Source organism: Pelophylax lessonae, assembly GCF_965119305.1.
Source record: "Pelophylax lessonae genome assembly, chromosome: 12".
NCBI classification, from domain to species: Eukaryota; Metazoa; Chordata; class Amphibia; order Anura; family Ranidae; genus Pelophylax; species Pelophylax lessonae.
The window spans coordinates 4,383,317-4,455,405 of record NC_138779.1 but is presented as its reverse complement, the minus strand read 5'-3'; the positions used below and the strand labels follow the sequence as shown (position 1 = coordinate 4,455,405).

The 72,089-nt window shown below is 45.2% G+C and overlaps 1 pseudogene across 1 annotated transcript; it reads left to right on the top strand.

Annotated features, from left to right (window-relative positions):
- Positions 1–36,526: 36,526 nt before the first annotated feature.
- LOC309568383 (nephrocystin-4-like) lies at positions 36,527–62,982 on the top strand (annotated as a pseudogene). The gene is made up of 4 exons: positions 36,527–36,601; positions 45,477–45,655; positions 55,943–56,084; positions 62,824–62,982. The product of its transcript is annotated as a nephrocystin-4-like (transcript).
- The last annotated feature ends 9,107 nt before the right edge of the window (positions 62,983–72,089 follow it).

Genomic DNA, 72,089 nt, shown 5'->3' with positions numbered 1-72,089 from the left:
TGCTTATGAAGTGAGTAGAAGAGCTTACTTCAGTGGGATTCTGGGAATGACTGTGCTTCCCATAGTCACAATGGGACTATTATGGCGAGAACGGGGCTTGGAAAACTGGAAGAGCCTGTGGACGCCTAGACACTGCCAGCAGAGAGTCAGTCGGGCTAAGTGTGTCACGAGGAGGGAAGGGCTCAGCTGTGGAATGATGATAGAGTTTCTGTGCATTCACTTCCTGAGAACGACCAATAAGGTGAAAACACGTTGATGCTATACCCGTGTCATCATGACGTAACTTCCGCCGACACCATCTCCCAGCACAAAAGCGACACAGTGGGCCCCACTTACAAAAAAATAATGCTGTACACACCAGGTGCCAGGTTCTAACCAGCACTAATACAAGTGAGTGTATTCCTTACCTTTAATAAAACAAAAAAATAGTTTTACACTATAGGCTTCCAGTTTGTCATTTCCCTCTGAGTGGTATGATTGGGTCTTCAGCATCGGGTAAACCTAACACAGGAGGAGTTACTGGATTCAAAGGGGATATGCCCCACAAGCATATTTGACCATACTAGAGATAGTTGGACATACAAATCAATGTGGGGCACTGCATGCACTAGTCGGATCAAGCACCAAAGTTTAATCCTTTTACAGAGCACCTGCACGTGCACAGTGGGCATAAGTGAATGTGACTTTATATTGTTTTACATTTTTTTTTTTAAAAAACAGAATTTCCATTCAAGTTTATTTATTTGATATACTGTAAAGCACTTTATATGGTATGTATATATGTTTATCACATGGAGCGATATTCATGACAAGAGCAGTTAATTTTTGAATATTTGTAGTAGAAGAGCTTACTTCAACGGGAATGACTGTGCTTCCAATATTCACAATTATCTGGATGAACACACTGAAACAAATGAGTCTTTTCTTATCACAGCAGTTGCATATAATCCCGAACACTGGCAACGATACTCCAATGTAGGCGATGTACACTAGAAAGAAGAAGAGAGACAATAGGGTTGATTTACTAAAACTGGGGAGTGCAAAATCTGGGACAGCTGTGCATGGTAGCCAATCAGCTTCTAACTTCAGTTTATTGAATTAAGCTTTAACCACTTGCCGACCGCTGCCCGACTATATACGGCGGCAGTCAGCCCCTCACAGGCAGTGACGTACCGGTACGTCACTAGCCTGTGAGCCAATAGGGGGTGAGTGCGCGCCGCCGGGGGTGAGTGCGCGCCGCCGGAGGCGCGCTCCCACCCACGCTCGTTCATTAAGCAGCCCGCGCGTGTGACCGGTGGACCCGATGTCGGGTGGAGAGGGAGAAAGGCAGGCGGCTAATGTAAACACAGCCGCCTGTCATTCTCCCCTGTGTAAAAGCACAGATCATACGGTCCTGCTATGTCGGACCGTTGATCTCTGCTGTCACACACACAGCCACATCCAATCAGAGTTAGAAGCATGCCCCTAGGGACACACTTAACCCCTCCCTCTCCAATAAAGTTATCCCCTTCCCTGCCAGTGTCATTTTTACAGTAACATTGCATATGTATAGCACTGATTACTGTAGTAATGTCACTGGTACCCCCAAAAGTGTCAAAAATATCAGTCAAGGGTCCGATCTGTCCGCCGCAATGTCGCAGTCCCGCAAAAAAAAAAAAAATCGCAGATCGCCGCCATTACTCGTTAAAAAAAAAAAAAAAAACTATAAGAATGACAAAAATCTTTCCCTTAGTTAGTAAACGCAATAACTTTTGCGCAAACCAATCAAAATACGCTTTTTGTGATTTTTTTTACCAAACATAGGTAGCAGAAAACAAATTGGCCTAAAATGTTAAAAAATTTTGATTTTTACATTTTTTGGGGGGGGGGGGATTTCATATAATAAAATGTGAAAAATATTGTTATTTTTACAAAATTGTCGCTCTTTTTTTGTTTATAGCGCATGATCAAAATACCACCAAAAGAAAGCTCTGTTTGTGGGAAAAAAAGAACGTCAATTTCATTTGGGTACAGCGTCGAACGACCGCGCAATTGTCCGTTAAAGTCACGCAGTGCCGAATTGCAAAATAGGCCCTGGTCAGGAAGGGGGTAAAATCTTCCGGGGCTTAAGTGGTTAAAAAAATGGAAGCTTGTGTTTTAGTAAATCAACCCCAAAATGTTTAACCACTTAACGACCGGTGCACGACGATCTACGTCGGCACTCAGCCCCGGCCAGGCAAACTGACGTAGGCCTACGTCAGCACTTTTTGCCGGCCCTGTGCGCGCTCCCGCGCCCCGCCGCCGCCGCCGATGACTCGATTGGGTTCAGAACCGATCAGTCATCAGGTCCAGGCCAATCATTTTTGGTCTGGACCTGTTGATCGGTCCTGCCCAATCAGATCATCCTCTAAGCCTGTGAAATGTAAACACAGGCTTAGAGGAGATGTGCCCTCCCCTCACAACGGTCTTTTTGGATCCAGCGTGAGAGGAGAGCACATCTTACTGTGAGTATTGCATCAAGCACACCCACACACAGGTAGATAGGCACATTTCACCCCCGATCGCCCCCCCAATTAACCCCTACAGCACCTGACACAACACACACTATATACAGCATATAGCATATACCTATATACCTGTATAAGTGTGATTTGTGAACAGGTGTAGCACTTGCGACCCCCCCTTTTCCACTCAAATTACCCCCCACCCCCCCTAATAAAGATTTAACCCACTGATCTCCCCTGACCCCCCCCTGATCACCGCCGTTAACCCCTACACCCTCTGTCACATCCGCACTAATACAAACGCAATATACGGTGTTATTGTATTTTTGTATTAGTGTGATTGTGATCAGAATTAGCGCAGGCGACTAAGTTTCTGTCCCAAGAAGGTTTAGGGTCCCCGCCACCCGCCCAATAAAGATTTAATCCCCTGACCCCCCCCGATCACCCCTACACCCCCTGCCATAACACACACCGTATACAGTATATAGCATTTTGCTATATACCCGTATAAGTGTGATTTGTGGTCAGGTCTAGCGCTTGCGACCCCCCCTTTTCCACTTGAATTACCCGCCACCCCCCCTAATAAAGATTTGAGCCCCTGATCCCCCCTGATCCCCTCCTGATCACCGCTAGTTAACCCCTACACCCTCTGTCACATCAGCACTAAGACAAACGTAATATACAGTGTTTTTGTATTTTTGTATTAGTGTGATTGTGATCAGAATTAGCGCAGGCGACTAAGTTTGTGTCCCAAGCAGGTTTAGGGTCCCCCCCACCCGCCCAATAAAGATTTAATCCCCTGATCCCCCCCTGATCACCCCTACACCCCCTGCCACAACGCACACTGTATACAGTATATAGCATTTTCTATATACCCGTATAAGTGTGACTTGTGACCAGGTTTAGCGCTTGCCACCGTTCCTTTTATCCTTAGGATACCCGCCAGCCCCTTCCAATAAAGATTTAAACCCCTGATCCCCCCCTGATCACATCCCGTTAACCCCTACACCCTCTGTCACATTAGCACTAATACACACATAATATACTGTTTTTACTGTATTTTGTATTGGTGTCATTGTGACTTGAGGTTGTGCTAGCTAGCTAGTTTCTTTCCCAAAGGAGGTTTAGGGTCCCCGCCACCCCCCCCAGATCCCCAGCGCATAGTTTAGAAATAACCCCTTGATTGCCACACAAACACGCACGCACGCACATACACTTCCATTTCTAGTATAGTGTTTGAACAGATCAATATCTGATCTGATCAGAACTATACTAGCGCCCCCATAGTTTAGGGTTCCCAAAACGCAGTGTTTGCACGATCAGCGCTGATTCCTGCCAGCACCTGCGTTTAACCCTTTCACCCAGGTAAGTGTAGTAATCAATAGATTACTGTCACTTACAAAAAAACACAAGACACAAAACCGCTGTGTTAGCAGAGTCAGGCCTGATCCCTGCTAGCATTAGCAGTTTTTTTGGTAGCGCTTGAAATAATCTTCGACAACCAGGTGCTTTTATTACCTGTGAGTCGCATCACTGTACGGGTAAATTTAGTTACCAAAATGTCTAAACGTTCGTACAGAGATGAAGAGCTTATCAGTTTTATGCTGTCCGGGTCATCTGATAGCGAAGGGGAAGCTACAATGACCAAATCAGGGTCAGTATATGAACCTGATGACGGCAGCGGCTCCCTGACAGATAGCTCCGACGACAGATGGGTCCCTGTTAGACCCAGGCGTACCCGACCCCATTCTGAAGTTGATGAGATGCAGGAATCGCAGGGTGCTCGTATGGAGCAGAGTGTGGGTACTAGTGCCGCTCATCCTTCTGGCGACCTGGCAAGCGCCAGCGGCCTAGTACACCCTGGACCTAGTACAACCAGCACTGCAGTATCACCTGGAGACGTGGCGAGTCCCCTAAGTGCAGTTGAAGCTGGTGCGGTGGCTAGCACAAGTAGTGGCCCGCAGCCACCGCGTATTCGTAGACAGGCCCGTAGAGCCCATAGTGCTCTCCCTGATGCGCTGGCATATCCCAATTGGCAACCCACTGATACTACAGCGCCAGTACTTCCCCCATTCACCGCCCAACCTGGAATCCACGTGGAGACAGCTGGTTTTACGCCCCTGAACTTTTTTGAGCTGTTCTTCACTGAAGATCTTTTCAGATCTATTGTGGATCAATCAAATTTATATGCACAACAGTTCATCACCGCCAACCCAAATTCGCCCCTTGCCAGACCATTCGGCTGGAAACCTTTAACGGTTTCCGAATTTAAGATCTTTCTGGGCCTTTCCCTCCACATGGGCATAGCTAAACAGAGTGAATTGCGGCTATATTGGTCCACTAGCCCACTTCACCATATGCGCATGTACTCTGCCTCCATGTCCAGGGCGAGATATGAGCAAATTCTGCGATTTATGCATTTCAGCGACAATGAAATCTGTCGTCCTCGGGGAGACCCTGCATACGATCGGCTCCACAAAATTCGGCCCCTCATAGACCACTTCAATCAGCGGTTTGCAGCCTTGTTTACCCCCGAACAAGTTGTCTGCGTTGACGAGTCCCTGATTAAATTTACTGGCCGCCTTGCTATGAAACAGTACCTCCCCAGCAAGCGTGCCAGATACGGGGTCAAACTGTATAAATTGTGTGACAGGGCCACAGGCTATACAGTTAGTTTCCGGGTCTATGAGGGAAAAGATAGCACTGTGGAGCCCCCCAACTGCCCAGACTACATAGGGAGCAGCGGTAAGATCGTTTGGGACTTGGTGTCACCCTTATCCGGAAAGGGGTACCATTTGTACGTGGACAACTTTTATACAAGCGTGCCACTATTTAGTCACCTGCTCGAATTACAAATTGGCGCATGTGGCACCGTGCGACCTAATCGCCGGGGCTTCCCCCAACGGCTTGTAGATTCCCGTCTTAGTCGGGGGGCGAAAGCCTGCTTGAAAACGGACAAATTGCTTGCGGTGAAGTGGAAGGATACACGGGATGTTTATGTTCTGTCCTCCCTTCACGCAGACACGACAATCCAAATCACTACGGCAACTGGCGTTGTGGAGAAACCCCTCTGTGTCCACGAATATAACCTTAACATGGGAGGGGTGGACCTTAACGACCAGATTTTGGCGCCGTATTTAGTTGCCCGTAAAGCCAGACGCTGGTACAAAAAAGTGTCTGTTTATTTATTCCAATTGGCGATGCTGAACGCCTTTGTCCTATACAGGGCGTCAGGACGAACTGGATCTTTCCGGGAATTCCAGGAAGAGATCATCCTTGCCTACCTGTACCCAGGAGGCATGCCTGCCCAACTTCCCCTTCCAGATGCAGTGAGCCGGCTGCATGAGAGGCATTTTTCTTATGTCCTCCCGAGTACCCCTACCCAAAGATGGCCCCAAAGAAGATGTCGTGTCTGTAGCAAGCGCGGATTTAGGCGTGACACCTGTTATTATTGTCCCAAATGTCCTGACCAACCTGGTCTCTGCATCGGGGAATGTTTCGAGCGCTACCATACACTAGTGGATTATTAGCGTAGGGTACAGCATGACACAGTGTAGGGCACATAAACACAGGGTCTCGAAGGATGTTGGATGTCCATCGACATTTTGAGAGACCCAAGCTGGAAGAGAAAATCGCAGAAGATCGCAGTCCCTCCCAAATCAAGAAATAAAGGAACAGTTAAAAAGAAAAATAAAAGGATCCAAAAACTGTTGTGGTGTCAGTAATTTTATATGTCCTTCTACTCCTTCCTACTGTACTTTTTTCAATGTCCTTTGTTTGTTTTTTCATTCTTTTGTGACCTGTTTCTCTTGCAGGTACGCGTCGGCTACCACGCATTGATTTTATATATTCTGACACAAACGGCGTTTGCGCTCAGCATATATGGATACCTTTGCTGATAGCAGCTGTGGTGATTTTCTGATTTCAGCACTGCAGTTAAAATCCTATTTTGGTATACGTGGATAGCGCCGTGTATACCCATCATTAAATTCAGTGGGTGGTTGTTTGGGCGGTTAATGATGAAGATCCAAAAACTTTTGTTGTTGTCAGTCATTTTATATGTCCTACTCTTCCTAATGTACTTTTTTTTAATGTACTTTGTTTTTTCATTCTTTTGTGACCTGTTTCTCTTGCAGGTACTTGTCGGCTACCACGCATTGATTTTATATATTCTGACACAAACAGTGTTTGCGCTCAGCATATATGGATACCTTTGCTGATAGCAGCTGTGGTGATTTTCTGATTTCAGCACTGCAGTTAAAATCCTATTTTGGTATACGTGGATAGTGTCGTGTATACCCATCATTAAATTCAGTGGGTGGTTGTTTGGGCGGTTAATGATGAGTAATACTACGCATTATTCTTGTGCTGATTTCTGATAGGTTCTCTTTTTTTCCGTTCAGCCCACAGGCTGCATGAAAAAAAAAAAAAACCTATATGCCAAACAAGGACTAGCAATGTACTGGTACGTTGCTGGACTTTGAGTGGTTATACCAGGATGATGCCTGCAGATTTAGGCATCATCTTGGTATCGTTTTTTACAGCCAGCGGTCGGCTTACATGTAAAAGCAATCCTAGCAGGTAATTGGCCGCTAGACTGCTTTTACATGCAGTGGGAGGGGCCTCCCCCCCCCCACCGCCGCCTTCCGCAGCCTTCCGTGGGTTTTCTCGGGCTCTCCTGTCCCACCGGTTAACCCGAGAGTGCAGCCGGTGGTTCAGTTATCTAACCATAGAGCTAATTGAAGATTAGAATGGCTCCAATCATCTCTATGGCCTAAGATGCCGGAGGCTACGAGCATTTCATGACTTCTTTTTCGCCAGAAATAAACAGGGCCATTGGGAAATTGGGAAAGTATTTTATCACACCAATTTTGGCGTGGTCAGAAGCATTAAGGTCAGAGGAGAGATCTAGAGTATAAAAGACCCCAATTTTTTAAAAAAAAGAGTACCTGTCACTACCGATTGCTATCATAGGGGATATCTAAATTCACTGTGATAGCAATAAAAATGATTTAAAAAAAAAAAATTAAAGGAAAGGTGTCAAAATAACATAAAAGAGCAAAAAAAAAAAAAAAAAAATCGAGCCCCCCCCCCTTTCCCCCGTGCTTGCGTGCAATGGCACACGCAAGCGTTGGTCTAGTGTCATATGTAAACCGCAATTTCAGCATGCATGTGAGGTATCGCCGCGATCGCCAGATCGAGTGCAGTAATTTTTGCAGTAGACCTCCTCTGTAAGTCTAAAGTGGTAACCTGTAGAGACTTTTAAAGGTTTTTAAAAATGTACGTACGTTTTTGCCGCTGCGCAGGTGTGCGCAATTTTTAAAGCATGTCATGTCAGGTGTCTATGAACTCGGCATAAGATCATATTTTAAATTTTACCAAACAAATTGGAATTATATAGTGTATTTGTGCAATAAATTAAAAAAAAATGTATTTTTTTCGCAAAAATTGCGTTTGGAAAATCTGTGCGCAAATACCGTGTGACAAAAAAATTTGCAACATCCACCATTTTATTCTATAGGGCCTCTGCTTTAAAGAAATATATAATGTTTGGGGGTTCAAAGTAATTTTCTAGTAAAAAAAAAATATTTTTTCATGTAAACAAAAAGGCACAGAAAAGGCTTGGTTTTCAAGTGGTTAGAAGAGTGGGTGATGTGTGGCTAAGATTGAGCGTAAAATGCCGGGACAGTTCAAACACCCCCCAAATGACCCCTTTTTGAAAAGTAGACACCCAAAGCTATTTGCTGAGAGGCATGGTGAGTCCATGGAATATTTTATATTTTGCTACAAGTGTCGGGAAAATTATTATTTCATTTTTTTTTGTTGTTTTTTTACAGAAAGTTGTCACTAAATGATATATTGCTCACACATGCCATGTGTATATGTGAAATGACACCCCAAAATACATTCTGCTGCTTCTCCTGAGTACAGGGATACCCCATGTGTGAGACTTTTTGGCAGCCTAGCTGTGTACAGGACCCCGAAAACCAATCCACATCTTCAGATTTTCTAATGGCGTAAATTGCTGATTTTACCCCTGACTACCCGTCACAGTTTCAGAGGCCCTGAAATTTCAAGATAGCACAAAACCCCACCAAATTACCCCATTTTGCAAAGTAGACACTCCAAGCTATTGGCTGAGAAGCATGGGGAGTCCATGGAATGGTTTATATTTTGCCACAAGTTTCGGGAAAATAATTTTTTATTTTTTTTATTTTTATTTTTTACACAAAGTTGTCAGTAAATGATATAATGCTCACCCATGCCATGGGTATATGTGAAATGACACCCCAAAATACATTCTGCTGCTTATCCTGAGTACAGGGATACCCCATGTGTGAGACTTTTTTGCAGTCTAGCCGAGTACAGGACCCCGAAAACCAACCTCCACTTTCAGGCTTTCCAAGGGCGTAAATTGTTGATTTCACTCCTGACTACCTATCACAGTTTCGGAGGCCCTAAAATTCTAAGATAGCACAAAACCCCCCCAAATGACCCCATTTTGGAAAGTAGACACCCCAAGCTGTTTGCTGAGAGGCATGGTGAGTCCATGGAATATTTTATATTTTACCACAAGTTCCGGGAAATATATATATATATATATATATATATATATTTTTTTTTTTTTTTACACAAAGCTGTCAGTAAATGATATATTGCTCACACATGCCATGGGTAAACTACCTATCACAGTTTCGGAGGCCCTAAAATTCCAAGATAGCACAAAACCCCCCCAAATGACCCCATTTTGGAAAGTAGACACCCTGAGCTATTTGCAGAGAGGCATGTTGAGTGTTTTGCAGATCTCACTTTTTGTCACAAAGTTTTGGAAATTGAAAAAAGAGGAAAATAAAATGCATTTTCCTGTTTTTTCTTCATTTTCCAAAAAAATGAGAGCTGCAAAATACTCACCATGCCTCTCAGCAAATAGATTGGAGTGTCTACTTTGCAAAATGGGGTCATTTGGGGGGGTTTTGTGCCATCTTGGCCTTTTATGGACTTCAAAAGTGTGATAGGTAGTAAGGAGTGAGATCAACAATTTATGCCCTTAGAAAGCCAGAAGGTGCAGATTGGTTTTCCGGGTCCTGTACACGGCTAGACTGGCAAAAAGTCTCACACATGGGGTATCCCTGTACTCAGGAGAAGCAGCAGAATGTATTTTGGGGTGTCATTTCACATATACCCATGGCATGTGTGAGCAATATATCATTTACTGACAACTTTGTGTAAAAAAAAAAAAAAATATATATATATATATATATATATATTTCCCGGAACTTGTGGCAAAATATAAAATATTCCATGGACTCACCATGCCTCTCAGCAAATAGCTTGGAGTGTCTACTTTGCAAAATGGGGTCATTTGGGGGGGTTTTGTGCTATGTTGGAATTTTAGGGCCTCCGAAACTGCGACAGGTAGTGCAGAGGTGACATGAACAATTTACGCCATTAGAAAACCTGAGTGTTGATTGGTTTTCGCGGTCCTGTACACAGCTAGGCTCCCAAAAAGTCTCACACATGGGGCATCCCCATACTCAGGAGAAGTGGCAGAATGTATTTTGGGGTGTCATTCCACATATACCCATGTCATGTGTGAGAAATTTATCTTTTAGTGACAACGTTGTGTAAAAAAAAAAAATTAAAAAAAAAAATTGTAATTTTCCCGAAACTTGTGGCAAAATATAAAATATTCCATGGACTCACCATGCCTCTCAGCAAACAGCTTGGGGTGTCTACTTTCCAAAATGGGGTCATTTGGGGGGGTTTTGTGGTATCTTGACATTTCAGGGCCTCCAAAACCGTTATAGGTAGTGAGAAAATGCAATGAAAAATGTACGCCCTTTGAAATTCTGATGGTGGTGATTTGTTTTCCGGCTTCCGTACACAGCTAGGCTCCCAAAAAGTCTCACATATGTGGTATCCCTGTACTCAGGAGAAGCAGCAGAATATATTTTGGGGTGTAATTACACATATACCCATGGCATGTGTGAGCAATATATCATTTCAATGACAACTTTGTGTAAAAAAAAAAAAAAAAAATTTTTTTAGTCATTTTTCAAACACCTGTGACAAAAAAATAAAATATTCAATGAGCTCAACATGCCCCTCAGAACATTCCTTAGGATGTCTACTTTCCAAAAAGTGGTAGTTTGGGGGGGTTTTGTACTGCCCCGCCATTTTAGCACTTCATGAAATGAGATAGGCAGTCAGAAATTAAAGCTTCGTAAATTTCAGTATTTACACCATAGTTTGTAGACGCTATAACTTTTGCGCAAACCAATAAAAATACGCTCATTGATTTTTTTTTTGTCAAAGACATGTAGCTAAATATATTTTGGCCAAAAAAAATGACATAAATTGAGTATATTGGATATTTTTTAAAAGACAAAGTTGAAAATGTCATTTTTTTGCAAAATTTTCGCTCTTTTTTTATTAATATCGCAAAAAATAAAAAGCGCAGAGGTGATCAAATACCACCAAAAGAAAGCTCTGTTTGTGGGGAAAAAAGGACATAAATTTCGTTTAGGTACTGCATTGCATGACCGCGCAATTATCAGTTAAAGTCACGAAGTGCCAAGTTGAAAAAAGGGGTCTGGTCCTTTAGCAGCCAAATCCTCCGGGGCTTAAGTGGTTAAAGAGACAAATAGAAAGTTTTTTTCAAAGAAGCAGCAACTAATCTTAAACTGGGATTTTAGTTTTGGATGGCCCCCTTTGAGGTACACTATATTATCAAAAGTATTGGGACGCCTGCCTTTACACGCACATGAACCTTAATGGCATCCCAGTCTTAATCTGTAGGGTTCAATATTGAGTTGGCCCACCCTTTGCAGCTATAACAGCTTCAACTCTTCTGGGAAGGCTGCCCACAAGGTTTAGGAGTGTCTATGGGAACGTTTGACCATTCTTCCAGAAGTGCATTTGTGAGGTCAGGCACTGCACCTTATTAAGTTACTCATTTTGCACAATTTTATGGCAATATATGTATGTTTTTATACACTGCATTCTTTACATATTAAGTCCCCGTTCACACTAAGGCGACCTGGTCGCCTCACAGGTCGCCTTCCATAGGGAAGCTGCAGACCCGTTCTAATAGGAGCGACACAAGTCGCTCCGACTTAGAAAAAGGGTCCGGAGCTTCTTTTGGGGCGACCCGGAGCGACCGTCATAGACTTCAATGTTGTGAAGTCCGTGCCGGCCGCTCCGAGGTTGCGGCGCGCTGCTCGCACCGCGATCTCGGAGGTTGCCCCGGGAAGTAGCGTCGCTTGTATGTGAACGGGGCCTAATTCCTTTCAGCAGTGGTACCACATCTATTTTATTTATGGAAATAATGGACTATTCTTCCAGAAGCGCATTTGTGAGGTCAGGCACTGATGTTGGATGAGAAGGCCCAACCCGCAGTGTCTGCTATAATTCATCCCAAAGGTTGACGTCAGGCCAGTCAAGTTCCTCCACCCCATACTCGCTCATCCATGTCTTTATGGACCTTGCTTTGTGCACTGGTTCAAATAATTTGGTAGAGGAGGGATTATGGTGGGGGGGGTTGTTTTTCAGGGGTTGGGCCTTGGCCTCTTAGATCCAGTGAAGGGAACTCTAAAGGCATCAGCATACCAAGACATTTTGGACAATTTCATGCTCCCAACTTTGTGGGAACTGTTTGGGAATGGCCCCTTCCTGTTCCAACATGACTGCACACCAGTGCATAAAAAAGCAAGGTCCATAAAAGACATGGGTAAGCGAATTTGGGGTGGTGAAACTTGACTGGCCTGCACATAGTCCTGACCTCAACCCGATAGAACACCTTTGGGATGAATTAGACCGGAGACTGCAAGCCAGGCCTTCTCATCCAACATCAGTTCCTGACCTCACAAATGCGCTTCCGGAAGAATGGTCAAACATTCCCATAGACACACTCCCAAACCTTGTGGGCAGCCTTCCCAGAAGAGTTGAAGCTGTTATAGCTGCAAAGGGTGGGCCAACTCAATATTGATCCCTACAGACTAAGACTGGGATGCCATTAAAGTTCATGTGTGTGTAAAGGCAGGCGTCCCAATACTTTTAGTTATAAAGTGTATGTGCCTAATGTCTCATTGACACTCCATTGGTAGGACAGCCACACAGCAGTTTCTGCCCACAGAGGGCTCTGCTGCAAGTGATTATTCAACATTGGAGTCATTATATATATATACACACACACACAGTGTCTCACAAAAGTGAGTACACCCCTCACATTTTTGTAAATATTTTATTCTATCTTTTCATGTGACAACACTGAAGAAATGACACTTTGCTACAATGTAAAGTAGTGAGTGTACAGCTTGTATAACAGTGTAAATTTACTCAACACACAGCCATTAATGTCTAAACCGCTGGCAGCAAAAGTGAGTACACCCCTAAGTGACAATGTCCAAAGTGTCAATATTTTGTGTGGCCACCATTATTTTCCAGCACTGCCTTAACCCTCTTGGGCATGGAGTTCACCAGAGCTTCACAGGTTGTCACTGGAGTCCTCTTCCCCTCCTCCATGATGACATCACAGAGCTGGTGGATGTTAGAGACCTTGCGCTCCTCCACCTTCTGTTTGAGGATGCCCCACAGATGCTCAATAGGGTTTAGGTCTGGAGACATGCTTGGCCAGTCCATCACCTTTACCCTCAGCTTCTTTAGTAAGGCAGTGGTCGTCTTTGAAGTGTGTTTGGGATAGTTATCATGTTGGTATACTGCCCAGTGGCCCCAGTCTCCAAAGGGAGGAAATCGTGCTCTGCTTCAGTATGTCACAGTACATGTTGGCATTCATGGTTCCCTCAATGAACTGTAGCTCCCCAGTGCCGGCAGCACTCATGCAGCCCCAGACCATGACACTCCCACCACCATGCTTGACTGTAGGCAAGACACACTTGCCCAATATGGATATTTTCACTTAGGGGTGTACTCACTTTTGTTGCCAAAGGTGTAGACATTAATGGCTGTGTGTTGAGTTATTTTGAGGGGACAGTAAATTTACACTGTTATACAAGCTGTACACTCACTACTTTACATTGTAGCAAAGTGTCATTTCTTCAGTGTCGTCACATGAAAAGATAGAATAAAATATTTACATAAATGTGAGGGGTGTACTCACTTTTGTGAGATACTGTTATATATATATATACACACACACACACATACTGTATATATGCAGCAGGCAATAAGTGCTCTCAACAGAACTTACAGCAGGAGGAATTTTCCATCGTAGTTTAATCAATCTCAACGTTTCGGCGGGGCACACCCCACCTTTCTCAAGACACACACAGGTTTAAATTCGAACAACCCCAAAGGGTTCCTCCTGCTGTAAGTCCCTTTGAACGTACCTACTGCCCGCTTCATATTCTACATACTTTTTTCAGGGATTGCATCGGGAGCCAATACCTCTTCTAAGTGTGTGCAGTACTGTACAATAAAAAAAAAAAAATATATATATATATATATATACAGTAAAACCTTGGTTTGAGAGTAACTTGGTTTAAGAGCGCTTTGCAAGACAAGCAAAATTTTCAAATACATTTTGACTTGGTTTACAAGCGATGTCTTGATATACAAGTAGCCTCAAGTCACAACTGAGTAGAAAAGAGAAGAGAGTCACCTCTAAGTGTAGCAATATGGTTAAATTTAATGAAGGTACAAACTTTAGCAACTCAGATGGTTGATGATTGGAACAGGCACATCTAAGGATGCAGGCATCCAGGCTAAAGCTGTCCACATAGATCATCCTCCGCACCGCCATCTACATCATCCCTTCCATGCAGCCCCTTGCTTTCAGATCTCTTTACTGCAGGGTGGTCTTCCCGGTCAGGATTACAGACTGGCAGCCGGCGGTGCAGAAGATGGTCTATGTGGACAGCTTTACCCCGGATGCCTGCATACTAAGATGTGCCTGTTTTATTCATCAACCATGTGAGTTGCTAAATGTTGAACCTTCATTAAATGGAACCATATTGCTACACTTAGAGGCGCCTCTCTTCTCTTTCATACTCTGTAGCTCCTGCTGGATTTTGCTTCTAATCCCCTTGTGGAAGCGGCTATTTGTGGATGGACATTTTATGGTTATATAACCTCTCGCAATGCTATAATCTTTTTATATGGACTATAAACTGAAGGACTTATGAATAAATGGTTGTGGAACGAATCATCGGAGTTTCCATGATTTCTTATGGGGAAATTTGCTTTGATATAAGAGTGCTTTGGATTACAAGCATGCTTCCGGAACGAATTATGCTCACAATCCAAGGTTTTACTGTATATATATGCTTATACCACTACTGATATTGTTTTATGACTACCTTGCAGGGGCGGACTGACAATTCGGGAATATCGGGAGCTGCCCTGACTGTTGCTAAACATCCGGAGCAGACACATGCTGAGAGAGCTCCGCTTCCTGTCAGCACATTCCGCCGATCTGCAGGTTTCCCGGGCTGCACGTTGCTGACTCTTCTATCTCCCTCCAGCATTACTACACACACAGCTCTCACACTGATTCAGCCTGTCACTGTCTCTTCTAGCCACAGCAGGGAGCATTGATAGTTTCAAAAAACTATTAGATGGGCACCTTAGAGACCACAACATACAGGGGTATACAATGTACAACATACAGGGGTATACAATGTACAACATACAGGGGATATACAATGTACAACATACAGGGGATATACAATGTACAACATACAGGGGTATACAATGTACAACATACAGGGGATATACAATGTACAACATACAGGGGATATACAATGTACAACATACAGGGGGTATACAATGTACAACATACAGGGGTATACAATGTACAACATACAGGGGTATACAATGTACAACATACAGGGGTATACAATGTACAACATACAGGGGGTATACAATGTACAACATACAGGGGTATACAATGTACAACATACAGGGATATACAATGTACAACATACAGGGGGTATACAATGTACAACATACAGGGGTATACAATGTACAACATACAGGGGATATACAATGTACAACATACAGGGGATATACAATGTACAACATACAGGGGGTATACAATGTACAACATACAGGGGGTATACAATGTACAACATACAGGGGTATACAATGTACAACATACAGGGGGTATACAATGTACAACATACAGGGGATATACAATGTACAACATACAGGGGGTATACAATGTACAACATACAGGGGTATACAATGTACAACATACAGGGGTATACAATGTACAACATACAGGGGTATACAATGTACAACATACAGGGGGTATACAATGTACAACATACAGGGGGTATACAATGTACAACATACAGGGGGTATACAATAGGGCTGAAACAACTAATCGATTAATCGTCAACTAATCGATTATTAAAATAGTTGTCAACTATTTTCATAATCGATTAATCGGTCAGCCGATTAGTTGTCCTGCATACAGAATGCATTATTTGTTTACATATCAGAAAATACAGTGCAACGCACATACAGCTCAGTACACTGTCCATATATGTCAGTAGATGACAGAACTTGTGAATGTGTGAGGAGCAATGCCTCATGGGAAATGTAGTCATGGGCAAGAGAAGGAACCAAGTATTTATATAAGCAGAGTTCTTTGTTACCTTGCTATAGGGACACTCTATACAGTACTATACTTTGCTGCTTCCTATAGGGGCACTTTGAAGGCAGGAGGGGCCATAAGTGCCGTGGGGGAGGGGAGGGGGGGGGGTGCAGAAGAGAAGAATCAGTGCTGCTCTGTGAAAAATCATTACACAGAGAGGTAAGTATGACAAGATTGTTGTTAAAAAGAAAAAATCTAACGTTTTAAGGGCTCTGTGCAGGGAAGATCAGCATCTGAACCCAGAGAAGGTGGAGGCTGATAGACTAGAGGTGATATAAAGAATTACAACATTTAAAGTAAAAGTTTACTAGTATTGTGCATTATATTTAAAATTATTATATCCATGAAAAAAAAAAAAAAAAAAAAGTCTCAGCTTTTAGTACTACTTTAATATACTAAGTTATTCACCCCCCCCCCCCCTCCACCCTTCATATACCTTCATGTCTGACTCCCAGTTAAAATATCCTGCATATCCGACTTCTGGGCATATTTTTTTTATATGCATACACATTATACAAGATATAAATACTTTCACTGTTTCACAGTAGAAATTATAATTATATATTATAGTAGTGATATTTGCTGTTTTTTTTACTATAAAGGGCTATTTTTTTTTTAACCCCATCATGAAAGGTGATTAAAAAAAAAAAAAGCATGCTGCTGCTACTACTAAAGGTCTTGTATACATGTATTGGATTTTTGGACAGAAATATTTGCATCTATATTTGTTCAAAATGATTTGTATATTTGTTGAATGGACGAGTGTTTAAAAATTCCACTTGCTTTTAACAATAAATTTTAAAATGAATAGAACTTCTGAGCAAAAACCACACACACTATTTGAAGATTTGTTTATTTGAAGATTTGTTTGATTGAAAAGTTTTCTATTCTGCTTCTTCAAAGTTTCCTGTCACTGTGGTTGACAACGGACACCAAATAGACCCCACTAATGGTTAGAAAAATCAGATGAATGTTTAAAAATTTTCTAAAAAAATTTTGTATGTGTATGGCCAGCATAAGTGACAGCAGCCGCAGGGAGCTTGTATCCAGCTACCTGCCTATTAATAAGGGAGTCTATCATGAATATTATATACCAATCCGGTCTCAAAATTTGCAAAACAGTGTTTTAGGTCTTTTAAAAATATTGATCTCTGAGTCTATGTACCACATTTAAACCTCTAATAATACATATATCTGTCTCAGAGTGGATTAAATATCCAACTATATAGCTGGGTAGTTATATTTACCACTGCATACAGATATTCAAGAATATTAACTAAATTATACACTTTTTTTTTTTTATCCGATTAATCGAAACAATAATCGGCCAACTAATCGATTATGAAAATAATCGTTAGTTGCAGCCCTAGTATACAATGTACAACATACAGGGGGTATACAATGTACAACATACAGGGCTATACAATGTACAACATACAGGGCTATACAATGTACAACATACAGGGGTGTACAATGTACAACATACAGGGGTATACAATGTACAACATACAGGGCTATACAATGTACAACATACAGGGGTATACAATGTACAACATACAGGGGTGTACAATGTACAACATACAGGGGTATACAATGTACAACATACAGGGGTGTACAATGTACAACATACAGGGGGTATACAATGTACAACATACAGAGGTATACAATGTACAACATACAGGGGTGTACAATGTACAACATACAGGGGTATACAATGTACAACATACAGGGCTATACAATGTACAACATACAGGGGGTATACAATGTACAACATACAGGGGTATACAATGTACAACATACAGGGGGTATACAATGTACAACATACAGGGCTATACAATGTACAACATACAGGGGGTATACAATGTACAACATACAGGGGTATACAATGTACAACATACAGGGCTATACAATGTACAACATACAGGGGTATACAATGTACAACATACAGGGGTATACAATGTAGAACATACAGGGGTATACAATGTAGAACATACAGGGGTATACAATGTACAACATACAGGGGTATACAATGTACGGTTAAAAGCAAACACACACACACATCATAGGTTGAACTGGATGGACTGATGTATTTTTTCAACCTCACTAACTATGTAACTATGTAATTTACACCTGATTTTCCTCCGATCCGATCTGCCTGACTGAGGGGGACTGATCCCCTTCCATTTTGTTTTTGGCCGACCAGATCAGAGGTAGGCTGGTGTAAAACGGACACAAGTCCGTTTACACCCTCTGGTCCAAAGGGGTGAATGGAACTTCTGATTAGATCCACCTAAAAAACAATGATAAGCAGACCTGATCAGACCCTTCATGTGAAAGGGGCCCTAACAACAGTTTTTTTAAGTGCAATTACTTACGATTTTTTGAAGTTGGAGACTCTTTAATGTCATTTACCTTATGAGGGATTCTCTGTCTCTTTTCTGTTGTTTACTATGCGCATTGAGGTAATACTGTAGAATGCACTCCCAACTATTGAGAAAAAACCACTAAGCAAAAAACTGTTGTATGCATTGGTATTCCGGTGCAGCAGGTGATGATTTGCATAACTGTTGTTTGACCTGAAGAGAGAAAAACATCATGACATTATGGTCGATTAGACACAGTACAGCAAAATATGAAATCACCTAATATCTGCTAATTCATAAAATGTAAAAAGATGTTGGCACTTATGTGTAAATCCAGGCAATGAATTATGTGAATGGCAGGGCCTTTAATGGGAGTGCCACCTGTGGCTACAGATCTTTGTGGCCACATAGTTCCATATTACTCATATAAACTCATCTATAAGTAATAATTCATAATTTATTATCTTTATTCCATAGCCTGCTATCACTTTCATAAGTTAAACAAAAACTAAAAATATAATGAAATAGGAAGCCCTCTTCCCCCAATATTACTCTGCCCAAGATTCTGGCCTAAAGCCTTTTCAACCACCCAGGCCTGATAACTGGTCCAAAAGAAACCTAAAAACCTATTCTAGGACCCACTCAGGTCCCACCAGCCATTCTGACTAGCAGAAAATTAGCTGAAAGCCATTATGTGACCACACAGGTTTTACTTACCACTTGGATGAGAAAGCTGCCAGGTAATGTTCCACAAAAGTGGGGCATCTGCTGTGCTATGGCCCCGGCAGAGCACAGTTCTTCTGCTGCAACCACACTCTGAAAAGAGAATTCAATTATTAATTGCAGCAATTCCCTAAAGATATACTGTACAAGTACACTGCTCAAAAAAATTAAAGGAACACTTTTTAATCAGAGTATAGCATCAAGTCAATTAAACTCCAGGGATATTGATCTAGACAGTTAAGTAGCAAAGGGGGTTGTTAATCAATCTCAGCTGCTTTGGTGTTAATTAAATTACCAACAGGTGTACTAGATTGGCAACAATGAGACGACCTCCAAAACAGGAATGGTTTTATAGGTGGAGACCACTGACATTTTTTTTCCCCTACTCATCTTTTCTGAATGTTTTTCACTAGTTTTGTATTTGGCTAGGGTCAGTGTCACTACTGGTAGCATGAGGTGATACCTGGATCCTACAGAGGTTGTACAGGCAGTCCAACTCCTCCAAGATGGCACATCAATACAAGATGGCACATCAATACAAGATGGCACATCAATACGTGCCATTGCCAGAAAGTTTGCTGTGTCTCCCAGCACAGTCTTAAGAGCATGGAGGAGATTCCAGGAGACAGGCAGTTACTCTAGGAGAGCTGGACAGGGCCATAGAAGGTCCTTAACCCATCAGCAGGACCGGTATCTGCTCCATTGTGCAAGGAGGAACAGGATAAGCACAGCCAGAGCCCTATAAAATTGCCTCAAGCAGGCCACTGGTGTGAATGTCTCTGACCAAACAATCAGAAACAGACTTCATGAGGGTGGCCTGAGGGCATTACATCTTCTAGTTGGCCCTGTTCTCACTGCCTGGCACTGTGGAGCTTAATTGGCATTTGCCATTGAACACCAGAATTGGCAGGTCGGCTACTGGCACCCTGTGCTTTTTACAGATTAGAGCAGGTTCACCCTGAGCACGTGACAGATGTGAAAGGGTCTGGTGAAACCGTACAGAACGTTATGCTGCCTGTAACATCATTCAGCATGAGCAGTTTGGTGGTGGGTCAGTGATGGCTGGGGAGGCGTCTCCATGGAGGGACGCACTGACCTCTACAGGCTAGACAACGGCACCCTGACTGCCATTAGGTATCAGGATGAAATCCTTAGACCCATTGTCGGACCCTACGCTGGTACAGTGGGTCTTCCGTTCCTTCTGGCGCACGACAATGCCCGGCCTCATGTGGCGAGAGTGTATCCAATAGAACACCTCTGAGACACTATGTTTCGGTCCATTCGACCCCGCCAGGGTGTACCTCTGTCTGTTCAGGAGCTTAGTGATGCCTTGGTCCAGATCTGGGAGGAAATACCCCAGGACACCATCCGTCGTCTCATTAGGAGCATACTTTGTAGCGCCACCTTTTGCTGCGATTACAGCTGTAAGTCGCTTGGGGTATGTCTCTATCAGTTTTGCACATCGAAAGACTGAAATTTTTGCCCATTCCTCCTTGCAAAACAGCTCGAGCTCAGTGAGGTTGGATGGAGAGCGTTTGTGAACAGCAGTTTTCAGTTCTTTCCGCAGATTCTCGATTGGATTCAGGTCTGGACTTTGACTTGGCCATTCTAACACCTGGATATGTTTATTTGTGAACCATTCCATTGTAGATTTTGCTTTATGTTTTGGATCATTGTCTTGTTGGAAGACAAATCTCCGTCCCACTCTCAGGTCTTTTGCAGACTCCATCAGGTTTTCTTCCATAATGGTCCTATATTTGGCTCCATCCATCTTCCCATCAATTTTAACCATCTTCCCTGTCCCTGCTGAAGAAAAGCAGGCCCAAACCATGATGCTGCCACCACCATGTTTGACAGTGGGGATAGTGGGTTCAGGGTGATGAGCTGTGTTGCTTTTACGCCAAACATAACGTTTTGCATTGTTGCCAAAAAGTTCGATTTTGGTTTCATCTGACCAGAGCACCTTCTTCCACATGTTTGGTGTCTCCCAGGTGGCTTGTGGCAAACTTTAAACAACACTTTTTATGGATATCTTTAAGAAATGTCTTTCTTCTTGCCACTCTTCCATAAAGGGCAGATTTGTGCAGTATACGACTGATTGTTGTCCTATGGACAGAGTCTCCCACCTCAGCTGTAGATCTCTGCAGTTCATCCAGAGTGATCATGGGCCTCTTGGCTGCATCTCTGATCAGTCTTCTCCTTGTATGAGCTGAAAGCTTAGAGGGACGGCCAGGTCTTCGTAGATTTGCAGTGGTCTGATACTCCTTCCATTTCAATATTAATCGCTTGCACAGTGCTCCTTGGGATGTTTAAAGCTTGAGAAATCTTTTTGTATCCAAATCCGGCTTTAAACTTCTCCACAACAGTATCTCGGACCTGCCTGGTGTGTTCCTTGTTCTTCATGATGCTCTCTGCACTTTAAACGGATCTCTGAGACTATCACAGTGCAGGTGCATTTATACAGGGAGTCTTGATTACACACAGGTGGAACGCACGCCGGGACCACACTTACGGGTTCGGCGGAGACACCGATATACACGCTAAAACCAAGCCAAGAGGCTGGAAAAAACACCGGAAAAAAGGGCAGGAGCATATTATCGGATTGCGAAGACTGTTTTTTGGTTTTTATATCCCATTTGCTCACGATTTGAAGTGGAGTTTTTTACACTAAAGTGCATGTCCATTCCGGAAAATGTTTTTATGGAATTTGCAGTGGTTTTATTAATTTTTATGTGTGTGGACAAAATAAAGGAGTTTTTTAACACGCTACGCGAGAAGTCCTTTTGTTTTTACATTCCCACACTTTGAACCACCAAGCACTAGTGGAAGAGGAGTCCTGTGTCCGCCACCACCCAGGAATATAGCCTGACCCAGAGGACCCCAGCCTGCACTAGGAGCCTGGAGGCACTAAGATCAAGCGTTTTTGATTCCTTGTTGGCGTATGCCACCAGGAATCTACTACATCTGGTGAGTCTCCTTACCATTTGAGCACCCGTGGTGATCGGCGAAGGGACACAACACAGTTATCACAATATTAGAGACTTTTCCAGCACTATTGCACTTTCTCTCCTTCAGATGGATTAATGAATGAGAGTTCCATTTATTAAAAGTCTTTCACATTGCTTATACCACTACGGATATTGTTTTATGACTACCTTGCAGGGGCGGACTGACAATTCGGGAATATTGGGAGCTGCCCGAGGGCCCGTGGCCACTAGGGGGCCCGCCCCTGACTGTTGCTAAACATCCAGAGCAGACACATGCTGAGAGAGCTCTGCTTCCAGTCAGCACATACCGCCGATCTGCAGGTTTCCCGGGCTGTACGTTGCTGACTCTTCTATCTCCCTCCAGCATTACTAGAAGAGCTGTGAGTACACACACAGCTCTCACACTGATTCAGCCTGTCACTGTCTCTTCTAGCCACAGAACAGATGCCTCTGATCCTTCCCATGCGCTCCCTCCTCCTCCTCCACCTGTCACTGTTAATGGAGGTAAAGTCAGCTCCAGCCAGCTACTTTCTCTTTTCTTCTCCCGGCCACTGCACGATGCCTCGCTGATACTTCCCCTGCTCTCCCCCCCCCCACCCCTCAGGTTTGATAACAGAGGTCACTACACTGGATCTTTCTCAGCATTCCAGCCAGCACACCTTCTGTCCCTGCATTCTCTGATAGCCCTGTTCTGTGAATCTCCCTGAGCTCCCTCAAACACCACAATAGGAGAGGGGGTTCAATAAGAGCACCTGTCTTGCTCAGCAGTAGCCTGGCCTGTCATTACAAATACTGTCCCTGCTACCCACACTCTGCTGCACCTGTGATTTCTGCAGGCAAAACAAAAGGGAAGCAAGCACAAATACATCTGGCTCCCTTGCTGGCCTGGCCACCTACCACAACTCACAGGTAGCTGGCATTGAAAGGTCCCTTTCACACAGGCGCACCGCTCGACCGGAGTCCGTTCTGCTCAGCGGGGATCAATCCACTGATCCCCCACTGAGCAGGCAGCAGTGGTGGAGCTAGACTTTTAACCACTTGCCGACTGCTCACAGTATATTTACTGCGCCGGTCAGCCCCTCAGAGGCAGAGCGACGTAGGTCTACGTCGCTAGCCTGTGAGGCTCTGGGGAGCGAGCGCGCGCCTCCGGAGGCGCACTCCCGCGCGGACACGGACCCCCCCTGCGCGTGTGACCGGCGGACCCGATGTCCGCCGGTCACTCGGCGATCGTCGGGGGAGAGGGAGAAAGTCAGGCGGCTGATGTAAACAAAGCCGCCTGTCATTCTCCCCAGTGTAGAAACACTGATCACACGGTTCTACAATGTCCGTTGATCAGTGTTCCTACAGCTCAAGCCACAGCCAATCACAGTAAGAATCACGCCCCTAGGGACACACACAGCCCCTCCCTCTCAAATAAAGTTAACCCCTTCACTACCAGTGTATTTTTACAGTAAAAACGACAAAAACCTTTCCCTTTGTTAGTAAACACGATAACCTTTGCGCAAACCAATCAAAATAAGCTTTTTGCAATTTTTTTTTACCAAACATATGTAGCATAAAACAAGTTGGCCGAAAATGTTAAAAAAATTTTGATTTTTACATTTTTTTGGGGGGAATTTCATATAAAAAAGTGTGAAAAATATTGTTATTTTTGCAAAATCAACGCTCTTTTTTTTGTTTATAGCGCATGATCAAACAATCGCACAGGTGATCAAATACCACCAAAAGAAAGCTCTGTTTGTGAGAAGAAAAGGACGTCAAATTCGTTTAGGTACATCGTCGCACGACCGCGCAATTGTCCGTTAAAGTCACACAGTGCCGAATCGCAAAATACCCCCTGGTCTTTTAGCAGCCAAATCCTCCGGGGCTTAAGTGGTTAAAACAGGGGTGGCAAGGTATTATTTTGGGGGAGTCAATATACAAAGTGTTCAATTACACCGCAATGTCGCAGTCCCTCTAATAATCGCTTATCGCTGCCATTACTAGTAAAAACAATAAAAAAAAATAAAAAAAAGTTCCATAGTTTGTACATGTAATAACTTTTTTGCAAGCCAATCAAAAAACACATATGTGGCAGAATACATATTAGCCTAAATTTATGAAAAATTTAGATTTTTTTTTCATTGGGAATGTTTTATAGCAGAAAGTAAAAAGGATTTGTCGCAAATTTTATGTTTATAGTGCAAAATATAAAAACTGCAGAGGGGATCAAATACCACCAAAAGAAATCTGGGAAAAAAATACATCAGTTGTATTTGGGTACAGCGTCACACAACCTCGCAATTGTCAGTTAAAGCAATGCAGTGCCGTATCGCAGAAAATGGTCATTAAGGGGGAGCTGAAGTAGTTAAAGGGTCAGTTTTTTCAGATAATTTTGCCCATTTAAGACTTTTTTCTGAGCGGTCAGGGGATGGTAAAAACAGACAACTCAAAGTCTAGATCACAACTGGAACCCCTCTACATGTGCCACAGCTGCGATGGTTTATGTTAAGCCTATGTGAAATTTGGCTATCCAGGTCAATGGGGGCATGCCACAACCATAAGCCAAACACTTGGCTTGCTGTTGTGGCTTATTAGCCCCATAAGAAATCTGCCACTCTGCTAAAAATAAAAAAAAGCAGGATTTAGGAGAATTATTATAAATAATTTTGCCCCCTTTACTAAATCATTGTAATGCCACCCATATTCCTGTCCTTTTAAACAGGGTGACTGACAGTCAGTGGTGTATTTTGGTTTTGTGCTGCCCTAGGCAAGACTAAAATTGGGCACCCCCCCACGTAAATCTGCCCCACTCCTTTTTTAACGGATGTGACTCTCCAAAATTGAAGGACTACAAGTCCCAGCATCAACCTCCGAGATCTCACGAGAGGGGGGGGGGTGTGAGGTGCGGGGGGGGAGAGAGAGAGAGAGAGAGAGAGAGAGAGAGAGAGGAGAAGGAGAAGGAGAGAGAGAGAAGGAGAGAGAGAGAGAGAGAGAGAGAGAGAGAGAGAAGGAGAAAAGGAGAGAGAGAGAAGGAGAAAAGGAGAAAGAGAGAGAGAGAGAGAGAGAAAAGGAGAGAGAGAAAAGGAGAGAGAGAGAGAAAGAAAAGGAGAGAGAGAGAGAGAGAAAGAAAAGGAGAGAGAGAGAGAGAGAAAGAAAAGGAGAGAGAGAGAGAGAGAGAGAGAAGGAGAGAGAGAGAGAAGGAGAGAGAGAGAGAGAGAGAGAGAAGGAGAGAGAGAGAGAGAGAGAGAGAGAGAGAGAGAGAGAGAAGGAGAGAGAGAGAGAGAGAGAGAAGGAGAGAGAGAGAAGGAGAGAGAAGGAGAGAGAGAGAAGGAGAGAGAGAGAGAGAGAGAAGGAGAGAGAGAGAGAGAAGGAGAGAGAGAGAAGGAGAGAGAAGGAGAGAGAGAGAAGGAGAGAGAGAGAGAGAGAAGGAGAGAGAGAGAGAAGAAGGAGAGAGAGAGAGAGAGAGAGAGAGAGAGAAGGAGAGAGAGAGAGAGAGAGAGAGAAGGAGAGAGAGAAGGAGAGAGAGAAGGAGAGAGAGAGAGAGAGAGAGAGAGAAGGAGAGAGAGAGAGAGAGAGAGAGAGAAAAGGAGAGAGAGAGAGAAATTAAGAAAAATTAAGAAATTAAGAACAAGAAGAAATTAATTGAATGGAATTTAACGGAAAAAAGAGAATAAAGACAAAAGTGCAAAAAACTCCAAGACCAGACGAGTATCCAGCATCAGAGAGCATCAAAGGCTGAGGATTCAAGCAAACAGAAACACAAGGTAGGACTAGAACTAGAACACCAACAACAAACAAATATAAAGAAATTATACATATATTTTTTAAGCAAATCTCTGTACTTAAAATGGAACAGAACAAAGAAATTACCCTGAACACAGACTCCCCTACACAAGCCAAAGTCATCAGGGGGTCTGACTTTTCGGAGATTGTTTATACAGAGAAAGGAATGAGCAAACCAACAAAGAAAGCCATAAAAGAGGAACTACTCAAGCAAAACACAGAGACTCTGTTTGCTGACTTTTCCAATAGTGAACATGGCAGAAAGATAACAAATTTGATTTTCCATACTGAGTACACTGAAGCCTGGCATACAGCTTTCTGTAAATTTTACAATATTATTACAAAAGGAGGTATCTGCAAGGGCCGGCAGATCAAGGTCAGGGATGACGAGGAGGACGATTGCGCTGTACTCACCTTGAATATATATCACAATGGCACCATCATGGCACAAGGCACAGAGGAAAGATTAGAAGAGCTTAAACAGGTCTTCCCACAAATTAAAGATCAGGCCAAGGTCTATATGGATCTAAAATTTCCTGTCAAAAATCATGAGGAACAGATACAAAAAGACACTATGTCCAGAGACATGCCTGATGTCCCCTCACCCACTGTACTCAGAGATTGCTTATCTCAACTTGAGAGAGACTTTATACAATTCAAAGAACAGCTTCAAAGACAGTCAAGTGACAAAAATGATAATTACCAGCTGAGAGAAGAGCTGAAAACACTGAAATCTGAACACGAATCTATCCTAGAAGAAATCCGATCTACAATTCAACAGATACAGCATGAAAACACACAACTGAAGGAAGAGGTAATGACACTTAAATCACAAATGATAATTAACAACCATGAAAGAGAATCAAAGGCTATGGTCTGTACAGACAAAGTACCCATCAGCAAACAACAAACTAGTGGAACTCATCAACTCCCAAAAATTAACACTACAAAGCCCAACAATAGCCAAGACGACTCTAATAATCCAGAAACCACAAACAATCCATCATCAAACCACAGGAACAGGCAACAAACTCCTGAAATTGTTTTAATAATAGACTCAAATGGGAAATACCTTAACACTAAACGGCTCTTCCCAGGAACAAGAGTCTCCAAAATTCACTGTTCAACAATTGAACAGGCAACAGGAGTCATCAACGACCCATATTTCACCAACCCCAAACATATCATCATACACACAGGAACAAACAACATTCAAGAACAGCAGGAAGTGATCGTGGACAAATTATTACAACTAACAGAGACTGCACAACAAAAATTTCCACAGTCCAAAGTAATCCTGTCCTCCCTTCTTCCAAGAAGGGATATATCAAATGACATAACCCAGCAAATCAACACAGAGCTGGCAGACAAAACCAGGTCAAAACCTTCGATTCACCTGGCACAACACCCTTTTATAATGCCCCAACACCTCTATGACAACAAACATCTGAACAAACAAGGGGTCAGTCTCCTGGCGAGAGAATTCAAAGACATTGTTCTTGGGAGATTTCACTACCCTGAACCTGGCACAAAACATTCTCAGACAGAAACAATCACAAGACCTCAAGCCCCACCACTAACCCAATACAACACACTAAAGGGAAAAACAGGGCCACAAAGATTGCAAGAATGGAGGAAACCACCTGCCCCAGGACTAAAAAGCAGGGAAATGGAGGAGGAGGAGATAAGATCCATCCTCCTCAGCACATTATGCGATATACTTATGAGCTCAAAAAGCACAAAAGACAGAGACAACCACCCAAAACCCAGTTTGCCACTGGAAATTTACCCATTGCAAGGTATATAAACTATAAAATGTCATCTTTAGTAATTAGTAGCTGGAACATTCAGGGTCTGAACACTTCAGCCTTCGGATCCAAAGTAAACGATCCAGACTTCACACAAAGACTACATGAGACAGACATACAAATCCTCCTGGAAACATGGACTCGGGCACAGGACAAACCAACAGTACCTATCGGCTATAGGGAATTCTCTGTCCCCGCACAGAAGGATAAAACCATCAAACAGGGTCGCTGCTCAGGAGGAATACTAGTCTGGTACAAGGAGGAGCTACATGACAACATCAATGCAATCAAAAAAGGAGAGAGCCACATCTGGATCAGAATAAGTAGCTCCATCCTTGCCTCTCAGTCGAATATCTACTTATGTGCAGCATACATTACCCCACCAGAGTCCCCATATTTCAGACCAGATATTTATGAGGTCCTACAAGGTGAGGTAGCTCACTTCCAATCCCTGGGCCAAGTGCTCATCTTTGGAGACCTCAATGCTAGAACAGGAAGAGAAAAGGACTATACAAGTTCTGATGGCAACACGTACATACTGGGCCCTGCAAATTACGGTCATGAGTTGATACAGATACAAAGAAACAGCTATGACAGTACAATCAACAAAAATGGAAGAAAATTGCTGAATCTGTGCCGCAGTCTGGGGCTCTATATCCTCAACGGCCGTACCAAGGGAGACTCTCTGGGAAGGTACACATTAAACTCCCATGTAGGCAGCAGTGTGGTAGACTATGCCATCACAGATATGGACCCCGCACTCATCAATGGCTTCACAGTCACCCCACAAACACACCTGTCAGACCACAACCAACTACTGCTATATATTAAATCGTCAAATAAACCATCTCCAAAATTCCACCAGGCTTCTCTCAGCAACCTACCACCATCATTCAAATGGTCAAAACAGTCTGCCACAAAATACAGAGAGGTAGCTGACAGACCTGACATCAAAAAACATCTCGAAAACTTTCAAAACAACACCTATGAGGTCAGCCCACGAGGTGTGAACAAGGCAGCAAAGGACTTCCATAATATACTACACACCATAGCAGAAACAGCCCAGCTGAAAAAAGCCAACTGCAAGAAAACATCCAACAAACAATCCAATAAATGGTTCGACAAAGAATGCAAAGCATTAAGGAACAACTTACGAACAGCCTCCAATAACAAACACAGAGACCCCGACAACAGCGACCTAAGGATAGCCCATGGCATTCTTCAGAAACAATACAAACAAACCCTTAAAGAGAAAAAGCAAAACTTCATTTCCAACAACCTTCAACAGTTAGAAGAGGCACTTCAGGAAAATTCTTTCTGGGAAATATGGAAGAATATTGGCTCAGCACCCAGGAAAAACAACCTCCACATCCAAAATGGTGACATCTGGCTCACTTACTTTAAGAACCTCTACAAAGATATCCCAGAAGAGGAGTTAACTGCAGAACAAAAATACCTCATCAAAAGACTGCACGATATGGAGGAAAAAATCAAGGACTTCCAAAACCCCCTGGATGTACCAATTACACTACAAGAAGTAACAGAGAAAATCCAACACCTGCAAACTAAAAAAGCCAGTGGGATGGATGGAATCCGGCCTGAAATGATTAAACATGGCTCCCCAGACGTACATGCTGCAATATGTAAAGTGTTCAATCTGGTACTGAGTGCCAGTCACTACCCTAAAATATGGAACCAAGGCCTCGTAACACCCATCCATAAGAGTGGAGACCAGTATGATCCAGCCAACTACAGAGGGATATGTGTCAGCAGCACATTAGGGAAACTATTCAACAGTATCCTCAACAAACGGATCCTCACCTTCCTGACACAACACAACGTCCTCAACAGAAGTCAGGCAGGGTTCATGCCAAACCATCGCACTACAGACCACATCTACACCCTGCACAGTCTGATCAAGAACCACGTCCACAATACAAGACATGGGAAGATATTCGCCTGTTTTGTGGACTTTAAGAAGGCATTTGACTCAGTGTGGCACCCAGGCTTGTTCCTCAAACTATTGGAAAGTGGAATAGGAGGGAAAACATATGATGTCATCAAGAGTTCATATACTGAGAACAGCTGCAGCGTAAAGGTGAATGGGAAAAGAACAGAGCACTTCCGGCAGGCCAGAGGAGTCAGACAGGGCTGCAGTCTAAGTCCAACCCTCTTCAACATCTACATCAATGAACTGGCTGCAGCTCTAGAATGCTCTCCAGCACCTGGACTGACTCTGCATGACACTGAGGTGAAGTTCCTGCTCTATGCAGATGACCTCCTACTTCTGTCACCAACAGAGAAAGGCCTACAAGACAGCCTGGAAGTGCTGGAGAAATACAGTGCCACATGGGCACTACCCATCAACCCAAAGAAAACAAAAATCATGGTCTTCCAAAGAAAGAACACAAAGAGCCCTTCATTTACACTAAACAGCCGCACTCTTGAGGAAACTAACAGCTACACATACCTCGGCCTAGAAATCAACCAATCAGGAAGTTTCAAGCCAGCCATAGAAGCACTAAAAGACAAGGCACGCAGAGCCTTCTATGCCATCAGGAGACAGCTGTATCACCTAAAACCCCCAGTGAAAGTCTGGCTTAGAATCTTTGATAGCGTCATCACCCCAATCCTTCTTTACGGCAGTGAGATTTGGGGTCCTGTCACCTACCCAGACCAATCCAAATGGGACTCCAGCCCGACAGAAACATTCCATCTGGAATTCTGCAAGCACCTCCTCCAAGTCCACCGGAGCACCTCTAACAGTGCCTGCCGGTCTGAGCTGGGCAGATTTCCCTTACTTCTTGCAATACAGAAGAGGGCGCTATCATTCTGGGACCATCTACACAACAGCAGTCCCGACTCGTACCATCATAAGGCCCTACTGACCAATAAGAACCAGCCCAAGCCTGGCGGTCTGCAACAACTTATCAGCGCCTTGCCCATCCCAAACCCCCAACAGTCTGGCCTGACAAACCCACAAATAAAAAACATAACAAATTATTCCGAAGAAAAATATGTTGAAGAATGGAGAAATGAAATTACAAACTCGAAGAAACTAACTGTTTACCAGTCACTGCAGAGAGACTACAAACTGGCCCCATACCTGGAGGTGCTACAAGAGCCCAAAGACAGACAGACCCTGAGTCTGTACAGACTGAGCGCCCACAGCCTGGAAATGGAATTAGGACGGCACAGACAGACCTACAAGCCCAGGGAGAGCAGATTGTGCCAGCAATGTGACCAGGGGGTCCTGGAGGACGAGGACCACTTCCTGCTACAGTGCCCTAAGTACTCATCAGTGAGGGACACTCACTTCCAGAGACTCTCCGCTCTCATCCCGGACTTCAATTCTATAGAAGAGAAGAGGAAACTCCAAATCCTACTGGGAGAAGAGGAGCCAACGGTGAGAATAGCTGCACAATATGTGACAGCGTGTCACAGACTGAGAGGGACATGAAAAACTCAGGACTTAAAAATCCTTTACAAAGACTCACCCCCCATTCCCCTCTATATTACCCATTACCCCCCCCCCCCCCCAAACCAAACTGCTTTGGCAATGCTAAAATGTACTTGGTCCTGCCAATAAAGCTTATTTGAATTTGAGAGGAGGGAAGGATAGAGAGAGAGAAGGAGGGGAGGAGAGAGAGAGGGAAGGAGAGAGGAGGGAGAGAGAGGAGGAGGGAGAGAGAGAGAGGAGGGAGAGAGAGAGAGAGAAAAGGAGGGAGAGAGAGGAGGGAGAGAGAGAGAAGGAGGGAGAGAGAGAGAGAGAGGGAAGGAGAGAGAGAGAAGGAGGGAGAGAGAGAAGGAGGGAGAGAGAGAGAAGGAGGGAGAGAGAGAGAAGGAGGGAGAGAGAGAGAGGAGGGAGAGAGAGAGAAGGAGGGAGAGAGAGAGAGAGAGGAGGGAGAAAAAGGAAAGAGGTAAGAAGAGAGAGAGAGATAGAAAGATGGAAATAGAGCGATATAAAGAGACAAATGGAAAGAGAGAGAGGGATGGAGGAGAAAAGAACAAGTGAGAGAGAGAAGAAAGAAAGAATAGAGAGGGGCAAGAGATAGAGAACTAGGGAAATTTGCTACTCAAAGTATACGTAACCCACCATTAGTACTAGCCAGCAGTACCAGCCCTGGAGAACAGCCAGTTAGCAGCCACCAGCCATACCCACCTGGGGGACAGCAGCAGCCAGCGATTCCTGCAGGAACCCAATTCAATCCACGTAACAAAACAGAAGGGGATCTGTCCCCTTCTGTCTGGGCAGATCAGATTGGAGGGCCCATAGAGTAGAACGGGCTGTGTCCGTGTCTGCTCTGCATATGCTGACATGGACCTATCATCTGATGTGCCCGCTCTGTTCATTGTGGCCCGCGACCGGTTACCAAGTCGCTAAAGTGGCTCTTGCTCCTCAAAAAGTATATACCTATACACGAACACACACTTTTTTTTTTTTCATTTTTGAGGTGGTAATCTTGGGTGAGTTCCCACACTTTTTTCCCAGGACTTGACCCCTGATTATTACTGTCACTTTTGCTGGAGAACTTGTTTTTGTAAACAGGTGAAGCTGAAAAACGACAGAATTCCTGGCAGGTAACTGTTATGGGGGACTCAGGAAAACTAAGATTGCTGCATTACTGATGGTGACAGACTGGACCGGTCAATGTAATTGTCCCTATAGGTGTATAGTGTAGAGGTCCCTATAGGTGTATAGTGTAGAGGTCCCTATAGGTGTATAGTGTAGAGGTCCCTATGGGTGTATAGTGTAGAGGTCCCTATAGGTGTATAGTGTAGAGGTCCCTATAGGTGTATAGTGTAGAGGTCCCTATAGGTGTATAGTGTAGAGGTCCCTATAGGTGTATAGTGTAGAGGTCCCTATAGGTGTATAGTGTAGAGGTCCCTATAGGTGTATAGTGTAATGGTCCCTATAGGTGTATAGTGTAATGGTCCCTATAGGTGTATAGTGTAAGAAGTGATGGTGAGATACAATACATCAGATTGCAATGACCGGCCGTCTCCTGTGTTTATTTTTGGGTATAAGATGTACGTTGTACTTTGTGTGGGGAAGAGAACTGGCAGGGAAAGGGTAAAAGATTACCCAGAAACCCACAAGTACTCTGAGTTATGCCTGCCCAGCCTGGTCCTGGTCCTCAGTACCTCCCCACACCAGGAGAGACCCCCCATAGAATGAACAATAAACCAAATCCTGTAATACTTACCAATCACGTGAACGATGACCTTCTTGAATGGATGATGCTGGATGTTGTCCACGGTGAGGCTGGCCAAGTAGGTTCCGCTGTCACTTTGCAGGACCGGGCTGATGACCAAGGAGCAATCCTTTTTTTGTTTTTTCTGCAGTATTTTAATATCTTCCTGCAGGATGGGAGTGTAAGGACCGCCTCCTTCCGGAGTCATTCCCCACGCAATCCCAACACTGCTTCTACCAGAGAGATAATTTTTGGTGATCACACATGGGATCACCAGTGTAGAGCCGGCTGTAACCTCCAGGCGGGTGAACAATGGCCGGGCATGAGCAAATTCTACACCAACAAGGTACAGAAAGCAGAAAATAGCGAGCACTTTAAAAAAGCTCATTTTCCAAATTTGTCACTAAGAATAGAGAAAAGTGACAAAAAAATAATAAATATCAGTTTATTCACTCAGCTACTCAGAAAGATATCTGAATATTCGCTTTGTAAATGGAATGAGAATTCTCAGAGCAGATCACACAGAGGTGTGTTCACTACAAGAGTCAAATCTCAACTGACACAGCGCCCTCTGCCTGCAGTCCCTTTTATAGCGATCTCAGCGGCAGTTAGGGCTGCACTCGACCGCTGCTGCAAATCGTGTTGGCAGTTAAATTCTTGCACTCTGCTTAACCACTGCTGAAAAATGTGTGTTCAGTAAAATTCCTGCATTACAAATGAAATGTAATTTGTAAGATGGGGGTTAGGACTGGATTTTATCTGCTTGTCTTCAATTTTTAAATCACACTGACCTCAGCTAAAAATAGATCCAATTATTTTTTTCAGTTGACCAAAATTAACAGTCACTTGTTTACATCCTGGTGTGAATTAAATGACTCAGCTGATTTGAGATATATATATATATACACACACAGTAGCTCACAAAAGTAAGTACACCTCTCACATTTTTGTAAATATTTTATTCTATCTTTTCATGTGACAACACTGAAGAAATGACACTTTGCTACAATGTAAAGTAGTGAGTGTACAGCTTGTATAACAGTGTAAATTTACTCAACACACAGCCATTAATGTCTAAACCGCTGGCAGCAAAAGTGAGTACACCCCTAAGTGACAATGTCCAAATTGGGCCCTAATTATCAATATTTTGTGTGGCCACCATTATTTTCCAGCACTGCCTTAACCCTCTTGGGCATGGAGTTCACCAAAGCTTCAGAGGTTGTCACTGCAGTCCTCTTCCACTCCTCCATGATGACATCACAGAGCTGGTGGATGTTAGAGACCTTGTAAGGCCCCTTTCACAATTGTGCGACTTGTCCTCAGGCTTGGGACTGCAAAGTCGCATGACAAGTTCTACTCCATGATTTCCAACGAGTGCCATTCATATCTGTGCCACTTCAAGTTGCGGCGACTTCAAAGTAGTCCATAGACCTCAATATCACACAGGCATTTCTTCAAGTCGCATCAAAGTCGCATCAAAGTCGTGCGACTTTTAGGTGGGTCAAGTGTGAACGAGGTCTAAGACAGGAAGTGTGTTAATGGCAGGAATAATAAGGGAGAAAAAAATCTATAAATGTTTAATTTATTCGTATGCATTTATTTTGTGATACAGTATTTATTGTCTTTTTTTTTTTTTTTTTTGCGCTTCACTATTGGTCCGTGTATATTTGGAATGTATCTTTGCTCTAAGCGCTAGCAGTTTTTTTACTCTAGCGCTGTGTTTTTTTGCCCTTTTAAACATTTATTGATTTATTTATTTTTTATTGTATCATTTCTGATTTTGTCCATATGTCATTTTCTTAATTTTTTTTTTTTTTTGTCTACAGAGCGTGCGTTTCACGGAAAATTGTAGCGCTAAATTCGGTCTGCAATTTCCAGATCAGACCAGTTCTGGATTCTGGACCAGAAGGATTTTCCCCTTAAAGCGGTAGTATCCCGCTTTTTTCCACTATAATAAGGCTTACCTGTAGGTACAATTAATATCTCCTAAACCGGCAGGGTTTAGGAGATATTTGCACTGCATGCAGCCGCCCACGCGAGCAGCGCATGCGCTCTGAAGGTCCGGAGGACCTTCAGCTTTCCTTGCCGGGAGCTTGCCGGAAAATGACTCCCGCGCACATGCACGGGAGTGACGTCATCGCGGCTCCTGCCAATCACAGCGCCGGAGCTGCCGAACCCGGAAGAGACGCAGAGGGATCATGTCAGCTCCCACAGCGGTGTCCGGGGGTCCGTGTCGGGGCTTCGGTCTAAGGTAAGTAATTCATAAAGAGCTAGTATGCAATGCATACTAGCTCATTATGCCTTTGGGCCCTTTCACACGAGCGTTCCGCATGTCCGTAAATCCTCCTATTTTCTCTTCTGTCCTCCGACAGTCGCCGCCCCTCATATAGTCTTCACCAATGGGTATTGACTTCCGCTCCGCAAGAGTAGCTAGGCATAAGACTTGTTAGAAACAAAAGCTTTTAGCATAGACACACCCATGGGGGCTGTCCCACTGGTCAATGCCCCCCTGCAGTAAGCCATCCCAACTCAGTTTGTCTCTGCCTAGCGTTAGGAGTAGATAGGCTTCCCTGTGCTGGGGCTACAGTCTCAGCCTTCTAATCTTTTCTTTTGATTTTTATTTGCAAGAATGTCAGTTTTTTCTTTGCTTTACTAGCTGTTTATTTTGTCAGCTTTAGTTTTAGTCGGATCTTCGGGTTGAAGATGGATTATGCGGAGCTGGGAATCGGACTGGCCGCCCTGACTCTCCAGGGCAGAGGGTCAGCGGGATCCCCAGCCCGCCATAGAGCGTTCGGCTATGGTTCGCCCTGGCACTATGAACGACCCATCCCTGTTCGCAGCAGGGATGCAGCCTGTGAGGTGGCTACCTCACTGGACACTTATGCGGTTAGGTGCTGCAGTGCCCTGCGTTTTGGCTGATGGCATTCCCTGTCATCTGAGGACAGAGGCTTTTCGTGTCATAGAGGCACCCCACGCCATCCAGTACAGGTAAGTTCTTTTCTGTGTGGGGCCTCTGTCTGGGGTGGCAGTCCTGTGTTGCTGTGTGTCCCCTCATGTCTGTGCGTTTGTGGGGCTCCCTGATGCGATCCCTGCGGGGGTCTTTTTTATTGCACTGCTGGCACTGTGTGGTATTGGGAGCCCCTCTCCTGTGTCACTTCAGTGTTTTGGGAGGTGCAGACTGTGTGTGCGGCGGCCGCTGCGGCTAAAAACCATTTTATACAGTTTATCGTCACATGCCACTAAAACAAAATCCCCATCACTAGGCCCTGCTAGCCAGCAAAGGATACTCCTAATAAAACCCATTTATGTCTCTTCACTAAATAGAAGTTTCAGTTGATTTACATTATAATCAATTTATATAGAAGCTTCTAATCACTCAAGCTGCCTCTGCAGTGATGGTCCTACTCTAATGTATGGGAGTAGCGACATTGTGACATTATTATTGATATATGTGATTAATTCCTGTTATCTCCTAATATTGGCACAGGGACCGATGGCTGGCGGCTCCAATCCAAATCTGGCAGATCTACGTCCATTCCCTGAAAAGGGTGGACCTCAGCTGTGTAACCGGTCAGCTCACGCAAATGTCTCTGGTCCTTCGAGGGACGTAAGCGGTGCGGAAAGTCAGAGCGTACGCGTCTCACCCGCATGAACTGAAGGTCAGTGTTATACTTTACCCCAATTACACATTGCACCAAAAGGGACATCGGGCCCATCTGCCGAGAGTAACTTCTTCACCTAACTGTCCCTATTGTTATATTTCCACGTATCCTATTCTTCTGTATTGTTCTAAACCAAAGGCCTCCAAACTCTCTAAACAAAGGGCCTATGACTAATAGAAGTAAAAAAACCCTTATCATTGGTGTCAGTGGGAGGAATAGTGTCCCATCATTGGTGTCAGTGGGAGGAATAGTGCCCCATCATTGGTGTCAGTGGGAGGAATAGCGCCCCATCATTGGTATCAGTTGGAGGAATAGTGTCCCATCATTGCTGTCAGTGGGAGGAGTAGTTTCCCATCATTCAGCTTCGGGTGTGGCTGCTGGAAGGTTCTCTGGCTGTGTGTCTGTTGCTGCTGCAGGTGATCTGTGTAAGAGGGGAGTGAGGTGAAATCCCTCCCAGCTCTCCTGGCCCCCTTCTGGGGAAGCCATGGAGGCCAGCAGGGCCTCTCCTGCTGGAGGCTCTCAGACATCCCCTGGGCGGATGGATGGCACCCCTGCTCCTGTGCAGCCCGTGGTTGGTGATCTCTCTGCACCTGGTGAGGATGAAGATGCTGGATCCATTCGGGAGCGAGTGGTGGCCGGGATCAAAGTCCTCAATAAGGAGAGAGACAAGCTCTACAAGCTTAGAGCGGATTTAAAGCGCCTGAGAAAGCAGCGTGAAGGCTTGTTCAGCAAGAACCGTGGATCAATGGATTCAGAGGTCCAATTAGCGAAAGTCCGTGTGGATCATCAAGAAACTATCGTGGCCATGATGGAAGGCAGGGATGGTCCCTTCAGGGAGAAGTTTTGCAATGAACGGAGGTTTGCAAAGATGGAGGTGGAGGAGGAGACCCCCGGTTCTGACCCCCTTCCCCCTCAAGGTGAGGTAAGCAGCCCATTGCCATCTCAGGGCTCAGGAGGCATGTTGAAAGTTATACAGGTAATGGAGTCTCCAATGCAGGAAGATCAGCTGGTGTTTGGTGATGTGGAGGACTTACCTGAGAGTGTGCCTGATAAAGTAAAGTATATAAAGCCCCAGCTTACAGATAAAACAGTTTTTGTGCCTTTTAGCACCTTGCCTAATGATGGGTTTCCTAATGACACTCCGGGTGATTCCCCTATGCTCAGCAATGTTGTGCCTGCTGCTGATGTCTCTAAACAGGAAAAGTTGTGTTTAAAAAATGACATTTCTGCTGAAGAACCACAAAACCCAGAAGAGCCGATTAACCCCCCTTCTGCTGAGCTTAAAACTATTTCAGTCACTGTTGAACAGGACTCTACAGCGCAGCAGCAGGAAACATCTGGTACTGCATCAGAAACAGTTATCCCTAATAACATTGCAGGCATGGTGGATCCCACCATTATATGTGGAACTGATAATGCTGCTTGTTTAGGCCAAGCTGGTAAAAATAATAATAGTAGTGTACCTGATAATGTGACATCAGTGTGGGGTCTTGGCCCTAATAAGCCTACATTTGCACAGGTGGTAAGCTGTGCTCCTGGCAATATCACCAAGCCAGGGTTACAATCAAGGAGGAGCTCTGCTTCTAATCAGGGTTTTCCCTCGCGGGCTGCCACTATGAGCACCATTGGATCTGGTATTGGATCTATGGCTTCTGCTGGGGGTCCAAGGCGGAACGTAGTCCTCCTTAAATGGGAAGGTGGTGCAGTCCCTCTAGCAAGGCGTATGGTGGTGGACCTGATCTTAGATATGGGTTTTGGGGCTAATGACCTATATGCCCTGATACATGTGGCTGGAAGCCGGGAATACACAGTTAGTTTCACCAGACCAGAGGGTCTTGACTTGTTCTGGGAACGATATATGGCTCGGTGCAGGTCAAGACCCGAATGGGAAGGTCTGGTGCCAGTGGCAGTTTCCCAAAGGTCAACAGTGAAGAAAATTACTATTGTCCTTACAAATGAGAGTGTTCCTGCTCGGGACTTAGAGGTCTGGTTGAGAAATTATGGGGATGTTTTGACCAGGCCGGATAAAATTCATGATGAGCGTGGCATCTGGACCGGGGGTTGGTCGGTAACGGTCAGGTTGGCTAGGGATGGGAATGTTGTCCGTCACCTGCCCTCCTCTGCTTTTATAGGGAGGGATAGGATGACTATTTTTTATCCCGGTCAGCCAAAACTGTGTCACCGCTGTGGAGAAAAGGGGCATTTTAGCTCCTCTTGTTCAGCACTGATCTGTTCAGTGTGTCGGGGACAGGGTCATGTGGCCAGGGACTGCACCCAGGCGATAAGGTGCAACCTGTGCCTGCGCCTTGGCCACCCCTACAGCCGATGTCCTGAAGCCTGGCATAATATGGATAGAGAGGTGATAGATGACCTCTTAAGGCTGGACAGGATGGAGGATGAGGCCCCTGGTGTACCACCCTCCTCTGCGGTGACTGACCCCCCTGGTCTTGTGCAGGATCCCTCCCTAGTCCCTGTGCCCACCCCTCCTGTATCTGTAAGTTTTCCTTCTGTGTCTGTCCCTGTGTCCCCCCAGCCTACTGTACCGGCTCCTCTTGTGTCAGAATCTGCCAAGTCTGTGCCCCCTGAGTCAGTTATTCCCGATCAGTCTTCCCTTCCTAAGTGTGACCTTAAAGAAGCCCCCCACCCACCAGGAGTGGTAGAGGGTACCAAAAAGGGTGCTGCTGCGGCTTCCTCTGTAAAGAAGTCTTCTGTGAAGACTTCAAAGAAGAAGAAGAAAACAAGAGATGAAAGCATCTCTGAATCTGACCTTCAGTACCTGGAGGAGAGAAGGAAGGTTCTGAGGCGGAAGAGACAGACGGTGAGGACGGAACAGGGACAGGATGCCTCAGTGACTGTCTCCAACCGTTCTAGGGCTTCTGCTTGGGATATCTCCTCATCTGGGGATTCTTCTGAGCAGAATTCAGAAATTGAAATGGAGTTGGAGGAGGCTTCAAGAAAGAGAGAGGCTTCTGGTGATGAGCAGCAGAGGGGAGCTAAGAAGCAATCCACCCAATAACCCAAATGGCGGTTCCCCCTCCGTTAAAAGTGGTGACAATAAATGTCGCCAGCATTAAGTCGGTAAGAGCTCGTTCTATGGCCTTATTTTTGTTCAGCCAATTAGATGCTGAAATTTTATTTTTGCAGGAGACTAGGCTCACCTCCTTGGCAGATATTCATATGGCCAAGAGAGAGTGGAGGTATGGTCCATCTTACTGGTCTCTTGCGGCCGAGCCTTACGGCGGGGTGGCGGTGTTGTTTAAAACCGGCATGGTAACTGTCCGGCGGGTTATTGAGGTGGAGATTGGGAGATGTATGGTCTTAGACGTTCTTGTGGGAGGGCAGGACCTGCGCCTAATTAATATCTATGGGCCGCACACAAAGTGGGACAGGAAATGCCTTTTTACAAGGATCAAGCCATTTCTTTTTACATCCCGGCAAGTGGTTTTTGGAGGTGACTTTAATACTGTGACTAGGCCCAAGGACAGGAAGGACTTCAATGACCGGCTGGGATATGATAGCGTTTTTTTAAATAGTATGGTTAGGGATGCTGGTCTTGTGGATGTGCACATTAAGCACCTCCCGGATGACACAGGGTTCACCTTTCATCGAGGTAATAGTCAGAGTAGGATAGATAGGTTTTTTTTGAAGGAGGCCTCTGCTTTCTCACCCCCAGTGGTGCAGGCGGTGGAGTTCTCTGATCACTGTATGCTATCTGTGGTCTTGAATGCTTCAGATTTCCCTCAGAGGGGCAAAGGCATCTGGAGATTAAATTCGACTCTCCTTGAGGAAGAACATGTTAGACAATCCTTTGAGGAATTCTTTCAGGCACAGGTGACCATCCTGGACTTTTGTAGCAGCAAGGCTGAGTGGTGGGAGCTGACCAAAAAGAGGATTGCTGGATTCTTCAGGGGCCTAGCCAATAAAAAACAGTTTAATAGATACATGACCTACCAACGTTTGCGGAGGAAGCTGGATATTCTTGTCTCGAGAGGAGGAGATCCTGGGGCAATCTCTGAAGTGAAAATCCTCCTCAGGAAGTGTCAATATGACCGGCATACCTCTTTGGTTCTGGAGCGGGACTATGGGAAATACCACTCGCCTGACCCTTACCAGAACTGCAAACAGGGTGTAGCTGTTAAGATGGTCGTTGGCCTTAAGGATAGTACAGGTTCCTTGACAAAGTCCAGGTCAGGGATCCTGGAGGTCGTGAGGTCTTTTTATGCTGAACTTCTTGGGAGGAAGGAGCTTGACCGAGACAAGATGGAAAGCTTTTTGGACTCTATTCCAGGTCTAAATGGTGGAGATGTCCCTTTGATGAATTTGACAGAAGAGATCACAGTTGAAGAGGTGACGAGGGCAATTGAACAGCTTGCCATCAAGAAGTCACCTGGACCGGATGGTCTGACGGCTGAGTTTTACAAAGCCTTTAAGTCTATTCTGGCCCCACATTTGGTAGAGATTTTTAACAGTTGTCTTGCTGAGGGGGTGCTTCCCCCTTCCATGAGACACTCAGCTGTGATTCTTCTTTCAAAAGGTAAAGATCCTTCGATGATTGAGAATTGGCGCCCCATCAGCCTTCTCAATGTCGATAGAAAGGTGCTGGCGAAGATACTTTTCTGGCGCCTATCGGCAGTAGCAGAGTCTTTGCTTTCTCGCCATCAGCACTGTTCGATCCAGGGTAGGAGCACCTTCACAGCGGTTTTAGCTGTCCGGGAGGCCTTGGAGCAGTGCAGGGCTGCAGGCTGGGGAAAGTATCTACTGGCATTGGATCAGGCAAAGGCTTTCGATCGTGTCAACCATGAGTACCTGTGGTTGCTCTTTAGTAAGTACGGTCTGCCGGGTGGTTTTGTCGATTGGTTAAAAGTTTTGTATAAGGGGGCAGAAAGCTTCCCTCTTGTTAATGGTTGGGTTGGACAGTCCTTTGAGGTTGGTTCTGGGGTGCGCCAGGGTTGTCCGCTGAGTCCCCTGCTCTATGTGTTTGCAATCGACCCCTTCATCAGGAGGCTAGAGAGCAGCATGTTGTGTGGGGTACCAGTGGGAATCCCGGGTGAGCCGCCTTTGAGGGTTGTTGCCTATGCGGATGATGTGTCAGTGATTGTCACTGGGACAGATGAAGCGGAGGAGGTGGTCTCTCTGACATCACGGTACTCTGAAGCATCAGGCTCCAAGATCAATCAGGAAAAGAGTGAAGTTTTTTGGATGGGAAAGGAAGGTGAGGGGTTTGATCTCCCGGACACTTTTCCAGTGCCCCAGGAAAAAATTAAGATATTAGGCATTGAATTTGGACCTGGCGATTATGGCCTCAAAAACTGGGAAGGCAGGCTGGAAGTTGCCAATACTAAGGTGGTCAGCTGGAAGAGATGGAAGTTATCTCTGAGGGAAAGGGTTGATCTGATTAAGACTTACCTGATACCGATCTTCTTGTATGTCAGCCCTGTCTGCATCTTGCCAGTGTCTCTCTATGCTAGGATCTATAGTGTGTTCTTCCAGATGCTGTGGGGGAACAGACTGAACCCCATCAAGAGGAATGTCACCTATCTATCCAGGAGGGAGGGTGGCTTAGGTATGGTCAACCCCGTTCTTTTCTTTTCACTGCTATTTCTCAAGTTTAACATTGGTAGTATGCTTGCAGTGGAACCTCCTGGATGGGCAGGCATGTTTAGATCTTGGTTTAGGCCTTTTCTGCGACTTTGGGAAGAAGGTGGCCAAGTGAAGAATCTCAGGGGTCATCGTGGTCAGCTCCCAGCCTATGTCGCTCCGTGTCTGAAGTTGCTGCGGCAGTGGCGACTGTCGGCTGAAGATCTCAGATCCGCTCCGAGGAAAGTCCTTATGAGCCGAGTCTTGAGTGAAGTCTTTCATGACCCACTGGCCTTAAGGGATTGCCCAGGCCCAATTTTGAGGGAAGGGTTAAGATTGATTAATTTGGCTAGAGTCCCCCTTAAATTCAGGGATCTGGCCTGGTTGTGCTTCCACGGGAGGCTCTATGTTCGGGGCAATTTGAAATTCCGCAGTGGGATGGATCGTGGTTGTCCTCGGGAGGAATGTGCAGGTGAGGAGGAGACTATGGACCATTTTCTGCTTCGTTGCCCTTTTAACATAGAGGTATACAAACAGGTTGGGCGGGCCCTCGGTGTTCCTTTCCTCTCCAGGCTGGGTTATGCTGAGTGGGTGTACGGAGCATTCAATACTGGTGGGGGCTTTTGTTTGGATACACTTTTTTTAGTTAGTTTAGTAGTCCGTTATTACACATGGAACGCACGGTGTCAGGTCACCCTTCGGCGTAAAATCCTTCCTGTTCAGGTGGTGGTGTGTGACATTCTGCATGAGGTGGGGAAGATTCGGGCGCTTGAGAGAGACAAGTGGGGTCAGAGGGCTTGGCTGAAGGCGTGGAGGGGTTTCAAGCCTCCCTGACTGCCAGGAGTCTCTTTCCCGGGTGTGGCTTTCTGTCTCTTATCACCCTAGATTTTTTCTTAATGCTCAGTTTTTGATAAATGGCTGCATACATAGGTGATGGGTTGTGCCTCTTAGGCCCTCTCTGCTGCTTTATGTAAATAGTTTTCTAAGAATGTTGGAAGTGGATTATGTATATATTGTATATATTCTGCACATGGATGTGAATTCCTTTGTTTTTTTTGTTGGAATATTGTACTATAGTTCTGTTTTTTACTTTTGTATAAAATATGTTGCTTGATTCTTTTCAATAAAAGATCAATAGTGTCCCATCATTGGTGTCAGTGGGAGGAATAGCGCCCCATCATTGGTGTCAGTTGGAGGAATAGTGCCCCATCATTGGTGTCAGTGGGAGGAATAGTGTCCCATCATTGGTGTCAGTGGGAGGAATAGCGCCCCATCATTGGTGTCAGTTGGAGGAATAGTGCCCCATCATTGGTGTCAGTGGGAGGAATAGTGTCCCATCATTGGTGTCAGTGGGAGGAATAGCGCCCCATCATTGGTGTCAGTTGGAGGAATAGTGCCCCATCATTGGTGTCAGTGGGAGGAATAGTGCCCCATCATTGGTGTCAGTGGGAGGAATAGTGCCCCATCATTGGTGTCAGTGGGAGGAATGGTGCCCCATCATTGGTGTCAGTGGGAGGAATAGTGTCCCATCATTGGTGTCAATGGGAGGGATAGTGGCCCATCACTGGTATCAGTGGGAGGAATAGTGCCCCATCATTGGTGTCAGTGGGAGGAATAGTACCTCATCATTGGTGTCAGTGGGAGGAATAGTGCCCCATCATTGGTGTCAGTGGAAGGAATAGTACCTCATCATTGATGTCAGTAGGAGGAATAGCGCCCCATCATTGGTGTCAGTGGGAGGAATAGCGCCCCATCATTGGTGTCAGTGGGAGGAATAGTGTCCCATCATTGGTGTCAGTGGGAGGAATAGTGTCCCATCATTGGTGTCAGTGGGAGTAATAGTGTCCCATCATTGGTGTTAGTGGGAGGGATAGTGTCCCATCATTGGTGTCAGTGGGAGGGATAGTGTCCCATCATTGGTGTCAATGGGAGGGATAGTGTCCCATCATTGGTGTCAGTGGGAGGGATAGTGGCCCATCACTGGTGTCAGTGGGAGGAATAGTGCCCCATCATTGGTGTCAGTGGGAGGAATAGTACCTCATCATTGGTGTCAGTGGGAGGAATAGTGCCCCATCATTGGTGTCAGTGGAAGGAATAGTACCTCATCATTGATGTCAGTAGGAGGAATAGTGTCCCATCATTGGGGTCAGTGGGAGGAATAATGTCTCATCATTGGTGTCAGTGGGAGGAATAGTGTCTCATCACTGGTGTCAGTGGGAGGAATAGTGTCTCATCATTGGTGTCAGTGGGAGGAATAGTGTCTCATCATTGGTGTCAGTGGGAGGAATAGTGTCTCATCACTGGTGTCAGTAGGAGGAATAGTGCCCCATCATTCTTGTCAGTGGGAGGAATAGTGCCCCATCATTGGTGTCATCGGGCAGAATAGTGCCCCATCATTGGTATCAGTCGGAGGAATAGTGCCACATCATTGGTGTCAGTGGGAGGAATAGTGCCCCATCATTGGTGTCAGTGGGAGGAATATTGTCCCATCATTGGTGTCAGTGGAAGTAATAGTGCCTCATCACTGGTGTCAGTAGGAAGGAAAGTGTCCCATCATTGGTGTCAGTAGTGAGTCAAGCAGAGTTCAGAGGTCAGTAGTAAGGCATACTCTCCCTAACCTAGGGGTAATAGAGCAGTTAAAGGGAAAGCCCTGTCCCCTCGCCTGGTCCATTACCCTTGGCGTGGGAGAGTATGCCTTACTACTGACCTTTGAACTCCATCTCACTTACTCCGGTTTCCTCGCACACTCCAAAGACATGCTGGGAGGTTAAATGGCTCCTGTCTAAATTGGCCCTAGAATGTAAGTTAGGGGCCTTAGATTGTAAGCTCCTTAGGGGCAGAGACCGACGTGAATGTATAGTATACAGTATATGTAACATACTGTGTAAATTGTCAGCACTATATAAATACCCGTAATAAATAAACTCAAAATTTAAATCCAAAATGACCCTTGCAGTGGGGGTCATAATATGTGTTTGTATGTGAGATAAGGACCTTAGATTGTAAGCTCCCGAGGATAGAGACTGATATGAATGTACAAAATGTAAAGCACTGTGTAAACTGTCGGCACTAAATAAATACCTGTACTAATACATATTAAGAATATACAGAAAAGTCATCTCTGCTCACTGCTCTCTCCACCCACCACCTGTCAGTACATACTGATTGGCTCTTAGTGCTGCTCCTCCCACTCCTGCTCTGCTGTGGGTGGCTGGAATGTAACATTTAGTTGTGTTGACTGGTGTATTTTATTATCTCCCCGGAATTCAGTTTTAACCCTTTGTTTGGTGTATAGGTGGATCCCAGTGACGTGTTTGTGCTCCCACCAACGGCATCCAAGACCTTCACATTGCTGTGCGCCCCAACAAAGCCGGCAGCAGATTCATCTACCTCAACATAGTAGATGTTGACCAACATCAGCTGGTAGCCTCCTGGTTAGTCTGTGTAATGAGCCGAAATCCCATCATTTCTAAGGTGAGCTGTGGATTTCAATGTTCTGTTAAATTGAATTTAGATATCTGAAGCCACATTTGTGTTGTGTGCCTTTAATTGGTTGTCACTCCCGGTGTGATTTAAAGAAACTGAGCTTTTACCATTTTATTTTCCATTTATATATACATATATATATATATATATACTATATTGTCAAAAGTATTGGTACGCCTGCCTTTACACACACATGAACTTTAATGGCATCCCAGTCTTAGTCCGTAGGGTTCAATATTGAGTTGGCCCACCCTTTGCAGCTATAACAGCTTCAACTCTTCTGGGAAGGCTGTCCACAAGGTTTAGGAATGTGTCTATGGGAATGTTTGACCATTCTTCCAGAAGCATATTTGTGAGGTCAGACACTGATGTTGGATGAGAAGGCCTGGCTCGCAGTCTGCCCTCTAATTCATCCCAAAGGTGTTCTATCGGGTTGAGGTCAGGACTCTGTGCAGGCCAGTCAAGTTCCTCCACCCCAACACCACTCATCTATGTTCCTACAAAGTTGGGAGCATGAAATTGTCCAAAATGTCTTGGTATGCTGAAGCCTTAAGAGTTCCCATCACTGGAACTAAGGGGCCAAGCCCAACCCCTGAAAAGCAACCTCCACACCATAATCTCCCCGCCACCAAATGATTTGGACCAGTGCACAAAGCAAGGTCCATAAAGACATGGATGAGGGAGTTTGGGGTGCGTGTAAAGGCAGGCGTCTCAATACTTTTGACAATATAGTGTAACCTCTTTTAGGTTTTCATTGCTATCTCTGGCTCTGTTGGGGAGATTTCTCCTCATTGAGTGACTTAGTGGCTTCCTTGTAAGAATTGTGGAGACCGGGAGCACCAGGACAGGAGGGCACCCACAGCAAGAAAGTGTAACTGCCATTCCTTCGCTAAAACTCTCGTTGGGGCTCTGTTGGAGAGATTTCTCCTTGTTTAGTGTGTTATTGATGTTCCTCCGACAACATGGTAATAAATATAGTGAAGGGGGTCACTAGGATAGGAGGGCACCCACAGCAATAAAAAAAACTAACTGCCATTACAGTACTAAAATTGTGTGCCGACCCTCTGTGTCACTGCTCAGGAAGTGCGAGAAAATTTCCTAGGGTGTGATTTAGGAAGTATTACCAAAACAATGGTAGATGACACCATGTTGGCTAAGATTACCGCCTGGAGCCCATGACAGGGGCCACACTAATCCTCAACAAGCTCCTGCCAGCCTGAGAAAGGCCTAGCTCCCTCTGCAAGTCTAGTAGATAATTTGCAATGCTATGGAGGAAAGTGGGAAAATTGGAGTAGACAACACCATGTTGGCCAAGGTGACCGACTGGAGCCCATGACAGGGGACAAACTCGTCTTCAACAAGCTCCTGCCAGCCTGAGAAAGGGGCCTAGCTCCCTCTGCAGGTCTAGTAGATCATTTGGAATGCTATGGAGGAAAGTGGAAAAATTGGAGTAGATGATACCATGTTGGCCAAGATGCCCAACTGGAGCCCATGACAGGGGACAACCTCGTCCCCAACAAGCTCCTGTCAGCCTGAGAAAGGACTAGGTCCCTCTGCAGGTCTAGTAGATAATTTGCAATGCTATGGAGGAAAGTGGAAAAATTGGAGTAGATGATACAATGTTGACCAAGATGCCTGACTAGAGGCCATGACAGGGGACAACCTCGTCCTCAACAAGCTCCTGTCAGCCTGAGAAAGGACTAGCTCCCTCTGCAGGTCTAGTTGATAATTTGCAATGCTATGGAGGAAAGTGGGAAAATTGGAGTAGACAACACCATGTTGGCCAAGGTGACCGACTGGAGCCCATGACAGGGGACAAACTCGTCTTCAACAAGCTCCTGCCAGCCTGAGAAAGGGGCCTAGCTCCCTCTGCAGGTCTAGTAGATCATTTGGAATGCTATGGAGGAAAGTGGAAAAATTGGAGTAGATGATACCATGTTGGCCAAGATGCCCAACTGGAGCCCATGACAGGGGACAACCTCGTCCCCAACAAGCTCCTGTCTGCCTGAGAAAGGACTAGGTCCCTCTGCAGGTCTAGTAGATAATTTGCAATGCTATGGAGGAAAGTGGAAAAATTGGAGTAGATGATACAATGTTGACCAAGATGCCTGACTAGAGGCCATGACAGGGGACAACCTCGTCCTCAACAAGCTCCTGTCAGCCTGAGAAAGGACTAGCTCCCTCTGCAGGTCTAGTTGATAATTTGCAATGCTATGGAGGAAAGTGGGAAAATTGGAGTAGACAACACCATGTTGGCCAAGATGACCGACTGGAGCCCATGACAGGGGACAAACTCGTCTTCATCAAGCTCCTGCCAGCCTGAGAAAGGGGCCTATCTCCCTCTTCAGACATGCAGACATATTGCAACACCATGGAGGAAAGTGGAAAAATAGCACTGAACCCGTATCTCTTTGGAATACCAATGTTGATGTAAATGACCTGGTTCCTGGGCAGGCGGCTTCTACACCCCTGAGGATCTCCGCTGTCTTCTTGGCTTGTAGTGTTATGTACCAAAAATTGAAATTGAAGAGCCACACCAAGAAGTCCAGATACAACTTTATTCTGATAAAAGTCAAGGGGACAAATACAAAATAAAATAAAAAAAGTAACCAAAGCATTTTGGGGGTCCAAAAGCACCCCCTTTGATCAGGGCTAGAAAAATATAAAAACATCTCCATATCAATCTGATATCAATACGCTATCCCCTCCTTGGGGTCATATTTATAAAGAACAGAAATGGGAGTAGATGACACCATGTTGGCCAAGATGGCAACCTGGAGCCCATGACGGGACAACCTAATTCTCAACCAGCTCCTGTAAGCTTGACTAAGTGACACAGCGCCCTCTTCAGGCCTGCAGACATATCGCAACACCATAGAGGAAAGTTGAAAATAGCGTTGAATCTGTAGTTGTATCTCACTGGTATTATCTTCAAGTATTGATGTTGATGGAGGTGACCTGGTTCCAGGGCAGGCAGCTTCTATACCCCAGAGCAGGGATCTCCAGCTGTTGTGGAACTACACGTCCCATGAGGCATTGTAAAATTCTGACATTCGCAGACATGACAAGGCATGATGGGATTTGTAGTTCCTGAACAACTGGAGGGCCATAGTTTGGTGAAACCTGCCCCAGAGGATCTCCATGGTCTACTTGGCTTGTAATGTAATATAACAAAAGTGGAAATTGAAAAGCCACACCAAGGCTAAGAGGTCCAGATACAACTTTATTTTGATAAAAAGTCAAGCGGATAAAAAAGTAGCCAATGCGTTTCAGCGGTCCAAGAGCGCCCCTATTCACCAGGGCTAGAAAAATATAAGGACCTTTCCATATCAATCCTATATCAATAAAATATCCCCTCCTTGGGGTCATATTTTGAAAAACATTGCAGTAGATGACACCATGTTCACCAAGATGGCAACCTGGAGCCCATGACAGGGGACAACCTAATCCTCAACAAGCTCCTGCCAGCCTGAGGAAACCACACAGTGCCCTCTTCAGGTCAGCAAATATATTGCAGCTCCACACCTGCCTACACACAGACTACAATGAAAACCCAACAGAGGTTCTAACCGGCCTCTTCTCTGTCCAAAAGTAAAGGTTAAATCTGAATCTGAGCTTTAAATTACTTTTTTTGCATTAGTTTTACGAAGGTGACGTTCTTCTCCAACACATGAGCAATGCGTATTTCCCAGCTCAGCACGGAAGGCTGCATGTAGTATTTGGCAGAGGATATGCATTGTTAATCTAGAAGAAGATAATTGTCTATGGAGTTATAGGACATTAGTGCCCATCACATGGTCATCCATCATCCAGGCTTCATTCCAGCTTTACTGCCCTCTCATGGACCGTCATACAAAGTTTCCAAAGTTTAGGTGGAAAACTTCCTCCGTTCCCTGACAGTGTTTAATGAGCTCCTAATGGGCAGCCATTAATTTTCATGGCTATCCTCTGAGTTTTTTAATCTCCGCCGAGTTTATTAAAACCATCAGACGCCGCGTCCTGAAATGTACTTGTGGCCTTTATAAGAGTCGTAATATTCCAACAGAAAAATGAAGATTCTAATTGAGTGCAGAATGGAAATGGAATGTTCGGCTCAATACTTGTTTATTTGTAATATAGCGATATCAGAGCGAGGGAAAATTAAAGGTGAATGCTGCCTGCATGATGTTTCTAAGAAGCACGGATTTTATATTAAACCTCTTGCCATCCGCAGAACGCATATGTACGGTGACAAATAGGGCGGGCTTTATTGACCCATCTGCTGCACATGTGCATTCATGGGCGGCGGAGGTAACTATGCTGCAGCACATCGTAGCAAAAAGTGGATGTGTTTTACATTCAGCTGAATATTGGCTGTGACTTAAAGTGATGCAGAGTTCAGGGGTCAGTAGTAGGTGAGGCAGAGTTCAGGGGTCAGTAGTAGGTGAGGCAGAGTTCAGAGGTCAGTAGTAGATGAGGCAGAGTTCAGAGGTCAGTAGTAGGTGAGGCAGAGTTCAGAGGTCAGTAGTAGGTGAGGCAGAGTTCAGAGGTCAGTAGTAGGTGAGGCAGAGTTCAGAGGTCAGTAGTAGGTGAAGCAGAGTTCAGAGGTCAGTAGTAGGTGAAGCAGAGTTCAGAGGTCAGTAGTAGGTGAAGCAGAGTTCAGAGGTCAGTAGTAGGTGAAGCAGAGTTCAGAGGTCAGTAGTAGGTGAAGCAGAGTTCAGAGGTCAGTAGTAGGTGAAGCAGAGTTCAGAGGTCAGTAGTAGGTGAAGCAGAGTTCAGAGGTAAGTAGTAGGTGAAGCAGAGTTCAGAGGTCAGTAGTAAGTGATGTAGAGGTCAGTAGTAAGAGAAGCAGAGTTCAGAGGTCAGTAGTAAGAGAAGCAGAGTTCAGAGGTCAGTAGTAAGAGAAGCAGAGGTCAGAGGTCAGTAGTAAGTGATGCAGAGGTCAGTAGTAAGTGATGCAGAGGTCAGTAGTAAGTGATGCAGAGGTCAGTAGTAAGTGATGCAGAGGTCAGTAGTAAGTGAGGCAGAGGTCAGTAGTAAGTGAGGCAGAGGTCAGTAGTAAGTGAGGCAGAGGTCAGTAGTAAGTGAGGCAGAGGTCAGTAGTAAGTGATGCAGAGGTCAGTAGTAAGTGATGCAGAGGTCAGTAGTAAGTGAGGCAGAGTTGAGAGGTCAGTAGTAAGTGAGGCAGAGTTGAGAGGTCAGTAGTAAGTGATGCAGAGGTCAGTAATAAGTGATGCAGAGGTCAGTAGTAAGTGAGGCAGAGGTCAGTAGTAAGTGAGGCAGAGGTCAGTAGTAAGTGAGGCAGAGGTCAGTAGTAAGTGAGGCAGAGGTCAGTAGTAAGTGAGGCAGAGGTCAGGGATCAGTAGTAAGTGAGGCAGAGTTCAGAGGTCAGTAGTAGGTGAAGCAGAGTTCAGAGGTCAGTAGTAGGTGAAGCAGAGTTCAGAGGTCAGTAGTAGGTGAAGCAGAGTTCAGAGGTCAGTAGTAGGTGAAGCAGAGTTCAGAGGTCAGTAGTAGGTGAAGCAGAGTTCAGAGGTCAGTAGTAGGTGAAGCAGAGTTCAGAGGTCAGTAGTAGGTGAAGCAGAGTTCAGAGGTCAGTAGTAGGTGAAGCAGAGTTCAGAGGTCAGTAGTAGGTGAAGCAGAGTTCAGAGGTCAGTAGTAGGTGAAGCAGAGTTCAGAGGTCAGTAGTAGGTGAAGCAGAGTTCAGAGGTCAGTAGTAGGTGAAGCAGAGTACAGAGGCCAGTAGTAGGTGAAGCAGAGTACAGAGGTCAGTAGTAGGTGAAGCAGAGTACAGAGGTCAGTAGTAGGTGAAGCAGAGTACAGAGGTCAGTAGTAGGTGAAGCAGAGTACAGAGGTCAGTAGTAGGTGAAGCAGAGTACAGAGGTCAGTAGTAGGTGAAGCAGAGTTCAGAGGTCAGTAGTAAGTGATGTAGAGTTCAGGGGTCAGTAGTAAGTGATGTAGAGTTCAGAGGTCAGTAGTAAGAGAAGCAGAGTTCAGAGGTCAGTAGTAAGTGATGCAGAGGTCAGTAGTAAGTGATGCAGAGGTCAGTAGTAAGTGATGCAGAGGTCAGTAGTAAGTGAGGCAGAGGTCAGTAGTAAGTGAGGCAGAGGTCAGTAGTAAGTGAGGCAGAGGTCAGTAGTAAGTGAGGCAGAGGTCAGTAGTAAGTGATGCAGAGGTCAGTAGTAAGTGATGCAGAGGTCAGTAGTAAGTGATGCAGAGGTCAGTAGTAAGTGAGGCAGAGGTCAGTAGTAAGTGAGGCAGAGGTCAGTAGTAAGTGAGGCAGAGTTCAGAGGTCAGTAGTAAGTGAGGCAGAGTTCAGAGGTCAGTAGTAAGTGAGGCAGAGTTCAGAGGTCAGTAGTAAGTGAGGCAGAGTTCAGAGGTCAGTAGTAAGTGAGGCAGAGTTCAGAGGTCAGTAGTAAGTGAGGCAGAGGTCAGTAGTAAGTGAGGCAGAGGTCAGTAGTAAGTGATGCAGAGGTCAGTAGTAAGTGATGCAGAGGTCAGTAGTAAGTGAGGCAGAGGTCAGTAGTAAGTGAGGCAGAGTTCAGAGGTCAGTAGTAAATGAGGCAGAGGTCAGTAGTAAGTGAGGCAGAGGTCAGTAGTAAGTGAGGCAGAGGTCAGTAGTAAGTGATGCAGAGGTCAGTAGTAAGTGATGCAGAGGTCAGTAGTAAGTGAGGCAGAGGTCAGTAGTAAGTGAGGCAGAGTTCAGAGGTCAGTAGTAAGAGAAGCAGAGTTCAGAGGTCAGTAGTAAGTGATGCAGAGGTCAGTAGTAAGTGATGCAGAGGTCAGTAGTAAGTGATGCAGAGGTCAGTAGTAAGTGAGGCAGAGGTCAGTAGTAAGTGAGGCAGAGGTCAGTAGTAAGTGAGGCAGAGGTCAGTAGTAAGTGAGGCAGAGGTCAGTAGTAAGTGAGGCAGAGGTCAGTAGTAAGTGATGCAGAGGTCAGTAGTAAGTGATGCAGAGGTCAGTAGTAAGTGATGCAGAGGTCAGTAGTAAGTGAGGCAGAGGTCAGTAGTAAGTGAGGCAGAGGTCAGTAGTAAGTGAGGCAGAGGTCAGTAGTAAGTGAGGCAGAGTTCAGAGGTCAGTAGTAAGTGAGGCAGAGTTCAGAGGTCAGTAGTAAGTGAGGCAGAGTTCAGAGGTCAGTAGTAAGTGAGGCAGAGTTCAGAGGTCAGTAGTAAGTGAGGCAGAGGTCAGTAGTAAGTGATGCAGAGGTCAGTAGTAAGTGATGCAGAGGTCAGTAGTAAGTGATGCAGAGGTCAGTAGTAAGTGAGGCAGAGGTCAGTAGTAAGTGAGGCAGAGTTCAGAGGTCAGTAGTAAGAGAAGCAGAGTTCAGAGGTCAGTAGTAAGTGATGCAGAGGTCAGTAGTAAGTGATGCAGAGGTCAGTAGTAAGTGATGCAGAGGTCAGTAGTAAGTGAGGCAGAGGTCAGTAGTAAGTGAGGCAGAGGTCAGTAGTAAGTGAGGCAGAGGTCAGTAGTAAGTGAGGCAGAGGTCAGTAGTAAGTGAGGCAGAGGTCAGTAGTAAGTGAGGCAGAGGTCAGTAGTAAGTGAGGCAGAGTTCAGAGGTCAGTAGTAAGTGAGGCAGAGTTCAGAGGTCAGTAGTAAGTGAGGCAGAGTTCAGAGGTCAGTAGTAAGTGAGGCAGAGTTCAGAGGTCAGTAGTAAGTGAGGCAGAGTTCAGGGGTCAGTAGTTAGTGATGCAGAGTTTAGGGGTCAGTAGTAAGTGATGCAGAGTTTAGGGGTCAGTAGTAAGTGATGCAGAGTTTAGGGTTCAGTAGTAAATGATGCAGAGTTTAGGGGTCAGTAGTAAGTGATGCAGAGTTTAGGGGTCAGTAGTAAGTGATGCAGAGTTTAGGGGTCAGTAGTAAGTGATGCAGAGTTTAGGGATCAGTAGTAAGTGAGGCAGAGTTCACCCCCAAACCACTAACACCCCGTTCACGTCCAATTACGGACATCCATGACTGACACCCCCCCCCCCCCAACTACTATGTGTGAGGGAATATTGGGACCCATGTTCAGGGCACACATATTGCACCCATAGAGGATACTCCACTGATTCTCATACATGTAATGTGGGTCCTTCATCACCCAATGCAAGCCTTGCTATAGCTGTGTGGGCGGAGCTTATTATGGAGGAGGAGCTATGGCATCAGAACAACCTTACAGACGTGAAACTCTTTGGTTGTAACTCACACTTAAAATTGTGAACACCGTTTTTTTTTCCTGTTGCCCCCGGTCCAGTTTGGCTAAGCGATAATTACTGCCCTGGTAGCGCGGTTCATGTCTATGCGGTTCCTCTGTAAATATAGAGCACAGACATCATTCTGCATTATGATAAATTGCTGGAGCGCTCTCTCTGAAAAGGGATTATTACAAGCTGACATGTATAATTTTGCTCGGCTGTTCATTGTTAAAACAATTTGAATTAGTATGTCTGGCATTCATTCCTAGGGGAGCTGCAATGAAACATTGCAATCTGAAAATATTAAAGCTCTCCTGTAATTTGTTTCTGAAAGTGCTGTGCGCGCCGAATCCACCGCCTCTGATGGAAATGGATTAACGAGCCGGAGAGCGGGCGCAGCCGCTACGCGGGGTTCTATGGCCTGACCACTACTTATCTGCTCTGCTTCCAACCACTCATTAAATCCGACCCGTGCTCAGATAAAGTTATATAAATGTCTTTCCGAGATCCTATTACCGAGGGTTCAAATGCATTCCTTCCTGGAGAAAATGCTGCTCTGGGCTCCCCAAACTGACCAGTCATGTGATTTGTGTTGAAGGGGCGGGTCAGAGGTCACATTGGCTGAACTTCCCATTTGGCAGAAAACATTTTATTTAAATGACAATTTTATACTAATATTAGTTTATAGAATTATTTAATTATTTTTTTATATATTTTTTTTAATTAAAGATTATTTTATTTAATGACTATTGTATAATATTATTATATAACATGTTATTTTATTTAGAAAATGCTGGAGAAAATACTGCTCTGGGTTCCCTACTGACCAGTCATGTGATTTGTGTTGAAGGGGCGGGTCAGAGGTCACATTGGCTGAACTTTCCATTTGGTAGAAAACATTTTATTGAAATTAATATTTTATAATAATATTAGTTTATATCATTATTTTAAGATTATTTTAAAATATTTTTCTTTAATGATTATTTTTTTAATGATTATTGTATAGCATTATTATTTAAATTGTATTTTATTTAACTATTATTAATATAATTAGTTATGTATTATTATAATAAAATTTAAATAATAGTATTATAAAATGTTAATTAAATAAAATCATGAAATAATAATATAACACAATAATCATTAAATAAATAGATCATTAAATGAAAATATAATAAAATAGTATTCCACTGAAATAAACATTAAATAATAATATTGTAAAATAATAATATTAAATAACCATTAAATAATATTCTCATAAAAATAATTAAATTACAGTATTTTAAAATAATATTATTATGAAATAATAATATTAAACAATAATAATAAAATAAAATAAAAAATTATCATTTAATAATATACATATTTTTTTATTTGCAAAAATTTAGAAAATACAAAACATAATACAAAATAACAATACATGGCAATACATTTACATAAATAATAGTATATAAAATGGTCATTAAATAAAATAATCATTAAATAACAATATTATATCAAAATCAATAAATAAAAATATAACAAAAAATAATAATCCAGTTAAATAATCATTAAATAATATTTTAAAATAATAATTAAATAATAATATTAAACAATAATAATTAAAATAAATAATCATGTAACAATAATATTTTTTTTATTTGCAAACTTTTAGAAAATACAAAACATAATACAAAATAACAATACATGGCAATACATTTACATAAATAATAGTATATAAAATGGTCATTAAATAAAATAATCATTAAATAACAATATTATATCAAAATCAATAAATAAAAATATAACAAAAAATAATAATCCAGTTAAATAATCATTAAATAATATTTTAAAATAATAATTAAATAATAATATTAAACAATAATAATTAAATTAAATAATCATTTAACAATAATATTTTTTTTATTTGCAAACTTTTAGAAAATACAAGACATAATACAAAATAGCAATACATTTACAACACCAATAATGCAAAAAAAAAAAAAAAACATGCATAACACCCAAAATAACTCAAATAATAATGTTATAAAAAAAAATAACAATATTATTGAATAATTATTAAATAATTATAATGTAAAAAAAAAAATAATAATTTAAACAACAACAAAAATGTTTTATGTTTTTAAAGGCCTTTTGAAATTACAATTCCCTCCGGAGACAAGGGCTGCAACAAAAGGATCACCTATACCAATCCCTACCAATCCAAGAAGAGATACTCCCTCCATACAAACAGGGTGGACCTACTGCAGTTCAAGGAGAACACCTTCAAGGTAACCGCTGCTTTTTACCTTTTCTTTGCTGATGCTTCATATATATAACTGTATGTGTGTGTATATATATATATATATATATACACACACAGTGCCTTGAATAAGTATTCACACCCCTTGAAATTTCCCACATTTTGTCATGTTACAACCAAAAACGTAAATGTATTTTATTGGGAGCTCCTTCTTCCACATGTTTGCTGTGTCCCCCACATGGCTTCTCCTAAACTGCAAACAGGACTTCTTATGGCTTTCTTCCACCAATGGCTTTCTTCTTCTCACTCTTCCATAAAGGGCAGATTTGTGGAGCGCACGACTAATAGTTGTCCTGTGGACAGATTCTTCCACCTGAGCTGTGGATCTCTGCAGCTCCTCCAGAGTTCCCATGGGCCTCTTGGCTGCTTCTCTGATGAATGCTCTCCTTGCCTGGCCGGTCAGTTTAGGTGGACGGCCATGTCTTGGTAGGGGCCCGGCCGGTCAGTTTAGGTGGACGGCCATGTCTTGGTAGGGTTGCCCGGCCGGTCAGTTTAGGTGGACGGCCATGTCTTGGTAGGGGCCCGGCCGGTCAGTTTAGGTGGACGGCCATGTCTTGGTAGGGGCCTGGCCGGTCAGTTTAGGTGGATGGCCATGTCTTGGTAGGGGCCCGGCCGGTCAGTTTAGGTGGACGGCCATGTCTTGGTAGGGGCCCGGCCGGTCAGTTTAGGTGGACGGCCATGTCTTGGTAGGGGCCCCGCCAGTCAATTTAGGTGGACGGCCATGTCTTGGTAGGGGCCCGGCCGGTCCGTTTAGGTGGACGGCCATGTCTTGGTAGGGTTGCAGTTGTGCCATACTCTTTCCATTTTCCCATGATGGATTGAACAGCGCTCCGTGAGATGGTCAAAGCTTGGGAGATTTTTTTATAACCTAACCCTGCTTTACACTTCTCCACAACTTTATCCCTGACCTGTCTGGTGTGTTCCTTGGCCTTCATGATGCTGTTTAATCACTAAGGTTCTCTAACAAACCTCTGAGGGCTTCACAGAACAGCTGTATTTATACTGAGATTACATTACACACAGATGGACTCTATTTACTAATTAGGAGACTTCTGAAGGTAATTGGTTCCACTAGATTTTAGTTAGGGGTATCAGAGTAAAGGAGGGGGGGTGAATACAAATGCAGCCACACTTTTCACAGATTTATTTGTATCATTTATCATTTTCCTTCCACTTCACAATTATGGCCACTTTGTGTCGGTCTATCACATAAAATCCCAATAGAATTTTTGGTTGTAACATGAGAAAATGTGGAAAATGTCAAGGGGTGTGAATGCTTTTTCAAGACACTGCGTGTGTATATGTATATATATATATTTGTGTGTGTGTGTATATATATATATATTTGTGTGTGTGTGTGTGTGTATATATATATATATATATATATATATATAAATATACACACGCAGTGTCTTGAAAAAGCATTCACACCCCTTGACATTTTCCACATTTGATTAAACAAAAAAAAAATTTATATATATAATTTTTTATTTTGTTTAACCACTTCTGGACCGGAAGGATTTTCCCCCTTAATGACCAGACCACTTTTTGCGATTCGGCACTGCGTTACTTTAACGGACAATTGCGCGGTCGTGCGACGCTGTACCCAAATAAAATTGATGTCCTTTTTTTCCCACAAACAGAGCTTTCTTTTGGTGGTATTTGATCACCTGTGCGATTTTTACTTTTTGCGCTATAAACAAAAAAAGAGCAACAATTCTGAAAAATGTTTTTTTTAACATTTTAGGCCAATTTGTTTTCTGCTACATATTTTTTTAAAAAGAAATCCCAATAAGCGTATTTTGATTGGTTTGCACAAAAGTTATCACCTCTACAAACTAGGGGAAAGATTTATGTCATTTTTATTGTGTTTTTTTTTACTAGCAATGGCAGCGATTAGCGATTTATAGCGGGACTGCGACATTGCGGCGGACAGATCGGACCCCTGACTGACATTTTTGACAATTTTGGGGGTACCAGTGACATCACTACAGTAATCAGTGCTATACATATGCACTGTCACTGTAATAATGACACTGGCAGGGAAGGGGTTAACAGTATTGGTGATCAAAGGGTTAAATGTGAGCCTAGGGGAGTGATTCTAACTGTGGGGGGGGGCGTGGCTTGTGAAATGATCATAGAGACCTGTGTTCCTGTATAGAAGGATCACAGGCGCTCTGTGATCATTCCAGGGAGAAGAACGGTCAGCTGTGTTTACAACATCCGACCGTCCTTCTCTCTCAGCGGGGAGCGATCGTGGGTGTCAGGTGGCAATCGGAGCCGCCTGTCCCGTGCATCGGAGTCCCTGCTGACGAGTGGGGGCAGGAGCGCGCCCCCTAGCTGCAGGCGCACGACCGATGTATACTTAAGGCGGTTTGCGCAGGAGCGGCTGCGCGGCGGGCAGTAGTAAAGTGGTTAATTTAGTTTCTTTTTTTTACACTTTTTTTTTTTTAACTTTATTACTATTACAAAGGGCTAACAAGCCCCTTATGTGATAGCACAGGACAGGGAACAGGTCCTCTTTACGGAGACATCAGGGGTCTATTAGACTCCCAATGTCTCCCTTGTCCTCCAGTGTAGCTAACCAACCACAGGTTGTGCTTGATTAGCTTCCTCCTTGGCTCCAGTAGCTGAGGAATGACAGCCGTGAACCTGGAAGTGATATTATACACATTGCTTCTGGGTTCATTTGTCACAGGGAAGATCTCACTGTGGGAGCCTTTACTGCAGTTCAGACCTCCCCTGGGTGCTGTTGGCAGGTGGGGGAGGGGCAGGCCTTCATACCCCAATAAAAATCCATGCCCCCTTATCTGAATGCCCTTTGCTCAGTGCTGGGACAAGGTGATCTAGAGCCCAGGGTGAATATGTCAAACTGCGCCCCCCAACCCTCCCCCCTCCCCCAAAGGCAATATGAGCATCTAGGCCCCTTTCACACTTGTGTGACTTGTTCTGTGACAGAGCGAGAGCAATAAAAAAAAAAAAAAGAAGAGCTACTCTAAACTGGTAAGCATTAAAAATGTTTAAAGAATCGCCTATGGAGATTGTTATTGACCATAGTTTGTCGCCATTCCGCCGGTGTGCGCAATATTAAACTGTAACATGTTCGGTATCTATTTACTCGGCGTGACATCATCATTACAACCGTCCGCCGCAGGCAGCCACTCCTGTGCAAACTGACTTAGGTATACGTTGGTCGCGCACAGGGAGCTAGGGGGCGAGCGCACACCACCGCTCGTCAGCGGGGAAGCCGATGCACGGGGCATCGCTCCCCGCTGAGAGAGAAGAACGATCGGATGTTGTAAACACAGCTGATTGTTGTTCTCTCTGAAATGATCACAGAGCTCCTTCTATATAGGATCACATGTCTCTATGATCATTTCACAAGTCCCTCCCCCAGACATTTAGTAAACACTCCCCTAGGCTCACAATTAACCCTCTGATCACCCCTGGTGTTATACCCTTCCCTGCCAGTGTCATTAGTACAGTGACAGTGCATATTTTTTAGCACTGATTACTGTAGTAATGTCTCTGGTCCCCCCAAAAGTGTCAAAAATGTCAGTTAGGGTTCCGATCTGTCCGCCGCAATGTCGCAGTCCTGCTAAAAATCGCTGATCGCCGCCATTACTAGTAAAAAAAAAAAAACAATAAATATGTCATAAATATTTCCCGTAGTTTGTAGGCATGATAACTTTTGCGCAAACCAATCAAAATACGCTTATTGCGATTTTTTTTTTTTTTTACCAAAAATATGTAGCAGAAAACAAATTGGCCTAAAATGTTAAAAAATTTTGATTTTAAAATTTTTTTGGGGAATTTCATATAGCAGGAAGTTAAAAAATATTGTATTTTTTTTTTTTTTTCAGAATTGTCGCACTTTTTTGTTTATAGCACGAAAAATAAAAATCGCACAGGTGATCAAATACCACCAAAAGAAAGTTCTATTTGTGGGAAAAAAAGGACATTCATTTCATTTGGGTACAGCGTCGCACGACTGCGCAATTGTCAGTTAAAATAACGCAGTGCCGAATCGCAAAATATGGCCTGGTCATTAAGGGGGAAAAACCTTCCAGTCCAGAAGTGGTTAAACAAAATAAAAAATTATATATAATTTTTTTTTTTTTTTTGTTTAATAATATGAGGAAAATGTCAAGGGGTGTGAATGCTTTTTCAAGACACTCTGTGTATATATATATATATATATATATATATATACAGCACCTTGATAAACTATTCACACCCCTTGACATCTTCCTCATTTTCTCATGTTACAACCAAACATGTAAATGTATTTTATTGGGATTTTATGTGATAGACCGACACAAAGTGGCCATAATTGTGAAGTGGAAGGAGAATGATAAATTATACAAATAAATCTGTTAAAAGTGTGTGTGGGGGGGGGGGGCATATGTATTCACCCCCCTTTACTTTGCTACCCCTAACTAAAATCAAATGGAACCAATTGCCTTCAGAAGTCATCTAAATAGTAAATAGAGTCCACCTTCCAGTCCAGAAGTGGTTAATAAGTCCTCACTGACGCAGCAGAAGACGCACGGTCCCCCCGCTCCGACATGACGAACGTCCTGTACGCTGCGCCTTCTTCCTCCATCCTCCATCTACACGACTTCATTAGGCCGTTCTAATTGTGCGGTGCGGCAGGCCACCCATTTTTTGCTCCGACACTTGTACACGGGGAGTTCTGCGTAAGCACGCGTGAGCTAATGAAAGTTCATAGGAAGCCGCTCTGAAAGTTCTTAAATCAAGAGCCTGCGCGTGTCTGCTCTATCATTCACAGACCCTTATTAGAGAGCCGCACGGCCGCAATCTCCAGGCTCCTCCTCCTCTCTATATATAAATCCGGATTCTGCAGCCGGGAGGGATCGCTGATCTCCGGAAGACCGGAATCATTCGTTATCGGGGGCAAATCACCGGGAGCCACGATAATAACCCTCATCAGTTAGGATAATGCCGGGACTCAGGACTGATGGAGCCCCCATTAACTGAAATGTGAAATATATTTATATTCGGGGGGGGGGGGTTATTGCTGCAGAGTCTTACATAAAGGGCAACTTTTCATGGGGAAAAAAATAGCAAATACAAAAAAAAAAACATAGCATATATAATCACTACACAAGTCATATTACAATGAATGTTATTGACCACTTGCTCTGCCTATCTGTGTCAGATCTAATTACTGTGTAGCTCTCCCCTGCAGAGCACTAGACTGAGAGGCCCGGGGATTGTGGGATATGTAGTTTCTGAACAGGAAGTGTCAGTTCTCACACTACAGAGTGTATTTCATATGCATCTCTCTTGGCTGTCATGTTTCGGGCACTGTCATGGGGGGGGGGGGGGGGGAAAGGTGACAGATGGTATAACCCCAGCGCCAGGAGTGGGGGGGGGGGGTAACGGATGGTATAACCCCAGGGCCAGGAGGGGGCGGGGTCAGCGGTATAACCCCAGGGCCAGGAGAGGGGTAACGGACGGTATAATCCCGGGGCCAGGAGGGGGGGGGATCAGCGGTATAACCCCAGGGCCAGGAGAGGGGGGTAACAGAACGGTATAACCCCAGGGCCAGGAGAGGGTGGGGTCAGCGGTTTAACCCCAGGGCCAGGAGGGGGGGTAACGGACGGTATAACCCCGGGGCCAGGAGGGGTGGGCGGGGTCAGCGGTATAACCCCAGGGCCAGGAGGGGGGTTAACGGGCGGTATAACCCCGGGGCCAGGAGGGTGGGCGGGGTCAGCGGTATAACCCCAGGGCCAGGAGGGGGGTAATGGACAGTATAATCCTGGGGCCAGGAGGGGGGATCAGCGGTATAACCCCAGGGCCAGGAGAGGGGGCGGGGTCAGCGGTATAACCCCAGGACCAGGAGGGGGGTAACGGACGGTATAATCCTGGGGCCAGAAGGAAGAGGCGGGGTCAGCGGTATAACCCCAGGGCCAGGAGGGGTGGGCGGGATCAGCAGTATAACCCCAGGGCCAGGAGAGGGGGGTAACGGAGAGAGGGGGGTAACGGACTGTATAACCCCGGGGCCAGGAGGGGTGGGCGGGGTCAGCTGTATAACCCCAGGGCCAGGAGGGGGGATAATGGACGGTATAAACCCAGGGCCAGGAGGGGGGGCGGGGTCAGTGGTATAACCCCAGGGCCAGGAGGGGGGATAACGGACGGTATAACCCCAGGGCCAGGATGGGGGGATTAGCGGTATAACCCCAGGGCCATGAGGTGGGGTAACGAACGGTATAACCCCAGGGCCAGAAGGGGGTGGGGTCAGCGGTTTAACCCCAGGGCCAGGAGGGGGGTAACGGACGGTATAACCCCGGGGGCCATGAGGGGTGGTTGGGGTCAGCGGTATAACCCCAGGGCCAGGAGGGGGGTAACGGACTGTATAACCCCGGGGCCAGGAGGGGGACAGGGTCAGCAGTATAACCCCAGGGCCAGGAGGGGGGATAACGGACGGTATAACCCCGGGGCCAGGAGGGGTGGGCGGTGTCAGCGGTATAACCCCAGGGCCAGGAGGGGAGGTAACGGACGGTATAACCCCGGGGCCAGGAGGGGTGGGCGAGGTCAGCGGTATAACCCCAGGGCCAGGAGGGGGGGCGGGGGTCAGCAGTATAACCCCAGGGCCAGGAGATAGAATGGATACAATAGCCAATATTATTTCCTGGAAAGGTTTTTTTTTTTTTCATTGATTGGATGAATTTTTCTTTCAGGTGGGGGCGGGGGAAACCTACACCATCGGACTTCGCTTTGCACCCAGCGACAGCGGCGGATTGGAAGAAATTCTCATATTTATCAATGACCACGAAGATAAAAACGAGGAGACGTTCTGCGTGAAGGTCATCTATGAAGAAACGAGGAAAGCCCTCTGAAGGTTCGGACTGATCTGAAGGATGACGTTCCCACAATGATGAACATTAATTGTTGGTGAAGCCCAGATCCAGACAAAACATGATCCTTCTTGGGTTAGAACCTCTGCTGAGCTTTTACTGCTGGTGACTCCCTGTCATACTCTGACGCACAAGGTGTCACCGGGACAAGAATAGAGTTGGAATCCCCCCAAAAGAAGCCCCTTTAGTAGAGTTGGAGAGGTGTAAAGCCTCTGTCGTGTGTTTGTTGCAGTCTACTGCAGTGTTTCTCAACCAGGGTGCCGCGGCATCCCAGTGTGCCATTTGGGTACCCCTCAGGTGCCACGAGAGCGAAAGGACTCTAATCTGGGGGGGGGGGGGACTCTTTGGCGTTGGACCTTTCTCATTGTGATTCTCTGATGTGATGGGGGGCTCTCATATATAGGGGGACACTGAAGTGATGGGGGGCTCTCATATAAAGGGGGACACTGATGTGATGGGGGGCTCACATATAAAGGGGGACACTGAAGTGATGAGGGGGGCTTTCATATATATGGGGAAACTGATGTGATGGGGGGGCTCACATATAAAGGGGGACACTGATGTGATGGGGGGCTCTCATATATATGGGGACACTGATGTGATGGGGGGCTCTCATATATAGGGGGACACTGATGTGATGAGGGGGGCTTTCATATATAGGGGGACACTGATGTGATGGGGGGCTCACATATATAGGGGGACACTGATGTGATGGGGGGCTTTCATATATAGGGGGACTCTGATGTGATGGGAGGCTCTCATATATAGAGGGGGACACTGATGTGATGGAGGCTTTCATATATAGGGAGACACTGATGGGATGGGGGGGCTCTCATATATAGGGGGACTCTGATGTGATGGGAGGCTCTCATATATAGAGGGGGACACTGATGGGATGGAGGCTCTCATATATAGGGAGACACTGATGGGATGGGGGGGCTCTCATATATAGGGGGACACTGATGTGATGAGGGGCTTTCATATATAGGGGGACACTGAAGTGATGGAGGCTCTCATATATAGGGGGACGGGGGACACTGATGTGATGGGGGGGCTCTCATATATAGGGGGACACTGATGGGATGGGGGGCTCTCATATATAGGGGGACACTGATGTGATGGGGGGTCTCTAATATATATATGGGGACACTGATGTGATGGGGGGCTCTAATATATATGGGGACACTGATGTGATGGGGGGCTCTAATATATATGGGGACACTGATGTGATGGGGGGCTCTAATATATATGGGGACACTGATGTGATGGGAGGCACTCATATATAGGGGGACACTGATGTGATGGGAGGCACTCGTATATAGGGGGACACTGATGTGATGGGAGGCACTCATATATAGGGGGACACTGATGTAATGGGGAGGCTCTCATATATAGGGGGACACTGATGTAATGGGGAGGCTCTCATATATAGGGGGACACTGATGTGATGGGAGGCTCTCATATATATGGGGACACTGATGTGATGGGAGGCACTCATATATATGGGGACACTGATGTGATGGGAGGCACTCATATATAGGGGGACACTGATGTGATGGGAGGCTCTCATATATAGGGGGACACTGATGTGATGGGAGGCTCTCATATATAGGGGGACACTGATGTGATGGGAGGCACTCATATATAGGGGGACACTGATGTGATGGGAGGCACTCATATAGGGGGACACTGATGTGATGGGAGGCTCTCATATATAGGGGGACACTGATGTAATGGGGGGCTATCATATATAGGGGGACACTGATGTAATGGGGGGCTCTCATATATATGGGGACACTGATGTGATGGGAGGCTCTCATATATAGGGGGACACTGATGTAATGGGGGGCTCTCATATATAGGGGGACACTGATGTGATGGGAGGCTCTCATATATAGGGGGGCACTGATGTGATGGGAGGCTCTCATATATAGGGGGGCACTGATGTGATGGGAGGCTCTTATATTTAGGGGGACACTGAAGTGATGGGGGGCTCTCATATAAAGGGGGACACTGATGTGATGGGGGGGCTCTCATATATAGGGGGACACTGATGTGATGAGGGGCTCTCATATATAGGGGGACACTGAAGTGATGGGGCTCTCATATATAGGGGGCACTGATGTGATGGGGGGCTCTCATATATAGGGGGCACTGATGTGATGGGGGGCTCTCATATATAGGGGGACACTGATGTGATGGGGGGCTCTCATATATAGGGGGACACTGATGTGATGGGGGGGCTCTCATATATAGGGGGACACTGGTGTGATGGGGGGCTCTCATATTTAGGGGGGCACTGATGTGATGGGGGGGCTCTCATATATAGGGGGACACTGGTGTGATGGGGGGATCTCATATTTAGGGGGGCTCTGCTGTAAAGTAATTTCACTCAGGTGGTTGTTTCATTGGCTCAGGTGCAGGTCTCCCATTGATAAGTTACATTTACATATTGGGGGGGGGGGGTCCCCAGATTTTACAAACTTTTAGTGCTGGTTCACACATAAGCGATGTCAGACATGGCATGTGATTCAGAGGGCACTGCTCTGCAAATCACATGCGATGTCTGTGCGATGAAAATTCAGCCATACAGATTGTACGGCTGAATTCGCATCGCATTTGGACACAACTCGCACAGCACCCTTTTTTTGGTCCACACCAGAATCGGATCGCATGGGTGTTCACACCTATGCGATCCGATTCCTGTCCGAACTGACAGTATGCACTGCGATATGCAAACTAATCTGGGGGTGTCGCTAACCTTGTATTGACACCCCCCAGCGATTCGCATTTGGCAGTGTGAACTTCCTGCGAGTTAAATGCGATGCGGGAACCCGCAGTGGATTTGCAGGGTTCCCGCATCGCATATATGTGAACCTGCACTTAAAAGGATGTTGGATATTAGGAACGGTTGAGAAACATTGGTCTGCTGTATATCTTTCTGGGGGGATTTCTCCTCACTTCCTGTCTTGGTGACACGCTGGGCCGTGTCATAGTGTGACTGTGTAATAAAAGGGCGCACCACTCCCAATTCTTGGAGCTCCTCCCACTTTATGATGAAGGATCAGAAGACACAACATTGGCTGCGATTCAGTGTATTAAAAGAAAACCCCGTCAATGCATTTCAAGGATCTATATCCGCTTCCTCAGGGCTCCGCCCAGAATTTTATCCAATGGTAGAATTTTGCTTTAAAAAGTACAGAAAGAAGAATAAATGGTCCGTGTGCGTTAGAATGAGTCCGCGGACGCCATGTTGTCTCTACATAGAGAAGATCCAATCAGCTTCCTATTGATTGTGAGTTTGTATTATTTGTATATTTCTATTGTGTGATCTTTGATACAATGTATAGCTGTATATTGTACAAATTCTATTTATATATATATATTTTGCACAGATTTTGCACAGATTTTGCACAGAGATTGTTGGTTTGCTCCTTTTGTACTCATTGCTTCAAATAAAATATTTTTGTTTTTGTGTTTTTTTGCACATATTTTGGAAGTTTTTTTTGCTAAATTCTGTTTCTTCTTAATTGTATGTTACTATGGGTGACCAGCAATGAATGACCTCCCACTCAAGGTTTACTCCGCCCACAACTGATGGTGACTAGTTAAATTCGGTATTGGCTTCCTACAACCTATGCGTTCCTAGCTCCGCCCAACTTCCAAAGTCATGGGGGATAGGGGGGTGTTACTCTCATTGTTGGGTTATTCATTTACTATAGAGCCCTGGTGCCTGGGAACTGCAAGTGGCCCTTTGGCAATTTTTCTGCAGCCCTCTGGGTCCCTGCAGAGAATAATCCGTGTCTGCAGTCTCTGAAAATCTCCTTTAGTATGTCTGCAGTCTCTGACTGTCCCCTGTACTATGTCTGCAGTCTCTGACCATCTCCTGTACTATGTCTGCAGTCTCTGACCGTCTCCTGTACTATGTCTGCAGTCTCTGACTGTCTCCTGTACTATGTCTGCAGTCTCTGACCGTCTCCTGTACTATGTCTGCAGTCTCTGACCGTCTCCTGTGCTATTTCTGCAGTCTCTGACCGTCTCCTGTACCATGTCTGCAGTCTCTGACCATCTCCTGTATCATGTCTACACATAAAATTCTATGAATATTTATTATCAGAGATAGCAAAGACACACAAAAGGAGATGATCAGAGACTGCAGACATAGTACAGGAGATGGTCAGAGACTGCAGACATAGTACAGGAGATGGTCAGAGACTGCAGACATAGTACAGGGGACAGTCAGAGACTGCAGACATAGTACAGGGGACAGTCAGAGACTGCAGACATAGTACAGGAGATGGTCAGAGACTGCAGACATAGTACAGGAGACGGTCAGAGACTGCAGACATACTAAAGGAGATTTTCAGAGACTGCAGGCACAGATTATTCTCTGCAGGGACCCAGAGGGCTGCAGAAAAATTGCCAAAGGGCCAATTGCAGTTCCCAGGCACCAGGGCTCTATAGTAAATGAATAACCCAACAATGAGAGTAACACCCCCCCATCCCCCATGACTTTGGAAGTTGGGTGGAGCTAGGAACGCATAGGTTGTAGGAAGCCAATACCGAATTTAACTAGTCCCCATCAGTTGTGGGCGGAGTAAACCTTGAGTGGGAGGTCATTCATTGCTGGTCACCCATAGTAACATACAATTAAGAAGAAACAGAATTTAGCAAAAAACTTCCAAAATATGTGCAAAAAAACACAAAAACAAAAATATTTTATTTGAAGCAATGAGTACAAAAGGAGCAAACCAACAATCTCTGTGCAAAATCTGTGCAAAATATATATATATAAATAGAATTTGTACAATATACAGCTATACATTGTATCAAAGATCACACAATAGAAATATACAAACTTACAATCAATAGGAAGCTGATTGGATCTTCTCTATGTAGAGACAACATGGCGTCCGCGGACTCATTCTAACGCACACGGACCATTTATTCTTCTTTCTGTACTTTTTAAAGCAAAATTCTACCATTGGATAAAATTCTGGGCGGAGCCCTGAGGAAGCGGATATAGATCCTTGAAATGCATTGACGGGGTTTTCTTTTAATACACTGAATCGCAGCCAATGTTGTGTCTTCTGATCCTTCATCATAAAGTGGGAGGAGCTCCAAGAATTGGGAGTGGTGCGCCCTTTTATTACACAGTCACACTATGACACGGCCCGGCGTGTCACCGAGACAGGAAGTGAGGAGAAATCCCCCCAGAAAGATATACAGCAGACCAATGTTTCTCAACCGTTCCTAATATCCAACATCCTTTAAAGCGGAGTTCCGGGCACAGATGTCATTTTTCACTAAGCATACCCCCGGGACAGTCAGGGCTAGTACATTCCACAATGGCTAGCCTCTGATCTGTCCCGGTTCGCACTTACCTTTTAGAAGAAATACTTACTTATAAAATTTCTTCCACAGCGTTTCCATCTCTCTTGTGGGCAGCTGAAGCCGGCGCGATCCTCTTCTGTGTCTTCTTCCGCGTCTTCTTCTCCCAGAATGCGCCGCACCGGCCCCTCTCGTCACTTCCGGTGCGGCGTCGCCAGGAAATGACGTGCGGGGCCGGTGCCGTCGCATTGATTCCTGGGAGCTATGACGTTCAGCTCCCAGGAATCATCGCGAGGCAGGAAGTGACGGGGTGAGCCGCGGCTCCGAGGGAGGAAGTACCCTGAGGTGAGTATTTACGATCTACAATTACAAGGTGAGTTTTAAAAAAAAAAACAAAAACCTAACTATCCAATTCCTTTTCAGGTTATCCAGAACTAGCGGACGGGCACAAAAAAAAACACATCGATTTTGTGCCCAGAACTCCGCTTTAAGTGCAGGTTCACATATATGCGATGCGGGAACCCTGCGAATCCACTGGGGGTTCCCGCATCGCATTTAACTCGCAGGAAGTTCACACTGCCAAATGCGAATCGCTGGGGGGTGTCAATACAAGGTTAGCGACACCCCCAGATTAGTTTGCATATCGCAGTGCATACTGTCAGTTCGGACAGGAATCGGATCGCATAGGTGTGAACACCCATGCGATCCGATTCTGGTGTGGACCAAAAAAAGGGTGCTGTGCGAGTTGTGTCCAAATGCGATGCAAATTCAGCCGTACAATCTGTATGGCTGAATTTTCATCGCACAGACATCGCATGTGATTTGCAGAGCAGTGCCCTCTGAATCACATGCCATGTCTGACATCGCTTATGTGTGAACCAGCACTAAAAGTTTGTAAAATCTGGGGACCCCCCCCCCCAATATGTAAATGTAACTTATCAATGGGAGACCTGCACCTGAGCCAATGAAACAACCACCTGAGTGAAATTACTTTACAGCAGAGCCCCCCTAAATATGAGAGCCCCCCATCACACCAGTGTCCCCCTATATATGAGAGCCCCCCATCACACCAGTGTCCCCCTATATATGAGAGCCCCCCCATCACATCAGTGCCCCCCTATATATGAGAGCCCCCCCATCACATCAGTGCCCCCAATATATGAGAGCCCCCCATCACTTCAGTATCCCCCTATATATGAGAGCCTCCATCATCACATCAGTGTCCCCCTATATATGAGAGCCCCCCCATCACATCAGTGTCCCCCTATATATGAGAGCCTCCATCACATCAGTGTCCCCCTATATATGAGAGCCCCCCCATCACATCAGTGCCCACTATATATGAGAGCCCCCCCATCACATCAGTGTCCCCCTATATATGAGAGCCCCCCATCACATCAGTGCCCCCTATATATGAGAGCCCCCCATCACACCAGTGTCCCCCCTATATATGAGAGCCCCCATCACACCAGTGTCCCCCTATATATGAGAGCCCCCATCACACCAGTGTCCCCCTATATATGAGAGCCCCCCATCACATCAGTGTCCCCCTATATATGAGAGCCTCCCATCACATCAGTGTCCCCCTATATATGAGAGCCCCCCCATCACATCAGTGTCCCCCTATATATGAGAGCCCCCCCATCACATCAGTGTCCCCCTATATATGAGAGCCCCCCATCACACTAGTGTCCCCCTATATATGAGAGCCCCCCCATCACACCAGTGTCCCCCTATATATGAGAGCCCCCCATCACATCAGTGTCCCCCTATATATGAGAGCCCCCCCATCACCTCAGTGTCCCCCTATATATGAGAGCCCCCCATCACATCAGTGTCCCCCTATATATGAGAGCCCCCCATCACATCAGTGTCCCCCTATATATGAGAGCCCCCCCATCACATCAGTGTCCCCCTATATATGAGAGCCCCCCATCACACCAGTGTCCCCCTATATATGAGAGCCCCCCCATCACATCAGTGCCCCCCTATATATGAGAGCCCCTCATCACATCAGTGCCCCCTATATATGAGAGCCCCCCATCACTTCAGTATCCCCCTATATATGAGAGCCCCCCCATCACCTCAGTGTCCCCCTATATATGAGAGCCCCCCATCACATCAGTGCCCACTATATATGAGAGCCTCCATCACATCAGTGTCCCCCTATATATGAGAGCCCCCCCATCACATCAGTGCCCACTATATATGAGAGCCCCCCCATCACATCAGTGTCCCCCTATATATGAGAGCCCCCCATCACATCAGTGCCCCCTATATATGAGAGCCCCCCATCACACCAGTGTCCCCCTATATATGAGAGTCCCCCATCACACCAGTGTCCCCCTATATATGAGAGCCCCCCCATCACCTCAGTGTCCCCCTATATATGAGAGCCCCCCATCACACCAGTGTCCCCCTATATATGAGAGCCCCCCATCACATCAGTGTCCCCCTATATATGAGAGCCCCTCATCACATCAGTGCCCCCTATATATGAGAGCCCCCCATCACTTCAGTGTCCCCCTATATATGAGAGCCTCCCATCACATCAGTGTCCCCCTATATATGAGAGCCCCCCATCACATCAGTGTCCCCCTATATATGAGAGCCCCTCATCACATCAGTGCCCCCTATATATGAGAGCCCCCCATCACTTCAGTGTCCCCCTATATATGAGAGCCCCCCATCACACCAGTGTCCCCCTATATATGAGAGCCCCCCATCACATCAGTGCCCCCTATATATGAGAGCCCCCATCACATCAGTGCCCCCTATATGAGGTATAGATGTTAAGGGGAACCCCACGCCAAAATTAAAAAAAAAGGCTTGGAATCGCCTCCCCCAAATCCATACCAGAACGTTCGGTCTGGCATAGATTTTGAGGGAAACCCCATGCCTAAATTATACAAAAAAAGGTTGTGAACCCATAACTCCCTATTAAGGCCATACCAGACACTTATCCGAGCATGCAGCCTCGCAGGCTAGGAAAGGGATCACCTCCTACTGAGCCATACCAGGCCACATGCCTTCATGGGGGGATGCTTTGGGTTAGAGGGGCTCAACACCCCTCACTCCTCTGCACCTTGTCCCCATGTTAAAGGGTTCAAGGACCTCTCCCCCCTGCGATCCTTGTTTTTTTTTTACAGGTCATTTATTAAAAAAACAATGTCCCCTGAAGTAAATTCAGCATCAATAACAATGAACGATGAAAGTAGACAGTTCAGCTTCGATTTAGATACTTTTCTGATGCAAATTTTAGGAGTGGGTGGCTGACGGCGTCCTCAACAATAGCTGGGTTTTAAGAAATGGGCCAGCAAGCTGGCTGCTGCGTCCTTAACCCTTGAGGACTCATTAGCTGCTGGCTGAATGTAATCCAAAGGTTTGCTGGCAATAAAATTTGAGAAAATAATCAGTGTGGGAGTCCCCCCCAATTCACACCAGCCCCTTCGAGTGTGTGGTCCCCCCAAAAGCCACACCAGGTTTTTATCCGAGCATGCAACTTGGCAGACTAGAAGGAGGGGCAAGTGAGTTCTCAGCCCCTGCACCCCTAACTATACCTGGCCACATGTCCTCGACATGGGGGGGTGCTTTGGAGTAGATGGGGCTCCCCTCCCCCTCCCCCAAAGCGCCTTGTCCCCATTTTGATGGAGACAAGGTACTTTGGGGGAGGGGAGCCCCCTTACCCCAAAGCATCCTCCCATATCGAGGGCACGTGACCTGGTTTGGTTCAGGAGGGGCGCTCACTCATCCCCCTT